Source organism: Nicotiana sylvestris, chromosome 11, assembly GCF_000393655.2.
Source record: "Nicotiana sylvestris chromosome 11, ASM39365v2, whole genome shotgun sequence".
NCBI classification, from domain to species: domain Eukaryota; kingdom Viridiplantae; phylum Streptophyta; class Magnoliopsida; order Solanales; family Solanaceae; genus Nicotiana; species Nicotiana sylvestris.
The window spans coordinates 73,772,769-73,844,113 of NC_091067.1; the positions used below are offsets into that span (position 1 = coordinate 73,772,769).

General features: G+C 37.1%; 6 protein-coding genes and 1 long non-coding RNA gene across 12 annotated transcripts; 3 read left to right on the forward strand and 4 right to left on the reverse strand.

Moving 5' to 3' along the window:
- Nucleotides 1-10,078: 10,078 nt before the first annotated feature.
- Nucleotides 10,079-10,387, reverse strand: LOC138881169 (secreted RxLR effector protein 161-like). The gene has a single exon (XM_070161376.1). The coding sequence runs from the start codon at nt 10,385-10,387 to the stop codon at nt 10,079-10,081; it is 309 nt and encodes a 102-aa protein (XP_070017477.1).
- Nucleotides 10,388-10,773: 386 nt separating this feature from the next.
- LOC138881170 (uncharacterized mitochondrial protein AtMg00820-like) lies at nt 10,774-11,574 on the reverse strand. The gene is made up of 2 exons (XM_070161377.1): nt 11,440-11,574; nt 10,774-11,301 (listed from the first exon to the last, which is right to left on the reverse strand). The coding sequence occupies exons 1-2, from the start codon at nt 11,572-11,574 to the stop codon at nt 10,774-10,776; spliced, it is 663 nt and encodes a 220-aa protein (XP_070017478.1).
- Nucleotides 11,575-11,709: 135 nt separating this feature from the next.
- Nucleotides 11,710-14,003, reverse strand: LOC138881171 (uncharacterized). The gene is made up of 3 exons (XM_070161378.1): nt 13,082-14,003; nt 12,858-12,955; nt 11,710-12,558 (listed from the first exon to the last, which is right to left on the reverse strand). The coding sequence occupies exons 1-3, from the start codon at nt 14,001-14,003 to the stop codon at nt 11,710-11,712; spliced, it is 1,869 nt and encodes a 622-aa protein (XP_070017479.1).
- A 4,452-nt stretch (nt 14,004-18,455) lies between these two features.
- On the reverse strand, nt 18,456-27,903 carry LOC138882312 (uncharacterized). Of its 2 annotated transcripts, XR_011403846.1 has the most exons (4): nt 27,801-27,903; nt 26,050-26,140; nt 19,423-19,481; nt 18,456-18,743 (listed from the first exon to the last, which is right to left on the reverse strand). It is a non-coding gene; the product is annotated as an uncharacterized lncRNA (long non-coding RNA). The 2 variants fall into 2 exon arrangements; XR_011403845.1 differs by lacking the exons at nt 26,050-26,140; nt 27,801-27,903 and adding an exon at nt 20,413-20,550.
- Nucleotides 27,904-36,387: 8,484 nt separating this feature from the next.
- LOC104230436 (uncharacterized) lies at nt 36,388-39,262 on the forward strand. 2 transcript variants are annotated; one of them, XM_009783257.2, is made up of 4 exons: nt 36,388-36,515; nt 36,663-36,832; nt 37,526-37,714; nt 38,168-39,262. In XM_009783257.2, exons 2-4 carry the CDS (start codon nt 36,668-36,670, stop codon nt 38,570-38,572), a joined length of 759 nt encoding a protein of 252 aa, XP_009781559.1. In that variant the 5' UTR covers nt 36,388-36,515; nt 36,663-36,667; the 3' UTR covers nt 38,573-39,262. The 2 variants fall into 2 exon arrangements, with proteins under 2 accessions (XP_009781559.1, XP_009781558.1); XM_009783256.2 differs by lacking the exon at nt 36,388-36,515 and having other exon boundaries at nt 36,529-36,832.
- A 1,044-nt stretch (nt 39,263-40,306) lies between these two features.
- Nucleotides 40,307-43,681, forward strand: LOC104230435 (uncharacterized protein At4g15545-like). Of its 4 annotated transcripts, XM_009783255.2 has the most exons (11): nt 40,307-40,708; nt 40,814-40,882; nt 41,291-41,344; nt 41,686-41,749; nt 41,883-41,954; nt 42,045-42,299; nt 42,553-42,598; nt 42,688-42,766; nt 42,876-42,970; nt 43,076-43,122; nt 43,335-43,436. In XM_009783255.2, exons 1-9 carry the CDS (start codon nt 40,424-40,426, stop codon nt 42,966-42,968), a joined length of 1,017 nt encoding a protein of 338 aa, XP_009781557.1. In that variant the 5' UTR covers nt 40,307-40,423; the 3' UTR covers nt 42,969-42,970; nt 43,076-43,122; nt 43,335-43,436. The 4 variants fall into 4 exon arrangements, with proteins under 4 accessions (XP_009781557.1, XP_009781556.1, XP_009781555.1 ...); XM_009783254.2 differs by having other exon boundaries at nt 43,076-43,681; XM_009783253.2 differs by lacking the exon at nt 43,076-43,122 and having other exon boundaries at nt 43,335-43,681.
- A 6,177-nt stretch (nt 43,682-49,858) lies between these two features.
- Nucleotides 49,859-51,875, forward strand: LOC104230434 (putative zinc finger protein CONSTANS-LIKE 11). Its single transcript, XM_009783251.2, has 4 exons — nt 49,859-50,390; nt 50,838-50,978; nt 51,101-51,244; nt 51,569-51,875. The coding sequence occupies exons 1-4, from the start codon at nt 49,938-49,940 to the stop codon at nt 51,692-51,694; spliced, it is 864 nt and encodes a 287-aa protein (XP_009781553.1). The 5' UTR covers nt 49,859-49,937; the 3' UTR covers nt 51,695-51,875.
- The last annotated feature ends 19,470 nt before the right edge of the window (nt 51,876-71,345 follow it).

Below are 71,345 nucleotides of genomic sequence, written 5' to 3' on the forward strand. Positions count from 1 at the left end.
TCAATTCAAGTGTTGGAAATCAGGAACCCACCTGGAGAACAAAGTGAAAAGCAATTCAAGTATTGGAAATCAGGAGCCCACCTGGAGAACAAAGGGAAAAGCAGTTCAAGTGTTGGAAATCAGGAGCCCACCTGGAGAACAAAGGGAAAAGCAGTTCAAGTGTTGGAAATCAGGAGCCCACCTAGAGAACAAAGGGAAAGCAGTTCAAGTTTCAAGAGAAAACAGTTCAAGTGTTGGAAATCAGGAGCCCACCTGGAGAACAAAGGGAAGCAATTCAAGTTCAAGAGAAAACAGTTCAAGTGTTGGTAATCAGGAACCCACCTGGAGAACAAAGGGAAAGCAATTCAAGTGTTGGTAATCAGGAGCCCACCTGGAGAACAAAGGGAAGCAGTTCAAGTTTTGAGGAAAAATAGTGCAAATGTTGGTAATCAGGAGCCCACCTGGAGAACAAAGGGAAAGCAATGCAAGTGTCGGTAATCAGGAACCCACCCGGAGAACAAAGGAAAAAGCAATACAAGTGTTGATAATCAGGAGCCCACCTGGAGAACAAAGGGAAAAACAATTCAAGTGTTGGTAATCAGGAGCCCACCTGGAGAACAAAGGAAAAAGCAATTCAAGTGTTGGTAATCAGGAGCCCACCTGGAAAACAAAGGGAAAACAATTCAAGTTACGGAAGGAAAAGAATACAATTCAAATGTTGGTAATCAGACACCCACCTGGAGAACAACGGGAAAGACGAAATGTTCAAATGAAGACGGATCAAGTTCAGTAATCAGGCGCCCACTTGGAGAACAAAGGAAAAGCACTTTAGAATGCAATTCAAGTCAGCAACAAAGACATTTCACCTGAAGAGTACGAGTCAACAAAGCAACATGAACTGCAAGATCAAGTTTGAAGATGTAGATAAGATTTTTGTAATTTATAGATCATAGTTTAGTCTAGCTTCTTTATTTTGGCTTGGTGTAATATGGGGTTCAGCAAGCAGTAACAGCAGCAGTAACAGTGAAATCACAGCTTCCTGGTAGTCCCAGCTACCAAAACTTCCCGAACTATACTATCATGATTCCTTTTATGTCCAAGGATATGTAGACAACCTCGGAAGTAGGGTGCAGTCAAATCTTTCAAAAATGCTTCCCACGGAGTATTCAAACGGGCAAAAATTGCTCGTATTCGCTCACTTTATCTTTGCACGAAAACTCTTCATGTTTTCGAGCAAAGAGGGAAAACTGAAAGCACGTAATTTTTGCCCTATATGAATTACTCCTACAGAATCCCAAAGAAATAGATTTTTCTTTTTAATTATTTGCCATTTTAGGAATTTTTGTTGAATTTTCTTAATTATTTGCATTTTTCTGTGCATGTTTAATTTTATTTAAATCATGAAAATACAAAAAATACTCTGCATTTGCATCTAGGATATATTTTTATATTTTTTGGTTAATTAGTAAATTAGTTGTTTTATAAAAATGAAAAATCACAAAAAATGACTCACTTTGCATTTTAACTTTTTAATTTTTAATTTTATAGTTCTTCTTTTAATTTAGGAGTTAATTAATTTTTGTAAATACTATGACGAGTAATTAGCTTAATTTGGTAAGTTAATTTAGTTTAAGAGTTAATTTAAGTTTTAATTTTAATTTAAAAAGAAAAGGAAATTTGAAAATTGAAAAGAAAAAGGAAAGAAAATGAACAAGGCTAATGAGTTTTGGGCCAAATTGGCACAACCCAGGTAAATCCCCCCCCCCAACCCGTTCAAAATCCGGCCCAAACTCCACCCCATACCCGGTCCAAATCCCAGCCTAACCAAAATTGACCCCATTTTTTACCCCTCTCATCCGAGATGTTGATTTCATTTAATCTAATAGACTGGAACTCCTCACCCTACCCTAATATATATGTCCAAACAGGCCCTTACCCCCCCCCCACTTCCAAACGGTTTCATTCTCATCTTTTCAAATTTAGAACCAAACCCTAGCGCCGCCCTAACACCCCTCACCCTCTTCGGTGGCGGCGCCACCCCAAACCGCCTCCAAAACTACACCCTATAAACCCTGGCCTCTCCTCTTCCCAAAACCCGGAACAATTTCCCTCGAATCCCTCTACATCTGCTCGAATTTTGAATCTAAGGTCAAACCCTAATTTGCTTCCTTTTCAGAATTTAACGTATTTTTTAGGGTTTGCTTTGAGTTGAAGTTTATGCTGATCAATTGTTCTTGATAAGAAGAATTGATTAGTATTGAGTTTATCTCATTTCAAGCCCCATCGAAAACCTAAATATGGCCGAGATATCTTGCATTGTTGGTTCACGCATGAACGATAGATTTCACCGTTGTTTCTTCATTTCTCTGGTGAGTCGATTGTATTCGCATTTTGATTAATCCATTAATTTAAGTGTGTTCATCTGAGAGTCCTTCTTGTTCTAATTTTCTAATTAGGCTAATTAGGTTTTGGTTCGATTTGTTAATCTAGTTTATTTAGTTTAGTCTAATAAGTTGTTTGTTCAATCATGTTTTGATTTTGAAATCATGTAATGTTGGATTTGCTTCCTTTTTTCTTTTCATGAACCACGGAAGTTGATTTTGATTTGGGTCATTTCGTTTGAATGGTCTTGGGGGTCATCTCTGGCCCGATTTCAAGGGAAGCCCGGTCACTTTGGGTTGGTTTTGAGTACTAGTTAATTGGACCCATGAGTTATTGTTGCCTGAAGGTAAATAACAGCATTTTAAAGGGTACTTAGGGCATTTTCATTAGAGGAATCTTTGACAACTTCCTGAGAAACTTCCAGGAAGTTCGGGAAAGGGGCTTGTTTGGCAAACAGGTTTAAAACTTGGGGTCTGAAATATAAGAGTGAAAAATCAAAGAATGGGTAATTGGTAAAACCTGAAACCCATTCTGCTGCCCTAGAGGTCTCCTATAAGAGGCATGCTTTCTTTCTTTTCAAGGGAATGGAGAGAATACAAGATAAAAACTTAGAAACAGATGAAAACTTGTTTTGAAAATATAGAAGTTTCTGCACCATTCTAAGGTCAAATTGCTGGAATTGGGTTTTCAATCTGAATTTTAGCAGTCAGCTTTTTCTTGATTTATTTGGTATTCAAAATGGTTTGAAGAAGCTGGTTTTGCAGAGTTGTTGAGCTGATTCTACTGCTGCTGCTAATTCCTCATTAACTTCCAGGTATCTTTTGGGCTATGGATAACACATGAAGTGTAACATAGAATTTGAATGTGGAAATATGATGAACACAACCTGTTTCTTGTTGAATTTTACTTTCTGTATTCTTCACTTTCATTCACAGCCTGTAATATTTTAATTTTAGATGCATTGTTGTTAGTCTTTTTATGTTATGGATGTGGTGCCATATTGTTAAGTTGAAATTTTAGATCCTCTGTGTCTCTTATTAGTTGTTAGTTTGGTTTAAACTTGTCATGGATAGGGAAAATGTTCTAGGCTATTACACTAAGGGTCGAGCCATATGCTGAATTTCTCTTGGTTTGCGTTTAAGCATGTTAAAGTTGGTTTGATGTTTAAATACAGGTTTGTTTACATGACAATCCCATGAGGTTTGTTTGCTATTGTATGTGTCAAAGAAGGGTTTAATTGAGGTTTAAATCTCACACAATTGTTTTGGGGATTGAATTAAATGTGATTGTTGTACAGCTATGTATTGATGGAAGTCAATCAGGATCATGTTGATATCCTTGAGTTTCAAAGACTATTTATATGCTGTATCAACTCGATCTCGAGTCCTGCATTCCCCAGCCTCTATTTTTCGAAGAGATTTGGTTTGTTCTTTGAGCTTAAACTTGGGGCCACTCGTAAATGGGGATTTGTATGCTCTATGGTGCTTGGGCCTGATTTTCGAGCCCAACATCTCATTTAACTGCTATTGTCGGGTTTTGCCTATAGCAGGTCTGGCCTAAACACATGAAACCCTAGCGTAACTTCAGTAGTTATGTAAAAATGGCTTTAAATCTTAAGTTAAAGTATTTCTTTTTGTTAAATTGAGGTGTGCCATTTTCAACATATCACCCATGGCCCTCATATAAATTTTTAATTTAGTGTTAAATAAGCTAGAATAATGGTAGATTGCTTTAAGCGCGTAATGATTAGTTCTAGATTGCCTCCAAAAATGTCTATTCCCTATTATACTTGAAGTGTGCCATAAGCAAAATTAGATAACTCATGGCCCTCAGACAATTAATACTAACTCTTCTTAAAATCGGGGTGTGCTATCAATTAAACTTTCCATGGCCCTCGCAAACTTAATTATTAATTTGAACTTTCGTAGTTTGCTTTAGGCGCGTTCTATAAACTGCTTTTCTTTATTTATTAATTTCGGGTGCACATTTCATGTGACCCGATTTCAATTCTTAACAATGTTAAATAGAACATGTCACGAACCGCGGATGCATTTCATATAGCGTGGTTCAAGGCGTGTTTTAAATAACGTTGAATCTTCTAAAAATGATTTAAAATGGTTAATATGTTAAAGATGTACCATAGGTTAAAATATGTAATAAATCAGATAATAGGCCAATTATAATAGTTTAAGCGACCGTTCTAGAACCACGGAACCCGGGAATGCCTAATACCTTCTCCCGGGTTAACAGAATTCCTTACTTAGAATTTCTAGTTCGCATGCTTCAAAAGGAAAGTCGAATTTCCTCGATTTGGGATCTAAAATAAATCGGTGACTTGGAACACCAATTAAAATTTTCCAAGTGGCGACTCTGTTAAATAAATAATCTCATTTCGAATAATGTCACTTAAAATGAAAAAACTCCCTTATACCCTCAGGTGTAAAAAAGGAGGTGTGACAATTTCTAGTATTAATAATAGTCCTAGTAGTCATACAAGTAAAGAAAATACGGTAACACAAAGGCATGATAGCAAAACAAGGCACATAATAGCCTACGATCTACTCGTATCATGAATAACTACAGTGTACGAAAATACACTCGTCACCATGTATATGTATCATCCCAACACATAACAAGCATCAAAATCCATAGAAAAATACCTCCAAGCCAAGCCTAGGCAAGATACTTATCTCAAAGCGCGAGAATCAATACTCCAAAAAGTCTTGCCTCTTGAATCGGTCTTTGAACAAGTCAAATCTAGCCACAAATAACTCAATAATGTCAAATATGGCTATAGAAATCGATTCCAATTAATAAAGCTTCAATCTATATCAAATATCAAAAAATTCAATCCAGACCCGCCTCTTGAAATACGATAAAAGTTACATATCCCTACTGCCCATTCGAATACGAGTCTAAATATACAAGTTTCATCAAAATCCAACTCTGATTCGAAGTTCAAATCTCCATTTTTTTCCTCCAAAATCATAATCAAAATCCCTAAATTTCTCCTTAATATCCCATAATCTGTGTAATACTCCATGGGTAATCAAGATATAATGTTAAAATCAAGTAGAAATTGCTTACCCTCTTGCCTTGAGCGAAAATCCCCTTCAAAAATTATCCCTCTCTAAATCTAGGGCTCAAAATATGAAATAATGGGTTTAAGTCCCAAAATTAGCCAACTTAAAAGTCTGTCCAGTGATATCCTTCGCAAATGCGTCCACTATCTCGCATTCGCGAAGTATAAAATCCTCAGCAAAAAATTGATCCTTTGCAAATGTGACCCCCAGCCCACGAACGTGAAGCACAAAGCACAACTGGCCTTCACTATGCGAACGCGAACATGAAGGCTAGATGCCTAACATACCCCAGTCTGCCTTACTTCATCGCGAACGCGAAGGCCATTAACCACCAAAGCATTATGAATGCGAAGAACAAAAAGGCTGATAGTTTGTATGAGTCCACCAACTATATAGAGACCTGGTCCTATATCAGTTCCCTCAGTACTAAAACAGTATGTAAAAGACACAGGATTTTTACGTGAAAAAATTCCAACTCAAAGGGATAAAAACCACAGCCTACGCTGGTAGGATTTCAACTTCACTAACTTGTAACTATACTATTACAAGCCACTTTGTAATGACTATATTACGAAGGCTTCAATCACTCTAACTTGTAATACACTTATCACAAGCCACTTTGTCACTCACTAGTTACAAAGACATCAACCTATGACTAACTTTAGTCACAACACAAACTTAGATGGTTTATGATTTTGGTTTCCTAAAATAAAGCTTCTAATAAAGCAAGATAGGAGTTATAATGAAGAACAAAACACAAGATTACAACTCAACTAAGGACATACATAGACTCATAGTGAAACTGGTCCGTAGTGGAATTGTCTTCTTGTTCTTGACACACTTGTGACTTCAATGCTGGATGAGATCTTGAATGCTTGAGAGAATATCACTAAATGCACAAGTGAATATTGTATGCCTTGAACAATGTTATTATACTACCAAAGACATCCCAAGGATAATGTCTATTCTTGGTTGGTAGGGAAGTGACTGCTACACTATAGCGTGCACAGTTGCATGCAGTCACTTTCTGCAGTTGCTTTCCAGCTGTACAGTTGACTTGTACTTCTGTCTGAGGAACTCCAAGGGATCAGGTCCCTAATCTGGTTCTTGTGAATCTAAAAGGCACACTGCCCAGATTATCTTGAGTTGATTAACTTGAATGATTGTACTAGGCATGCATCAGGTCCTTTATCTGGTTCTATACAGAAAGTTTGTTAAACCATCAAAACATAGATTAAAAGACCTTAAGCCCATCAATTTCCCCTTTTTTGATGATGATAAACTTTTAACATTGATGACTATTTGACTTAACCAGATAAGGTACCAACAACCTTATATGTCCCCCCTAACTCTATGCTTCCCCCTTAACCACTTACTACAATTTCAATTTAATCGATTCTTCCCCCTTTTAGCATCAACAAAAAGACATAGTCAGACAAAACGGTATAAAAAAGTCTAACAAGGCTAATTCATGCCACATATGTGTACACAACATGATAGAAAAGAGGGGCAAAAAGGAAAACAAGCATTCTACAAGCAAAATAAGATTTGTTTCATTGATAAGAAATTGGACTATTTCAACAGGAGCAGCAACGGTGATATCTAACATGTCATCACAAAAAAATAAACAAAAAGAAAACAACAGCCACAAAGCATCAACACAAAAGATAACTGGTCACTGAGAGGATCATAGGGGGTACTAGAAGAAGGAGGCTAGGAGGAGGAGGTAGCAATGGTTTTGAGAACCAGGTCCATGCGGGCATTTGCAGACATTGTTCCTCAAGCAGTTTTGCCCGCAGGTTCTCCACCTATTGCCTAAGCTCATCATTCTCCTTAGTCAAGCGGGCAACTTCTTCATGGAAAGAATCAGCAGAACCAGGTGCCCCAACATCTTGATTAAGCTGAGTTTCCAGTATAGCATTCTGAGCCCTCAACTTTCTAATTTCTTTAGTAGCAGCATTCTGAGCATTGATCAACTGATAAATTGTCGAAGTGCTTCCCCCAATCTTGTCTACACACTCACACTCTTACAGAGTTATTTTGGAGAAGGTTTGCTTGTGGGTGCCTACTTTTGGATTAGCAAAAGGTACTTTATAAAACTGGAACACTCGAGTGAGGAGAAAACCGTATGGAAGCCCATGATTGTCATCTTGAAAGTTTGCTACCTTTTGCATGTGAGCTATCATAATTGCTAGTAGATTTATTGGTGTCAACTCATCAAGAGACTATATTAAGACCAGTTCAGCCTTAGAGGCAATAGACCTCCTCTCAGCCCGAGGTAATAGAACCTTGTTGACCAGTTCAAAGAAAAGCTGATACACCGGAAGTAATGCCTTCTTATGTACCCAGTCCCCCCTGCTAGATAGCCTGTTCTTTTAGAATGTCTCTCCTAAAGTTAGCTCCACAAGCACCCTTTACTGATGACATCCCTTCACATGGAACTTGGAGAGCTTGCCCCAATGCTGAAGCGTCAAGCACAATGTCAACTCCATTAACCAACACACAGATATGATCCCTTTCCATAGTGAAGAGAGAAGCATAGAAGTTTTGCACCTCATCTTCATATACCTTATGCACATACTTGTTAAATAAGTGACCCCATTTTTGAAATTCCATGATCTCCAGAATTTGCCTCATACCTGCCATCTCTGAGATAGCCGGGTCAAACATGCGACCCCACAACACTTTCTGAGTTCTCAGTCTTTCCTGCCCAAGACCACTGTCACTTAGAATGATCTTCATTGAACTAGGTCCTCCCATAGTTTCCCTCTTTTGTTTTCTAGACATTTCAATAGACTTCCCTTTCCTGCTTGCAACATCCATAGTATCACCTTCAAACAAATCTTTCTCAACTACAACCTCATTAGATTTACCACCACTCTTCACAGATGTTCCATTTGGTTTTATCATAGCTTCCTCTAAAGCCTTAACCATAGACTTTGGGACTTTTGTAGAACGTTTCACTAAGGAACTAGGTTCCTCCATAGCATCTTCATCAACCTCAACCACTGGAATGTGTTTGTCACCCATAACTTCCCCCTGTTTTATCGACCTCTTTTTCTTTTTCTTATTACTCTGCTTGCTCTTCCGCAAGGCAGCCTTAAGTTCCTCTTTCTTCTGCAACCTGGTAGTGGGATGCTTGGAAGAAGACTCAAGAGTGACTACTAGTGTGCGAATCTTAAAATGAGTACTGAGCACCATGTCATCTTCGTCAAGGGGAACTACAGTAGGAGGAATGGATTCCAAGGGCTGAGTAGAGAAGAGGGGTTCCTGGGTTGTTTCAGTTAGAAGGGAATCAGGTTCTCCAATAGGTTTTTCTGTGACTGTGTCATGAACTGGAGACTCAAAGAGCACCATAGTCCTTTCATCCCCTAAGAATGAAGTTTTTTCCCCCTGAGGCTCAGGCAGAAGGGAGGCTCCTTCATTTAGAAGATTCTCAGCAGTGATAGCCATGATATTTTGTGCTGCTTCTTTTTCTGGTGACTCCAAGGGAACCACTGAATCTAGAATGAAGGAGTTCAAGTACTAATCATGGTCATCCTTAGAGACTTCTGATGCCTGAAGGGTAGGTTATTTGGTTAGACCAGATGAAAAGGGAGAGATAGGGTTTTCAACACATGGAATGGGAGATGAGGAGGAAACCGGTGTGGGTGCAGTAGTGGTAGAGATAGTGAGGGAGTGAGTTTTTGGTGGTGATGTTAAGAAAAGTGGAGATGTGGGAGTAGTGTTGATGGCAGAAGAAGGAGGGGACTGTTCGTTAGCCATGGTGAGAGAATTTGGTAGAGGGATTTGAGTGAGAGAGAAGATAAGAAAGGATTACGAAGATACAGAGGAGATGATAGTGTTAGAGGGTTTTATGGGGAGAAGGGTTAATAATGAGAGCGGAGAGGAATGGGTTCTGAAGGATCTTGAAACGACGGTAGGTTTGAAGGAATATGCAACGTGCAGAGGAAGTGAAGGGATTTGAGAGACAAGACGTGTTATGCAGACTCTGAAAAGTCGGATGATGTGGTAGTTGAATTCATTTTGCTATATTTTTGAAAAAGCATGCGAACAACACATTACTACTAACATGTGGTACAAGAACCAGGTTCCTGACCTATTTTTGTAAAAAGGTTTTGCAGCTCTTTTCCGCAGTTCAACACTATACCTTTAGCTTCTATGATCATCATGCGTGTTTACCTAAAATGGTATAGATGTGAGTTAGGCCTAGTCAGAAAATACTTTAGCCAATTTTACCTTAGTGTGACTATCATAGTCATGTCAGCAGAACTAGGTTCTCAATTAGGTTTAAGTAACCCCAGTGCCATCTTGTTTTTCTCAAAGTGTTCCCTGCTCAGAGCTTTGGTGAAGATGTCTGCAATTTGATCTTCCGTGCAACAAAATCTCATACAAATAAGTCCCTTTTCCACATTGTCCCTGAGAAAATGTTGTCTGACATCAATGTGCTTGGTTCTCTTGTGTTGAACCGGGTTCTTTGCCATGTTGAGATCACTGGTGTTGTCACATAGAAGCGGTACACAATCAATGTATACACCAAAATCTTCTAATTGTTGCTTGATCCACAGTGATTGAGCACAACATGAGGCAGCTGCAACATATTCTGCTTCAGTTGTTGAGAGAGCCACTGAGTTTTATTTCCTTGTACCCCATGAGATGAGACATGAGCCAAAAAAATGAGTCATTCCAGATGTGCTTTTCCAGTCTACCAGATAGCCTGCATAATCAGCATCAGCATAGCCAATATGGTTGAAATTGTCACTTGAAGGATAGTACAGAACCAGGTCCTGTGTCTCCTTAAGATATCTAAGAATTCTCTTAGCAGCCTGCAGATGCGATTCCTTAGGATTTAATTGGAACCTTGCACATAATCCCACACTAAATACAATGTCAGGCCTCCTGGAAGTAAGGTAGAGTAGAGATCCAATGATTCCCCTATACATTGTTTGATTTATAAGTGATCTAGACTTATCCTTTCCAGCTTAGTATCAGTAGCAATAGGAGTATCGATCACCTTTGATGCTTCCATATCAAACCTTTTCAAGAGTTCTTTGATGTATTTCTGCTGAATTTACATTCCCTTTATGGACTGCTTCACTTGAAAACCCAGGAAGAAGTTCAGTTCCCCCATCATACTCATTTTAAACTCACTTCCCATGAGTATAGCAAATTAGTCACATAATGAGTCACTTGTAGCCCCAAATATGATGTCATCCACATAAACCTGAACAATGAGCAGGTTCCTTCCCCATTTCTTCACAAATAGTGTACTGTCAATCTTTCCTCTTGTGAAACTATTTTTCAAAAGAAACTTGGATAGTCTCTCATACTAGGCTCTAGGGGCCAGCTTCAATCCGTACAATGTCTTATCTAATTTGAATACATGTTTAGGATGTACATGACATTCAAAACCTGGAGGTTGCTTGACATAGACTTCTTTCTTGAGAAAACCATTAAGGAATGCACTCTTTACATCCATTTGTAATAAGGTGAATTGCATATGTGATGCAAAGGCAATGAGAATCCTAATAGCTTCCATGCGAGAAACTGGCCCAAAAGTCTCATTATAAACGATCCCTTCCTCCTGATTGTATCCTTGGACAACAAGCCTTGCTTTGTTCCTTATAGTATTTCCATGTTCATCCAGCTTATTCCTGAATACCCACCCGGTCCCTATGATGGTTCTGTCTGAAGGTCTAGGTACCAGGTGCCATACCTTATTTCTTTCATATTGATGTAGTTCCTCTTGCATTGCAGTAATCCACTCTGCATCCTTCAAGGCTTCCTTGATATTTTTGGGCTCTATTTGGGATAGAAATGCTGAGAAGGCTAAGGAATTTCTGGTTTTTGATCTTGTCTGAACTCCAGAATCAAGGGGGTAATTATGTTATCAAGTGGATGGGAGCTTTTTGTGTTTCCAATTGGGAACTTAAGTTTGATTGGTAAAGGAACTGGGTAAATTAAATGGATTTCCCTGCACTCCTTGTTCTGCTACTTGTGGAGTGCCTTGCACTGATTCTCCAACTTTTTCTTCAGCTTCACTGGTAGTAATTGGGGTACCAGTTTCCTCTTGAGAAATGGAAGAGGATGTTACATTGTCTTCACCTGTCTCTTTCATCTGGCTCATCATATCAGCCTTGCCATTTGAAACATCAGATATTTACCCAGGAACCAAAAGTGGTTCATTATCTTGATCATCATTGTTTCCTCCCTTGTTAGAAAAGGGTGTCTCGTTGAATAACACATGAACAGTTTCTTCCACACATTATGTCCTTTTGTTGTAGACTTTGTAGGCTTTACTTTGAGAGGAATATCCCAGAAAGATTCCTTTATCGCTTTTTGCATCAAACTTCCCAAGCTGGTCCTTCCCGTTGTTGAGAACATAGCATTTGCATCCAAAGGTTCTCAGATGAGTTATTTTTGGTTTTCTTTCATTGAGCAGCTCATAGGGGGTTTTGTTTAGGAGGGACCTAATCATACACCTGTTCACCAAGTAGCAAGCAGTGTTTATTGCTTCTGCCCAAAAAAATTTGGCAATTCCACTGTCAATAAGCATTGTCTGTGCCATGTCTTTTAGAGTTCTAGTCTTTCTTTCAACAACACCATTTTGTTGTAGAGTCCTTGGTGCTAAGAAGTTGTGAGTGATCCCATTTTCATTGCAAAACTCATCAAATTTGGTGTTGTCAAATTCTATCCCATGGTTAGATCTGATGTATGCTACCTTCAATTCCATCTTCACTTGGATCTTCTTGACAAAAGCCACAAATACCTCGAAAGTCTCATCCTTTGTTCTAAGAAACAACGCCCAGGTGAATCTTGAATAGTCGTCCACAATCACAAAAATATGTTTCTTTCCACCTCTGCTTGGTATTCTCATAGGACCACAAAGATCCATATGAAGGAGTTCGAGTGGTTTTGATGTGCTAACATCCTTCTTTGGCTTGAAAGATGATTTCACATGTTTTCCTCTAACACATGCATCACACACTCTGTGCTCTTTGAAATTTGAATTTGGCAAACCATGAACCAGGTCCTTCTGAATCAATTTATTCAGAAGTGAGAAGCTTGCATGGCCAAATCTTTTATGCCAAAGTTCTACATCATTATCAACTACCTTCAAGAAGATCATATCACCAGCTTATGGAGATTAAAAGTCAACAACGTAGATGTTCTTGTATCTTTTGGCTACTAAGACCACTTCGCTAGTTACCAAATTAGTAACTGTGCACACTTTAGATAAGAACTCTACTTTGTTCCCTTTATCACAGATTTGAGAGACACTCAGGAGACTGTACTTTGGGCCATCCACATAGTACACATTCTCAATTGAGTATGAAAGAGACTTTCCAACCTTTCCAACACCGAGAATGTACCCCCTTTTTTCCATTTCCAAAGGATACATTCCCTCCCTACAGGGCTTTCAGTGAGAGAAAATCCATGGTGTTTCCAGTCATGTTCTTTGAGCATCCACTGTCCATGAGCCATTGCAGTCCGCTTCCTCTCACTGTTCCCTGCACATATAAATTATGGGTTAGATTTAGGAACCCAAACTAGTTTGGGTCCCTTGTAATGAGGAAAGGGGTGGATAAGAGCTTTTCTAGTCCATGTAGGCAATATGCAATTTTTGCGAGTGGTACCTAATCCCTCTTTAGTAGTCACTTTTTCAGCAAACACTTTATTTTTTTGAACAGATTGAACCCTAGCCTGGCAATTTTCTTTGAAGTTCCCATTGCTCCCACAGTGGGTACAAAGCCAGTTATCAGGAATAGTGACGTACTTGTTGTAAGGGTTGTAAGGAGTTTTCTCCTTTTGGAACCCAATTCCCTGCCTGTTTCCACTATTGTTGAAATACATGGCAGTGACAATATCTGAGGACCGGGTCCGCTTAAGAGATTTTTCAAGATCAACTTTTACTTTCTCCAATTCAGCTTGAAGTTGCCTATTTTTCTCGAGTTCACCACATAGACTAGTTTTCACATCATTTAATTCCTTTTCAAGCTTGATGTGTGTCTCACTAGCCTTTCCTTTCTCAATACTTATAGGCCTATGTTCTGATTTTAGTCCCTCAATTGTTTCCTCTAGGTCTGTGATTATCACCAAAAACTCATCCCTTTCTTGCTCAGTAGCTACAATTTTCTCTACTAGAGTATTATTTTCTTTGCTAAGATTCTCTATGATTTCCTTAAAGTCAACAACCACTACCATAAAATAATCTCTTTCATTTTCTACACTATTTATTTTATCAGTTAAGACTTCTTTTTCTTTTTCAAGATTGTCTATGGTCTTATTTAGATCCACCACATAGACTACCAGATCATCTCTGGATTGTTCAGCATCTCCTAGCTCTATGATTAGGGCATCTTTATCATTAACAAGACTATAATATGCATCAATTAGAACATTTTCTAATGACATCAATTTCTTAGAAGAGTAGGACTTCTGATTTCTCTGAACATCCCTGAAATTTACCTCATCATTGTCATCCTCTTCATCATCATCGGGCTGAGCCATCAATGCAAACAATGAGTCATATTCCTTTGCTTCATTTTCCACTGCCATCATGGAACTGTTTCATGCATCTGGTTCCTCTTCTGATTCACTGGAGGAGTCTCCCTATGCAGCAAGAGCATGTTTCACAACATTGTCAGCTGCACTTTTTCGGCTGAATCATTTGTTAGGAACCGAGTTCCTTTTTGTTGTTTTATTAGAGTTGTTTTTGTAATGCTCTTGTTTCAGAAGTGGGCAGTCTTTGATGAAATGCCCCGGTTTTCCGCACTTGTGACAGAGATCATAGTTCCTTGGTTTACTTGAACTGCCCCTTTTAGGTATACCACCATTTTTGCGAACCATCTTTTGAAATCTTTTAGTGAGATAGGCCATATCACTATCTTCTTCACTTGAGTCATTGTTTTCAGCCTTGAGCACTAGGTTCTTCTCCTTCTTCGGCTCTCTTCTTTCACTGTCCTTCTTTCTTTTCATTTCGTATGTCTTCAGATTTCCAATCAGCTCATCCATGGTTAGAGTTTGCAGATCTTTAGCTTTAGTGATAACATTCACCTTACTCTCCAAAGAGCTAGGTAGAACACTGAGAACCTTCCTTACAAGCTTGTATCTGGGAATAATTTTTCCAAGTGAATGAAGCTCATTTATGATAGATGTGAATCTAGAGTGCATATCTTGTATAGACTCATCATCTTTCATCCTGAAGAGCTTATCTCGGAGGTGAGCATGTCGAAACTAGCATATTGGTTTTCCTATTAGAAACATCCAGTTTTCATTAAACAACTGGACTCTCCTATTTTTTAGGAGAATTCTTCTACTATATTCATGAATATAGTAGCACGAATACAATTGCGTAACAATTAAATAATAGCTATAGGAAGTAATTATGTATATGTCAACTATAGAAAGTTAATAGCTACTAAACAATAGAGATTTCTAAAAATTCATCTAAGAAAAACTCCCATTTTTGTTGTGTACACTTAGGCCAGAGCAACCCAAGTATGTAACAATGTGCATTTCCCAAAATGGGCTATTCACATATCTTCTGATCAGTTTAGGAAAAAGGACGACTCCTAAGCCCGTAAAAATAGCACGGTTTAGCTAGTTTTCGGACTGGTCATTCAAAAATAGTCAACGTTTGCAAAGTCATTTAAAAATAGCCACTATTTTACTTTAACACGGAAAGTTCCAGCATAATATACTGGAGATTAGTCACCTGTATATGAACTTCCAGCATATTAGGCTGGAACTCCAACATGCGGAAAGTTCCAGTATATTATACTGGAGATTGGCTCTAATTTCCACTATATTATGCTGCACTAGTATATAATACTGGAACTCCAGTATATAATATTGGTTCTAGTATATATTATGCTCATCTCGGAGGTGAGCATGTCAATCTTGGACTATTTAACCTGAGTAGTTCCTTCATGTGCCATTTGCAATGCTTCCCATATTTCCTTGGCAGACTGACATGCTGAGATTCTATTGTACTCATCAGGTCCTATACCACATACCAAGATCTTCTTTGCACAAAAGTTCTTTTCTATCAATATCGCTATACTCTTTTCTAGTTTTCAGCACCATTGGTCCAGATTCTCCAAGCTTCTTCATAGGAATATGTGGACCATCACAAATAACGTCCCACATCTCTGAGTCTTCTGCCATTATAAAATCATGCATACGAGTCTTCCACTAGCCGTAATACTGACCATTGAATCTAGGGGGTCTGTAGGTTGATTGTCCTTCCTCAAAGTTGGGTGGAGTAGTCATTGAGATCCTTTCTAGGTGTTAACCTTTTAAAAAGAACCTGCTCTGATACCAATTGATAGTTTGTATGAGTCCACCAACTGTATAGAGACCTGGTCCTATATCAGTTCCCTCAGTACTAACTACTAAAACAGTATGTAAAAGACACATGAATTTTACGTGGAAAAATCCCAACTCAAGGGGACAAAAACCATGACCTACGCTGGTAGGATTTTAACTTCACTAACTTGTAACTACACTATTACAAACCACTTTGTAATGACTCTATTACAAAGACTTCAATCACTCTAACTTGTAATACACTTATCACAAGCCACTTTGCCACTCACTAATTACAAAGACGTCAACCTATGACTAACTTTAGTCACAACACAAACTCAGATGGTTTATGATTTTGGTTTCCTAAAACAAATAAAGCAAGATAGGAGTTACAGAACAAAACACAAGATTACAACTCAACTAAGGACATACATAGACTCCTAGTGAAACTGGTCCATAGTGGAGTCTTCTTGTTCTTGACACACTTGTGACTTCAATGCTGGATGAGATCTTCAATTCTTGAGAGAATATCACTAAATGCACAAGTGAATATTGTATGTCTTGCACAATGTTATTATACTACCAAAGACATCCCAATGATGATGTCTATTATTGGTTGGTAGGGAAGTGACTGTTGCACTGTAGCATGCACAGTTGCAAGCAGTCACTTTCTGCAGTTGCTTTCCAGCTGTACAGTTGACTTGTACTTCTATCCGGGGAACACCAAGGGATCAGGTCCCTAATCTGGTTCTTGTGAATCTAAAAGGCACACTGCCCAGATTATCTTGAGTTGATTAACTTGAATGATTGTACTAGGCATGCATCAGGTCTTTTATCTGGTTCTATACAGAAAGTTTGTTAAATCATCAAAACATAGATTAAAATACCTTAAGCCCATCAAAGGCACTACCCCAAAATTAGCCTTCGCGAGAACTGCTCCGCGATTGCGAAACACACTAGATACCAAAAATTTTCAGCAGTTTAACAAGCTCAAAATAATCCAAAATCTATTAGAAACACTTTCGAGCCCCTCGGGACCTCGTCCAAACACACCTACCACTCCCAAAATATCCCTTGAGCATACTCGAGGTCTCAAATCACATAAAGTAACATCAAAACTACAAATCGTATCTCAATTCAAGCTTAATGAACTAACCAACTTTCAAACCTTCAAAGCTCATGTTGAACCTCAGAATGACCTTAAAATTTGCACACAAGTACCAAATGACACCTATTCCAACTCCTGGATCAATAATCTAAACCCAAGGTACAGAAATACAATATACTAAATTACATTCTCTCTTCATCCGCTATTAGTTGTTACCATGCTTTGCTAATTCATCAACAGTACTAATAGCCTCCCCGTAGATATGATTAATTTTCGTATTGTCTGCACTCGCTCAACGTATCAAAGATACACGATACGATTTGATAGGTTGCCCGCAGAAAAGTTGCAATCATCGATTAAATAAGCATGTGTTTTGCTGTTATTTTGCAAAATGTTTATTACTTCCATGGAGTCCGTTTCGATAATCAATAGTGTGAGCCTTTACGTCTTTACATGCAATTGAAAAGTCCTGGAAATGAGTTGATATACATGATTTTCAGGAATTGCTTCTTGACTTTTGTTGACATTTCATCAATCTGTTATAAATACTCGATGCAAAGAAATATTCTGACATCCTATTGCAAAGATCAGAAGAATTTCTACTTTGACCTTTTGGTGATGCTTGGGATGGGCCTGAGCCGGGTTTGGGGGTCTAGGACCCATTCCCCTATCCCAAACAAACACAACAACGTGGTGATTAAAGGTGACAAAATGGTTAAAAGAAAAACAGTTATTCACCCATATTATCCATTAAAATATAGGTTGGATAATGAACCATTTAAAACGGGTCGAATATGGATAAAGAATCATATTATCCACTTAGAAAATGGTTAACCAAATCGATAATTAATGTGTTTAACTTTTACATTTGTAAAGCCTCAAATTGGAATTCCTCAAATTTGGAGGACTAGGAATTCTCTCATGAGTGATCATATTTAAGAAGCCATGGATTATCCGTACCCATTTTTTATCTGTCTCAAATATGGGTCGGACCGGATAATTTGTCTGTTTTTAAATTACCTATTTTGACCCGCTCATATTCGACCCGACCCACCCGTTTACCACCCATAGTGGAGATAGTATAACTATATGAAATAGTTTGAAAGTATTTTGTCTAAAAAATCAACTAGATAAACGCGTTGCATCAAATTGATATATATAAAAATAGAGATGAAAGGAATAGAAGTGAATAAATTTGGTTCCTTGAAAAATTTATGTAGTAATATGAAAATGACTTAATTGTTACTCCTTCCGGTTCACAATAAGTGATCAATTTACTTTTTTATTTTGGCCCAAAATAAGTGTCCATTTATATAATCAAGAAAAAATTAAATTTATTTTTTCAAAAATATTCTTATGTATGTATCCCTGAAAAGTCATTTACTCCTCACATTTGAGAAGAGGAGTAAGTGCTACTATAATGTCACGACCCAAACCAATGGGCAGTGACGGGCACCCGATACCTTACTTAACCGAGTACCAACATAACGTATCTGTTATATCATAATATCATGGGCAAAAAGCCTAGAAAGGTCGTCATGAGATAACAGAAATAAAATATAAGGGAATACTAAATATTGGACAACCTGACATGACATGAAAACTTATACATGTGACATACGTGCCTATAAAACCAAAGTGATAACTCATACACTGAACATAGGCCGATAAGGCCATATGATTTTCATATACATTACATATGTCTACAAGCCTCTAAGAGTACATAAAATCATAAAGGTCGAGACAGGGCCCCACCATGTCAATCAATATATATCTAAAGCATACTGACCAAATAGGCAACTCCGAAGCAAGTGGAGTGCACCAACACCTCCGCTGAGCTGATAGCCTACTAGGAGGAATGTCAACCTATCAATTGGGACCTGCAGGCATAAAACGCAGCGTCCCCAGGCAAAAGGGAAGTCAGTACCAATAAAGTACCGAGTATGTAAAGCAAGAAAGCATAAAGAAGAATAGTAATATAAAGAGAGATAGAGGAGATACAACCTGTAACATCTGCGTGCCTCTGTGGGCTGCTGACATGAAATGCGTAATACATATATATACATAAACTTTTAAAAATATACGCGTCTGTAGGCATCATCATCATCATCATCATCATATCGTACCCGGCCTCAAAGAGGACTCGGTAAAAACGTACCCGACCATCATAAGGCTCGGTAGAATCGTACCCGGCCACGTGGAGCTCGGTAAATCCAACTGATCAGTGGTTACACAATATATATCGTATCCGACCTACTATAGTGCGGCTCGGTAGAGTAAAATAGATATTATATATAATGCATGCTAAACTCATGGAATCACGTTCTAAACCTTTTGGAGTGACTTAAGGTCGTTACACCTTCGATTAACATTATGGACATCATACCATCAATATGAGCTTCTATAGGATTCAAGGATCATACATACTTGCTTAGAATAACTTTATAAGGAAAGAACAACATGTGCAACCTTAGTTTCTATGAGTAGATCTGTTACGAAATAGTGTATTCATTTCACTTTAGATCATGCCAAAAGAAAGAGGGAAGTGCCTTAACATACCTTAACCATGGTGAGTCCTTAATACATCTTAAGCAACTCTTCAAACAACTCAACTCAATCTACCATTGCATAAGGAGATTCAAAATTAGTGTTGAATAAAGACTAAGTTTGCAACTTAAACTTGTAGCTCATTTATATAAATTCGGGCAGCATCTCCCCAGTAACAAGAGCCTCCTCCAATACCATATACCAACAACAATTACCAGAGAAATCCATCAATACCAATTATCAATAACAAGACACCATAAAACTACAACAAGTCATAACTATTTTACGACGAGCGACAAGCTCCAATTGGAATTCGTATATCCCTTATCATCCCTTATAGACTTTTTACTTTAAATTAATAGTATCATTAACATGATAATGAAGTCATTCATCAATAATTCCAACCTTATACCATATATCCATAACAAAGAAAATGATCCACAACTCCAATTATTCTTAATTAGCAACTTTATTCACTAGTTCATGTCTAGTTCATCCATTTAACTCAACCGATGTCAATATAACCTTAAGCACTTGTTGGAACACAATATAATTACCTCCTACAGTAGATGCAAGTCTAAATCTATATTATATTTAGCTTACAACAGCCCAACACACCCCAATCAATTCATACCAAAAACAACGACTATAGTAGTGTCCAACACCCCGAAAATATTACAAAGAATGACTAATCCATTATTTCACAAATATGTGGTATTTCTTCAAACAATTTATCCTCCAAAAACTTCATTAAATATCAGCGAAAGATAAAGCCCAAAAGCTACACGAAATAGCCCACAAAACAGTCCATTACAAATCAAATAACTCGAACTCACGGCTTCCGATCACCTTCCCGTGAGTTCTAAATATTATGAAATGAATTAATCAACCTTACTTGATATTTAAGAGCTTAAAACCAGAAATTAAGAATTTTCTTAACTATTAAATACCTTCCAACACTCAAACTATAAAGAAAAAGAAAGGTTATATAGCAATACTTACGTCGTGGGGATCGTTCTTGTGTTATTGCTTCGTGATTTCGTGCCCGGGATGATGGTATTATTTGAAACCCTTGTAGAGAGCTTAAGGGTGATGTTAGGGGTATTATTTGGTCGTGCTCTCTGGAAATATGCAGAAAGAGACGAGATAAAGGAGATAATCTCCATTTTGTTGAAAAGTCAAAAGGTGTTACTTGGCACCCTATAATTGGCTTGTCTTCCAATGCTTATAACTTTTTATCCGGGTGTCGTATGAGCAAACGGTTAAGAGCGTTGGAAACTACATTCCAAGACCTTCAATTTGATATATAATATGTCCCAAAAAGACCTCATATAGCATATGAAATTTATTACTCAAAAAGCTTCATTACAAGACAAATCCTTAGTCGGTTTTTTCGCAACTTAAATCCGATTTTTCTCAAACTTTATACTCCATATACAAATATCATATATAGTCATATCATGGCTTTAAACTCATTTAAATCATGATTAACAAGTCTCATATTTATCTTAACTTGCATAACACTTCGGCAAACCTTTCTTGTCCTTGTAGAAGGATTTCATCCTTTTTGAGTTTGCATTAGATAATCCTATAATGATAGTAACATCTGAAGTACGGGGTGTAACAACATGTACCCTTGTAAACATTTATCCTTGAATATTAACTCTCAAAGGCTTGCAAGAAAAAAATGGGATGTAACACCATTAAATCACTTTATATACTTTCCAAGAGGATCTCATTTTTGAGCTTACATCAACGGACTTACGACGTACTTTCCCGTACAAAAATATGGGTTGTAACATTATTCCCCCCTTTAGAACATTCGTCCTCGAATGTTGACTGATGCGCTTCTCATTATCATACCATATGGCTCTTATGAATACTTTAATATTGTCCTTTGCCATCTAGGCAATTGTTCTATGAAGAAATCCAAAAACTAGGGCATTCCCCCTTTTTGGCCTATTCTCACATCGCGACTTATGGCTGGAGTTCTTCCAATCTCATAACTTCGACTACCTTCTATAATGAGTCTTATATGACTATGTCCTTTTATGCACGACTCTTCTCTTTTTTTTTCTTCCAGCTTTTTGCCAATCTCTTGGCTTCACATTGTGAATACATATATAGAACTAAGACATGATGTCCCTCTAGGCATATATAGGTATACTTAAGCTCTTCGCTTGGTACTTTGCTGAATGTACGACTATTGCTATAATTCGTTTTATAGCCTTGGTATTATTACCGAGGTGTGCTACACAACTATAGGTTACTTTCTCATTGCTTGTCCCATAACCTGCCGGCGCAACCCTGCCACATTAGGAACATATAATCGACCTCAATATCTTAGTACTCCATCTCACCCTGCCACATTAGGAACATATAATCGACCTTGATATCTGAGGACTCCATCTCCTGTAATCTCAAATAGTGTTTTCTCCTTTTGAGGGGTTGTATCTCTTTAATGATCTAGCACATGATCTTCATACTGGCATTCCTTCACTTCAGTTACTAAAGATGGGGTTTCCATGTCCTAAGTAGTAACTTTGGTACCACCTGCATCTAGTAATCGAATTCCAAGATTAGCTGGCAGATGAAGCTCGCAAGCTATCTCACTCTTCTATACCTTTAAATATGATAGGCTAAACATAGATCTACGATTGAGGGCGTTGACTACTACATTCGCTTTCCCTAGATGATATAAAGTATAAACGTCATAGTCTTTCACTAACTCCAACCATCGCCTCGGATGTAATACATTGTCACTAAGGCTCGCGTCTCATCAGGTAACATATGAAGTGATATTCTTGATGCACTTAGGGATGATACTATACTTCAATAACTGCATTTTCATAACATCCCAACGTATTAATCTTATGGGGGCATTCTAATACCGTGCCATCCATAAAATCTTATTTCTTTAAATCATTACTCAATCGAAGGCCCAAACGTTATTCTCTTAACAATCACAATTACACCCTTATTCTACTACCAGGGCAGTATTCCATCTCTTCTAATTGCTCATGTTCTTATACTCCTCTAAGTTCATTCAAAGTGTACCGAGCTTTCTATAGCTCATGGAAATCATCAGACCTCTTATTTTGACGGGTTTAATCCTGAGACCTTGCCTATTATTGCCATCTTCTCACTCATATTTACCATACTTACCTTTAAATCTCGCACCGTATATTCTATCAATTTCATAACCTCCCTTCTACATTAGTGGAATTCACATCCATACCTTAAAGCTCTACTATAATACTTGTAACCCTGGTGCATACACAATCTGGTGGGAGCTTCGCATTAACGTCTTATGAGGATGGTACTCTTCTAATTGATTTATCGTAGAGCTTTTATAGAATATGATTGTTGTACTATCTCTTTTATACCTCTACTATTAAAAGTATTCCTGCTATGGTTTGAGTCACAATTTCTATAATCATCTGGGTCTAACAATCGGACTCGTGATGTAACTTTCGAGCTTCCTCTTCCTTATCAGCCTTTAATTAAGCTTAGACTATCTTCCAATCTTCAGCTTATGGTATTAGCTATTACATTAGCCCTTCATGGACTCTATGTAGCATCCATGAGATAATCTTTTAACAATTCAAGCCTTTATAGGTGCGTGGACTTAATTCTTTCTTTTAACTTATACTAGAGTCTCCTATAGCTGTATGAATGTCAACATATATGCTGCATGGATATAACTCTGAAGTCTTAAGTGCATTCACAACGTAATTAACTCTGGATCATTGATTGAATAATTCCTTTTGTGCCTTCTCAGCGTTCTTTAAATGTAAGCAATCACTTTTCCTGGCCGTTTTGCCACTTGTTGCATGAATACTTGGCTTATTTTATTTCCCACCAATACTTGAATTTCCTATAAATCATTTGATCTCAAATATCACTTTTGACTTCCCGTTCATTAGTCACGATAGGTGCCACTTTCGTATTGAGTGCATACAATGTTGTAGTGGGACTGTTGTTACCCAACCATATCTTCTTTATGTCATTATGCTTAAGTTGAAGCCTTCTTCCTTATTTCCTCAACTAGTATTTCTTTGTAGTACTTAAGGAGACCTTCTGGATGTTGTAAAGTTACGATCTTTTTATACTATATACCCGAAGGAATTTTCGATATTCTTACTCGCCTACAAACATACTTAGTTACATACCTTCGTGCCTTGTACTCGTTGTGTTAATTCTAAACTCAGATTTTGATTATCTCCTTAGTGGCGCTCTCCATTATTTCCGTAACACTTATACAATACCTTTAGATACTCCAACTCCTATCTGAACATTTCTCAAGGTTACGACATTATATCTGCGAGACTGAATTTGCTAGATTAGGATTCACTACGTTTATCTTGCATGATCTGCTGATTTGCTTATAACCTCTTATATAGCCATAACTTGGCTCTTCCTAAATCAACTACAAACTACTCGTTGGTCCATTCTCATATCTATATTCTGTGTAATCTCTCTTTAGTTAATTACTTTGTCTTAAGTTACCTCTCACACTGACTCCTTATGTATCAAGTGTTCATTTCTACTTCTTTATCAATCATCGGGTGTGCAACCCTTACCGCTTCTCTCCGGTATCATGCTTGCATAATGTTCTGGAGTCATATCATATCTATAGGATCTGAATAGATGCAATCTTATTCCTTTCACCCTTTTGCCGCATTCCTCATTTACAATTCCATAGTTACCTCTTCATTTTGTCATTTTTTTCACATCTTCACTAACATCTTACTCGCCTTGCGGTAACCTCTCTATACCGGGGATAATTGAATTTATTACGCATAAGGGTGACACTTAGTGTAACTGGCACGCTTACTCCCTTAGGCTTAACTCTGCTCCACGTGCTTGCTTTGGGAAGCATCTTCCTGAATGAACCTTAAATGTTATTATTTTGTTGTCCATTCTATTATTGTTGGAATGTTATCTCTGAAATTCTCATGATATCAACCATTATAAAATCCTTTAGTCCCTAATTCATGTTCAGTTTATCTTGTTCACCAGCCCATACTGATTTTTATTACTCTGGGGTCTAACCTTTCCTCCTTGTAATCACGCTGAAGTCACCAACTCACTTCTCGAAATAAGGATATGACTTTATGGTTTATACTCTTTTATTGCCTCAAGGACTATCACCTCTTGTATTTTCCTTCACTTAACTATAGACTCTATCATCGTGTCATATTTTGATTTACTGTTATCACCCATATATCACATCTTACTCATAATGCTTCATTTACTCTCTTCTTATTCTCCGGATAATACTTTTTGTCTATCACTTTATTCTGAAAATTCCAACAAAAAGTTCTTTCCCTTTTTGCTCCTCTAGCTTCATCTTACTGGCTCTTTGGAATGCCTAACATTCTCCTATTTTGTTTTTACTTAGGGCTAGAGTCATACTAAGGAAAATATTTGTCCCTTTTAGGATCCCACTGCCTATCTTCTGAAATTTCTGAATATTCCAGTATTTATATTTGATTGTACTACTCTAAAGTTCACCATTTGAGTATCTCATAAGGAGATCTATTACCACATTTGCACCATCTTTCGGAAACATTAGTTAATGATAACAATCCATCCATAATCTTTGGGTTACTCAAACCCGAACTAAATCTTGATATCACATTCTTCTCTTAAACTATATTTGTTAGCTCCCATATGGCATAACTCAGATGGGTTTGGCCAATTGTATATATCTCCATAATATTGAAGGTAACACCAATACTTACATTTCTCTGCCTGAATTGTAAATACTGATAATCTTCATTAACTAGGTACCTCGCACCCTTCAGCATCTTGCTTGTTTTACTTGGTGAAACTTGTGTCTACTTTCCGATTCTCTTATTCCTTTTTACCATACGAGTGGATAGATATTCTTGTCTTAGGGATCCTTATCAAGAGCTTTACACATCTAAATACACATATGATCTGCTGAAGACCTCATATTTAGTCATCATAAGCATGATGCAAAATCGAGCTCCTCTGACTCAACTCTTTCGCATCAAAATTCAACCTCTTACCAACTATCTTTCTGGATGTAAGTATCACTGTATTATGAATAAAACAAAATTTAGGAGTTTGAATTCTTATAACAGAGATCTAGCACACGATCTAGAACAAGAAGAAAGAGTGACAATCCTAAATGCCCTATAGCCTCATGCTTATAAGTGTGGTGCACAACACACCTATAAACAAAACTCTACTAGACACGACTTGTAGACTTCCTAGGACAGAACTGCTCTGATACCACTTCTGTCACGACCCAAACCAATGGGCAGTGACGGGCACCTGATACATTACTTAACCGAGTACCAACATAACGTATCTGTCATATCATAATATCATGGGCAAATAGCCTAGAAAGGTCGTCATGAGATAACAGAAATAAAATATAAGGGAATACTAAATATTGGACGACCTGACATGACATGAAAACTTATACATGTGACATACGTGCCTATAAAACCAAAGTGATAACTCATACACTGAACATAGGCCGATAAGGCCATATGATTTTCATATACATAACATATGTCTACAAGCCTCTAAGAGTACATAAAATCATAAAGGTCAAGACAGGGTCCCACCATGTCAATCAATATATATCTAAAGCATATTGACCAAATAGGCAACTCCGAAGCAAGTGGAGTGCACCAACACCTCCGCTGAGCTGATAGCCTACTAGGAGGAATGTCAACCTATCAATTGAGACCTGCAGGCATGAAACGCAGCGTCCCCAGGCAAAAGGGACGTCAGTACCAATAAAGTACCGAGTATGTAAAGCAAGAAAGCATAAACAAGAATAGTAATATAAAGAGAGATAGAGGAGATACAACCTGTAACATCTGCGTGCCTCTGTGGGCTGCTGACATGAAATGCGTAATACATATATATACATAAACTTTTAAAAATATACGCGTCTGTAGGCATCATCATCATCATATCGTACCCGGCCTCAAAGAGGACTCGGTAAAAACGTACCCGGCCATCATAAGGCTCGGTAGAATCGTACCCGGCCACGTGGAGCTCGGTAAATCCAACTGATCAGTGGTTACACAATATATATCGTACCCGACCTACTATAGTGCGGCTCGGTAGAGTAAAATAGATATTATATATAATGCATGCTAAACTCATGGAATCACGTTCTAAACCTTTTGGAGTGACATAAGGTCGTTACGCCTTCGATTAACATTATGGACATCATACCATCAATATGAGCTTCTATAGGATTCAAGGATCATACATACTTGCTTAGAATAACTTTATAAAGAAAGAACAACATGGGCAACCTTAGTTTCTAGGAGTAGATCTGTTACGAAATAGTGTATTCATTTCACTTTAGATCATGCCAAAAGAAAGAGGGAAGTGCCTTAACATACCTTAACCATGATGAGTCCTTAATACATCTTAAGCAACTCTTCAAACAACTCAACTCAATCTACCATTGCTTAAGGAGATTCAAAATTAGTGTTGAATAAAGACTAAGTTTGCAACTTAAACTTGTAGCTCATTTATATAAATTCGGGCAGCATCTCCCCAGTAACAAGAGCCTCCTCCAATACCATATACCAACAACAATTACCAGAGAAATCCATCAATACCAATTATCAATAACAAGACACCATAAAACTACAACAAGTCATAACTATTTTACGACGAGCGACAAGCTCCAATTGGAATTCGTATATCCCTTATCATCCCTTATAGACTTTTTACTTTAAATTAATAGTATCATTAACATGATAATGAAGTCATTCATCAATAATTCCAACCTTATACCATATATCCATAACAAAGAAAATGATTCACAACTCCAATTATTCTTAATTAGCAACTTTATTCACTAGTTCATGTCTAGTTCATCCATTTAACTCAACCGATGTCAATATAACCTTAAGCACTTGTTGGAACACAATATAATTACCTCCTACAGTAGATGCAAGTCGAAATCTATATTATATTTAGCTTACAACAGCCCAACACACCCCAATCAATTCATACCAAAAACAACGACTATAGTAGTGTCCAACACCCCGAAAATATTACAAAGAATGACTAATCCATTATTTCACAAATATGTGGTATTTCTTCAAACCATTTATCCTCCAAAAACTCCATTAAATATCAGGAAAAGATAAAGCCCAAAAGCTACACGAAATAGCCCACAAAACAGTCCATTACAAATCAAATAACTCGAACTCACGGCTTCCGATCACCTTCCCGTGAGTTCTAAATATTATGAAATGAATTAATCAACCTTACTTGATATTTAAGAGCTTAAAACCAGAAATTAAGAATTTTCTTAACTATTAAATACCTTCCAACACTCAAACTATAAAGAAAAAGAAAGGTTATATAGCAATACTTACGTCGTGGGGATCGTTCTTGTGTTATTGCTTCGTGATTTCGTGCCCGGGATGATGGTATTATTTGAAACCCTTGTAGAGAGCTTAAAGGTGATGTTAGGGGTATTATTTGGTCGTGCTCTCTGGAAATATGCAGAAAGAGACGAGATAAAGGAGATAATCTCCATTTTGTTGAAAAGTCAAAAGGTGCTACTTGACACCCTATAATTGGCTCGTCTTCCAATGCTTATAACTTTTTATCCGGGTGTCGTATGAGCAAACGGTTAAGAGCGTTGGAAACTACATTCCAAGACCTTCAATTTGATATATAATATGTCCCAAAATGACCTCATATAGCATATGAAATTTATTACTCAAAAAGCTTCATTACAAGACAAATCCTTAGTCGGTTTTTTCGCAACTTAAATCCGATTTTTCTCAAACTTTATACTCCATATACAAATATCATATATAGTCATATCATGGCTTTAAACTCATTTAAATCATGATTAACAAGTCTCATATTTATCTTAACTTGCATAACACTTCGGCAAACCTTTCTTGTCCTTGTAGAAGGATTTCATCCTTTTTGAGTTTGCATTAGATAATCCTATAATGATAGTAACATCTGAAGTACGGGGTGTAACAACATGTACCCTTGTAAACATTTATCCTTGAATATTAACTCTCAAAGGCTTGCAAGAAAAAAATGGGATGTAACACCATTAAATCACTTTATATACTTTCCAAGAGGATCTCATTTCTGAGCTTACATCAACGGACTTACGACGTACTTTCCCGTACAAAAATATGGGTTGTAACATTATTCCCCCCTTTAGAACATTCGTCCTCGAATGTTGACTGATGCGCTTCTTATTATCATACCATATGGCTCTTATGAATACTTTAATATTGTCCTTTGCCATCTAGGCAATTGTTCTATGAAGAAATCCAAAAACTAGGGCATTCCCCCTTTTTGGCCTATTCTCACATCGCGACTTATGGCTGGAGTTCTTCCAATCTCATAACTTCGACTACCTTCTATAATGAGTCTTATATGACTATGTCCTTTTATGCACGACTCTTCTCTTTTTTTTTCTTCCAGCTTTTTGCCAATCTCTTGGCTTCACATTGTGAATACATATATAGAACTAAGACATGATGTCCCTCTAGGCATATATAGGTATACTTAAGCTCTTCGCTTGGTACTTTGCTGAATGTACGACTATTGCTATAATTCGTTTTATAGCCTTGGTATTATTACCGAGGTGTGCTACACAACTATAGGTTACTTTCTCATTGCTTGTCCCATAACCTGCCGGCGCAACCCTGCCACATTAGGAACATATAATCGACCTCAATATCTTAGTACTCCATCTCACCCTGCCACATTAGGAACATATAATCGACCTTGATATCTGAGGACTCCATCTCCTGTAATCTCAAATAGTGTTTTCTCCTTTTGAGGGGTTGTATCTCTTTAATGATCTAGCACATGATCTTCATACTGGCATTCCTTCACTTCAGTTACTAAAGATGGGGTTTCCATGTCCTAAGTAGTAACTTTGGTACCACCTGCATCTAGTAATCGAATTCCAAGATTAGCTGGCAGATGAAGCTCGCAAGCTATCTCACTCTTCTATACCTTTAAATATGATAGGCTAAACATAGATCTACGATTGAGGGCGTTGACTACTACATTCGTTTTCCCTGGATGATATAAAGTATAAACGTCATAGTCTTTCACTAACTCCAACCATCGCCTCGGATGTAATACATTGTCACTAAGGCTCGCGTCTCATCAGGGAACATATGAAGTGATATTCTTGATGCACTTAGGGATGATACTATACTTCAATAACTGCATTTTCATAACATCCCAACGTATTAATCTTATGGGGGCATTGTAATACCGTGCCATCCATAAAATCTCTTTTCTTTAAATCATTACTCAATCGAAGGCCCAAACGTTATTCTCTTAACAATCACAATTACACCCTTATTCTACTACCAGGGCAGTATTCCATCTCTTCTAATTGCTCATGTTCTTATACTCCTCTAAGTTCATTCAAAGTGTACCGAGCTTTCTATAGCTCATGGAAATCATCAGACCTCTTATTTTGACGGGTTTAATCCTGAGACCTTGCCTATTATTGCCATCTTCTCACTCATATTTACCATACTTACCTTTAAATCTCGCACCGTATATTCTATCAATTTCATAACCTCCCTTCTACATTAGTGGAATTCACATCCATACCTTAAAGCTCTACTATAATACTTGTAACCCTGGTGCATACACAATCTGGTGGGAGCTTCGCATTAACGTCTTATGAGGATGGTACTCTTCTAATTGATTTATCGTAGAGCTTTTATAGAATATGATTGTTGTACTATCTCTTTTATACCTCTACTATTAAAAGTATTCCTGCTATGGTTTGAGTCATGATTTCTATAATCATCTGGGTCTAACAATCGGACTCGTGATGTAACTTTCGAGCTTTCCGCTTCCTTATCAGCCTTTAATTAAGCTTAGGCTATCTTCCAATCTTCAGCTTATGGTATTAGCTATTACATTAGCCCTTCATGGACTCTATGTAGCATCCATGAGATAATCTTTTAACAATTCAAGCCTTTATAGGTGCGTGGACTTAATTCTTTCTTTTAACTTATACTAGAGTCTCCTATAGCTGTATGAATGTCAACATATATGCTGCATGGATATAACTCTGAAGTCTTAAGTGCATTCACAACGTAATTAACTCTGGATCATTGATTGAATAATTCCTTTTGTGCCTTCTCAGCGTTCTTTAAATGTAAGCAATCACTTTTCCTGGCCGTTTTGCCACTTGTTGCATGAATACTTGGCTTATTTTATTTCCCACCAATACTTGAATTTCCTATAAATCATTTGATCTCAAATATCACTTTTGACTTCCCGTTCATTAGTCACGATAGGTGCCACTTTCGTATTGAGTGCATACAATATTGTAGTGGGACTGTTGTTACCCAACCATATCTTCTTTATGTCATTATGCTTAAGTTGAAGCCTTCTTCCTTATTTCCTCAACTAGTATTTCTTTGTAGTACTTAAGGAGACCTTCTAGATCTTGTAAAGTTACGATCTTTTTATACTATATACCCGAAGGAATTTTCGATATTCTTACTCGCCTACAAACATCCTTAGTTACATACCTTCGTGCCCTTGTACTCGTTGTGTTAATTCTAAACTCAGATTTTGATTATCTCCTTAATGGCGCTCTCCATTATTTCCGTAACACTTATACAATACCTTTAAATACTCCATCTCCTATCTGAACATTTCTCAAGGTTATGACATCATATCTGCGAGACTGAATTTGCTAGATTAGGATTCACTACATTTATCTTGCATGATCTGCTGATTTGCTTATAACCTCTTGTATAGCCATAACTTGGCTCTTCCTAAATCAACTACAAACTAATTGTTGGTCCATTCTCATATCTATATTCTGTGTAATCTCTCTTTAGTTAATTACTTTGTCTTAAGTTACCTCTCACATTGACTCCTTATGTATCAAGTGTTCATTTCTACTTCTTTATCAATCATCGGGTGTGCAACCCTTACCGCTTCTCTCCGGTATCATGCTTGCATAATGTTCTGGAGTCATATCATATCTATAGGATCTGAATAGATGCAATCTCATTCCTTTCACCCTTTTGCCGCATTCCTCATTTACTATTCCATAGTTACCTCTTCATTTTGTCATTTTTTTCACATCTTCACTAACATCTTACTCGCCTTGCGGTAACCTCTCTATACCGGGGATAATTGAATTTATTACGCATAAGGGTGACACTTAGTGTAACTGGCACGCTTACTCCCTTAGGCTTAACTCTGCTCCACGTGCTTGCTTTGGGAAGCATCTTCCTGAATGAACCTTAAATGTTATTATTTTGTTGTCCATTCTATTATTGTTGGAATGTTATCTCTGAAATTCTCATGATATCAACCATTATAAAATCCTTTAGTCCCTAATTCATGTTCAGTTTATCTTGTTCACCAGCCCATACTGATTTTTATTACTCTGGGGTCTAACCTTTCCTCCTTGTAATCATGCTGAAGTCACCAACTCACTTCTCGAAATAAGGATATGACTTTATGGTTTATACTCTTTTATTGCCTCAAGGACTATCACCTCTTGTATTTTCCTTCACTTAACTATAGACTCTATCATCGTGTCATATTTTGATTTACTGTTATCACCCATATATCACATCTTACTCATAATGCTTCATTTACTCTCTTCTTATTCTCCGGATAATACTTTTTGTCTATCACTTTATTCTGAAAATTCCAACAAAAAGTTCTTTCCCTTTTTGCTCCTCTAGCTTCATCTTACTGGCTCTTTGGAATGCCTAACATTCTCCTATTTTGTTTTTACTTAGGGATAGAGTCATACTAAGGAAAATATTATTTGTCCCTTTTAGGATCCCACTGCCTATCTTCTGAAATTTTTGAATATTCCAGTATTTATATTTGATTGTACTACTCTAGAGTTCACCATTTGGGTATCTCATAAGGAGATCTATTACCACATTTGCACCATCTTTCGGAAACATTAGTTAATGATAACAATCCATCCATAATCTTTGGGTTACTCAAACCCGAACTGAATCTTGATATCACATTCTTCTCTTAAACTATATTTGTTAGCTCCCATATGGCATAACTCAGATGGGTTTGGCCAATTGTATATATCTCCATAATATTGAAGGTAACACCAATACTTACATTTCTCTGCCTGAATTGTAAATACTGATAATCTTCATTAACTAGGTACCTCGTACCCTTCAGCATCTTGCTTGTTTTACTTGGTGAAACTTGTGTCTACTTTCCGATTCTCTTATTCCTTTTTACCATACGAGTGGATAGATATTCTTGTCTTAGGGATCCTTATCAAGAGCTTTACACATCTAAATACACATATGATCGGCTGAAGACCTCATATTTAGTCATCATAAGCATGATGCAAAATCGAGTTCCTCTGACTCAACTCTTTCGCATCAAAATTCAACCTCTTACCAACTATCTTTCTGGATGTAAGTATCACTGTATTATGAATAAAACAAAATTTAGGAGTTTGAATTCTTATAACAGAGATCTAGCACACGATCTAGAACAAGAAGAAAGAGTGACAATCCTAAATACCCTATAGCCTCATGCTTATAAGTGTGGTGCACAACACACCTATAAACAAAACTCTACTAGACACGGCTTGTAGACTTCCTAGGACAGAATTGCTCTGATACCACTTCTGTCACGACCCAAACCAATGGGCAGTGACGGGCACCCGATACCTTACTTAACCGAGTACCAACATAACGTATCTGTCATATCATAATATCATGGGCAAATAGCCTATAAAGGTCGTCATGAGATAACAGAAATAAAATATAAGGGAATACTAAATATTGGACGACCTGAAATGACATGAAAACTTATACATGTGACATACGTGCCTATAAAACCAAAGTGATAACTCATACACTGAACATAGGCCGATAAGGCCATATGATTTTCATATACATAACATATGTCTACAAGCCTCTAAGAGTACATAAAATCATAAAGGTCGAGACAGGGCCCCACCATGTCAATCAATATATATCTAAAGCATATTGACCAAATAGGCAACTCCGAAGCAAGTGGAGTGCACCAACACCTCCGCTGAGCTGATAGCCTACTAGGAGAAATGTCAACCTATCAATTGAGACCTGCAGGCATGAAACGCAGCGTCCCCAGGCAAAAGGGACGTCAGTACCAATAAAGTACCGAGTATGTAAAGCAAGAAAGCATAAACAAGAATAGTAATATAAAGAGAGATAGAGGAGATACAACCTGTAACATCTGCGTGCCTCTGTGGGCTGCTGACATGAAATGCGTAATACATATATATACATAAACTTTTAAAAATATACGCGTCTGTAGGCATCATCATCATCATCATCATCATATCGTACCCGGCCTCAAAGAGGACTCGGTAAAAACGTACCCGGCCATCATAAGGCTCGGTAGAATCGTACCCGGCCACGTGGAGCTCGGTAAATCCAACTGATCAGTGGTTACACAATATATATCGTACCCGACCTACTATAGTGCGGCTTGGTAGAGTAAAATAGATATTATATATAATGCATGCTAAACTCATGGAATCACGTTCTAAACCTTTTGGAGTGACTTAAGGTCGTTACACCTTCGATTAACATTATGGACATCATACCATCAATATGAGCTTCTATAGGATTCAAGGATCATACATACTTGCTTAGAATAACTTTATAAGGAAAGAACAACATGGGCAACCTTAGTTTCTAGGAGTAGATCTGTTACGAAATAGTGTATTCATTTCACTTTAGATCATGCCAAAAGAAAGAGGGAAGTGCCTTAACATACCTTAACCATGATGAGTCCTTAATACATCTTAAGCAACTCTTCAAACAACTCAACTCAATCTACCATTGCTTAAGGAGATTCAAAATTAGTGTTGAATAAAGACTAAGTTTGCAACTTAAACTTGTAGCTCATTTATATAAATTCGGGCAGCATCTCCCCAGTAACAAGAGCCTCCTCCAATACCATATACCAACAACAATTACCAGAGAAATCCATCAATACCAATTATCAATAACAAGACACCATAAAACTACAACAAGTCATAACTATTTTACGACGAGCGACAAGCTCCAATTGGAATTCGTATATCCCTTATCATCCCTTATAGACTTTTTACTTTAAATTAATAGTATCATTAACATGATAATGAAGTCATTCATCAATAATTCCAACCTTATACCATATATCCATAACAAAGAAAATGATTCACAACTCCAATTATTCTTAATTAGCAACTTTATTCACTAGTTCATGTCTAGTTCATCCATTTAACTCAACCGATGTCAATATAACCTTAAGCACTTGTTGGAACACAATATAATTACCTCCTACAGTAGATGCAAGTCGAAATCTATATTATATTTAGCTTACAACAGCCCAACACACCCCAATCAATTCATACCAAAAACAACGACTATAGTAGTGTCCAACACCCCGAAAATATTACAAAGAATGACTAATCCATTATTTCACAAATATGTGGTATTTCTTCAAACCATTTATCCTCCAAAAACTCCATTAAATATCAGGAAAAGATAAAGCCCAAAAGCTACACGAAATAGCCCACAAAACAGTCCATTACAAATCAAATAACTCGAACTCACGGCTTCCGATCACCTTCCCGTGAGTTCTAAATATTATGAAATGAATTAATCAACCTTACTTGATATTTAAGAGCTTAAAACCAGAAATTAAGAATTTTCTTAACTATTAAATACCTTCCAACACTCAAACTATAAAGAAAAAGAAAGGTTATATAGCAATACTTACGTCGTGGGGATCGTTCTTGTGTTATTGCTTCGTGATTTCGTGCCCGGGATGATGGTATTATTTGAAACCCTTGTAGAGAGCTTAAAGGTGATGTTAGGGGTATTATTTGGTCGTGCTCTCTGGAAATATGCAGAAAGAGACGAGATAAAGGAGATAATCTCCATTTTGTTGAAAAGTCAAAAGGTGCTACTTGACACCCTATAATTGGCTCGTCTTCCAATGCTTATAACTTTTTATCCGGGTGTCGTATGAGCAAACGGTTAAGAGCGTTGGAAACTACATTCCAAGACCTTCAATTTGATATATAATATGTCCCAAAATGACCTCATATAGCATATGAAATTTATTACTCAAAAAGCTTCATTACAAGACAAATCCTTAGTCGGTTTTTTCGCAACTTAAATCCGATTTTTCTCAAACTTTATACTCCATATACAAATATCATATATAGTCATATCATGGCTTTAAACTCATTTAAATCATGATTAACAAGTCTCATATTTATCTTAACTTGCATAACACTTCGGCAAACCTTTCTTGTCCTTGTAGAAGGATTTCATCCTTTTTGAGTTTGCATTAGATAATCCTATAATGATAGTAACATCTGAAGTACGGGGTGTAACAACATGTACCCTTGTAAACATTTATCCTTGAATATTAACTCTCAAAGGCTTGCAAGAAAAAAATGGGATGTAACACCATTAAATCACTTTATATACTTTCCAAGAGGATCTCATTTCTGAGCTTACATCAACGGACTTACGACGTACTTTTCCGTACAAAAATATGGGTTGTAACATATAACTATGCTGCAACATTTAATTAAGGGTAGTTTAGTCACACTGTCTGTTTTTGTCTAGAATTTAGTATTTCTTTAATAGGTGTGTCCAAAGCAAATTGATCATTTATTGTGAACCGGAGGGAGTAGTAGGACTTTGGGAGAGGTGAGTCGTACTCCATCTATTTTAAGTATTTTATAATAATTTGAAAAAACATTTTATATGACTATTTAAATTTGAGAAGTCAATTTTTCCCCCCTCAAATTACAGTTCTTATACATTTTAAATCATTAAAAATGTAATTTTATAAAATTTCAATTAGTTTTAAAATATGTAAATCCTGTTTGTAAAATATTAATACCTGAGGCCCTGAAATAGTAGTATACAAACTTTGACTCTAGTAAACAGAATAAACTCTTTTTTTTCTCCTCCAATTAGGGACAAGAGGAAGCATTCGGAAGAGGGGTGGACCCGTAAATTTGCTCCCGCTCAGACGCGCAATGCCGCTTGCCCGGTGACCGCTATTTGCCCCGAGTATCGCTTACTTATCTCCTACTGTTTGATTTGTTTCGAAATCAATTCTACAAAATTTCAAATTTGTTACCTGTTTTATCCGATTCAATTTCTTGCTCATATATCGAATTAGCCTGCCGTATATACAAATAAACATGGCATCATCAGGTACCATGAACAAGATCGAGAGAGCACACCAGCGGTACAGGGAAGGCAAATACGCGGAAGCCCTGGGTTTTTATACAGACGCGCTTTCTTTGGCCAAGACCAAGTCCCAAAAGATCGCTCTCCACAGCAATCGCGCTGCTTGTTTCCTCAAACTTCACGATTTCAAAAAGGTCAGATCTTTCATCGATAATTACAAAGCAGAAATATGTTGAATTCGATATAAAATACTCGAAACCTCAAATCTTGATACTCCTACTTTGGAACCTGATGCTTTCAGCTTTCAAATGGGAACTTCTTGCTGGTATGGTTCGTGATAGTAAATGGTTGCTCTTTTGGGAAATTGCTTGAAGATTAGCCTTTTACTGAATTCAGCATGACTATAAAGTTTTTCCTTTTCAGTAATAGCATAGTGCAAATGATGCGAAAAAGGATTAATTACGAAACGAAACTAGCATATTGGTTTTCCTATTAGAAACATCCAAGTAAGCTTGGACGTTTACTTTTTTATTTTAGGTTTTCCCTATATAAGAATGTAATATCATACTGAAATATCAAGGATATAAGTTAGCTGAAGGAGAGAAGATCGGTCAGTCTCCCTTTTGGTAAACTGCTAAAGTGATGATGGTACTAACAATGAGAGCCAGTATTCCAACAGTCTATCAGATATATATATACATATATAGGGCCTGCTTTCTGTGCAAATTTTTTATTGAAAAGTTGAGCACTCTTTCTGTAGTTTGTGTTGTTGAAGTATACTGTATTTTCTGCTTGGTGCTATTAGGAAGATAAAATAGGTAGGATTAGCATTATCTCTCTTCAGCGCTTGTTTTAATCCTATTGTTGGGTGTTGCCTTGTGCTGCAGGCAGCGGATGAATGTACGTTGGTGCTTGAACTAGATCAAAAACACACAGGTGCGCTGATGTTGCGCGCTCAAACCTTAGTCACCCTCAAGGAGTACCATTCAGCACTTTTCGATGTCAATAGGCTGATTGAATTGAATCCATCATCAGAAATGTATCAAAATCTTCATGCCCGTTTGAAGACACAACTGGTAGTCATTTTGCTTTTTTGTTGCGTTTCCTTTTTATATTTGTTTTAACTTTTTTACCAGCTCCCATCTATCTCTCTGCATACGGTTTAACTGTATATTAGCCTGTGTGGTTTCAACAATGTATTTGTTTGTTTTCGTTTACTTTAGCAAAATGTCATAATTAAAGCATTCGTCCTTGCTATCTTTGGGGGAATCAACCACTAAATTAAGACAGAGTTGGGGCATAAGTTAGTCAAGCAAATGAATGGACTCTCATTATATCCTGGTTTTCATACAGCTATTCGTGAATTGAGTCACCATAGGGTCTAGTTTAAGTGCTCATATAGAGTAATGGTTTCATGATTCTTTGTTCCGGGCCAAAAGAGTTCAAGGGTATACAAGATTGTTTTCCTTGCCATCTGTCCCTTTTTACAGATTGTAATTTGAGACGTTTCTTCTTTCGTTCAAGGAAAGTCACTTGCTCCAATACCTGAAGCTGAAGTAGAGCTTGAAGAAGATGAGAATGAAGATGAGGAAGAACAATGTACTAATAAAGAAACCAATGAAGGTGGTGTAGGGAAAGATGACAGAGATGTCATGGCAGCAACTACAGGAGAAGCTGAGTCTGGAACTGTCGAACTGACAACTGAAGTTGGTGATGTTCAAACAGCTGAAAAATCATCTGAACAACAGTCCACTAGCTGGGAAGCAATCCCACAGCCAAAGGGACATTCACGGCTAGACTATTCTAGATGGGACAGGGTGGAAGATGAGTCGAGTGAAGATGACGATGATGACGATGACGACGACGACGAGGAGGATTCTCAGCCGCAATTTAGATTCCGTGTCAAGACTATTGGTGTGCGAGCTGTTAAGTAAAATGAAAAAAATATTTAATGCAAGTTGCATAAATTGGACAACAGCATTCTTTATTGTTTCATACGAAGAGAGCTGAAAGCCTATTCAGATTAGAATGATGGTAACTTGTTTCATTCAGCATCATGTGTGGAAGTCTCTGGTAGGCTCTATTCCTCGAGCCACTAATTGAAGCTCCAGGTCATGTTGATAGTTGCTTTTTCTGTGAGCACAGAAACAATGTACATCTTATATGAAGTGATAGCAACAGAAAATGAGATAATCGCTGGCCAGAGTGAGATTCGTGTTGCTTCTGGCAGTGTTACTTCGACTCTATAGTGCTATTTTGATTGGTTCCCTATGTCTGAAGACTGGTGTCCATGCTGCTGGCTGTACAGTCTCCTTTGGTGGTGCGAATGTAGATTTACATCTTTGGATGCATGATTCTGCTGAATGAATGATATGCAAAACCGCCATAATGCTCTCTTTCCTATTTCATGGCTACCAATAGATCAAAGGTCAGCAATAGGAAGAGGAACATGCCTTTTCTTTTCTTTTTTCTTTTTTGGGGGTTATGTTGTATCTTTTTACATTAGCAAATGATTCATATTTTGTACATTGTTAATGAATCATGAATTATAATGCTCCCGTTAAATTACTAATAATATCCGCAGACAGCTTTGAGTAATAAGCTCTCTCCCTTTTACCTCTTTAGTTCAGAGTATACTTGTCAAGAATTAGGGTGGAATGTTGGCGGTAGTCATTAGTCTCTTAGTCTTATCAGTAGTACTAGTACTATATTTGTATTTTTTTTCTTATTGCTGGTTCTTTATATTACATGTTGTGCCATTTGTTCCTATTATATTGTTGTTGCTACAGTTTGTTCCTTTATTTTCACTGTTCCTTGAGTCGAGGCTCTATCGAAAACAAACTCTTTACTTTTGCGTACACACTATCCTCCCTAGACCCCACATATGGTATTGTTGTATTCTCCTTCACCTAGGAATCTACTCTTTCAGCCTTTTTCTGCAATTCAGATAGATCGAAGAGTTAAATTCTAGGCGCATCATGCCATATTTTAGATGAATGGACTTTGTTACCCTTCTCTAGTAAGCTATAAATAGATGGGCTAAAGACTAACAATACTAACAAAGAGAAGAAAAAGAAATCAAGTTGAAGTGGCAGCATGAGTTGAGTTTACGCGGATTCTACTGTTTTTGACAAAATCTAAATGCATGTCTTTCGGAGTATGTGCTAAGTTTGTGATTTGATTTAATTTTTTCTTACAATTGATTCAATTTTATCTCTAATTCAAGTTATGTAAATGAAACTAATTGAAGATTGGGGTTGATTGCAATTTTACCCTATTTCTTTAGGTATAAAGTGCAAATCTCCCTGAAAATTCTTCCCCCTCCCCCCCCCCCCACCCCCCCGCGTTCACGAGCCAAAAAAAAAAACATTATGTGTTGGGGAATGTAGGCTAGAGCTACACGAGTTATTATTGGTCTCTCTATTTCATTTATCTGTTTCAAATAAAATAACATTTATTTAATTAAAAATAGTTTAGTATGAGAAAAAGGCATAGATCTGAAAAGGTCTTTCAGCTCCAGTCTGGGGCCTGCGCCCAACACGGACCCAAAGAGAAAAGGACCCCAAAATCTTTGGAGGGAAATCCAATAAAATTTCAAACCCAGAAATCAGGTCCCTTTTAGAAGCAAAATGAAAAAAAAAGAAAAGAAAAAGAAAGTATAAAAAGAGAAAAAACAAAGAGAGAACATCGTGGAGCAAACGTCGTGACGCATATTTCCTCCATTCCAAACCCTTGGAGAGGATTTCTCTTCAGTTTCAGAAATTTAGGGTTTGGAAATTCGGAATATGTCGGAGAGTAGCAGCCGGAGTGGCGGGCCGGACTTTCACCTCCCCGATGAAATACTTTCGGTCATTCCGACAGACCCGTATGACCAATTGGATGTAGCCCGGAAGATCACCTCTATGGCAATCGCTTCTCGTGTTACAAATCTGGAGTCTGATATGGGTAGGCTCCGTCAAAAGATTCACGACAAGGATCGCGTGATCCTCGACCTCGAAGACAAGGTCTCTCAGCTCGAGCAGGCCTGTCACGCTGCCGAATTGCGATTGAACACCACTCTCCAAGATAATGTATTAAAAAAAAATCTTTTCTTTTATTCTCCTAGCTTTTGCTTTTCATTTCCATTTAAACGGGAATTATTATTTTTTGTTTTTGCTTTTTTGGGAATAAAAAAGGTGAAACTTTCCAAGGAGAGGGATTCTTTGGCTTTGGCTGCAAAGAAGCTTGGTCGCGACTTAGCAAAGGTTATATTTCTTTTGTTTCTTATTCGAATTCTCCTGGTGAATTCTTTGAATTGTTTTCAGTGTTATCTTATGGTTTTTGTTTATCTGTATTATGCTTTAGCCTTGCTTTAGAAGAATCCTCTTACTTGATTTCAGCTAAAATTGTCATATTATACTGCTAACTACTGCAAGCGACTGTGACAAGTGTTTCCCTAATAAGTCATACATATTACTCTTAATTTGCTCTCTAATTTAATTGCTTTTCTGCTTTATATGCTTTTGGTTCCTTCACAGTGCTTTTCTCCTGGTATTGCGGTAGTGTTCCTATCTTCCCTTTAAGGAATGAATAATGTATGTGGAAAATCTTAGGCACTATTTATCTGTTATTTCCATTGAGCTGCATAAACTTACTTTTCTTTCTTTCAACAGTTGGAGACCTTTAAAAGGCAATTGGTGCAGTCTTTGAGTGATGATGACTCATCTGTAAGATTACATAATCTTCTAGTTTTTGGGCATTTCTTTATATTATTGAGAGGGTAACAAGAATTTGCAAAAAGAAATTTTGGGTATAACCTTTTTTTTTATTAGGTAAATAAAATTTTAAAATGTTTGGGCACAAAAACACAAAAAGTAGGAATCCTACAAAAATTATTTTGGGTATAATATTTAAAATTCCTAAACAGGAATGAGTGTTATTTCCAATTGACGTGTAGGACCGTACAAAAACTTGAGGCACAATCTTTTCCTTTTAGAACATCTGTTTCCCTTTAAGAATTATCCTCTCTTCTTTATCGACTATGGCGATCCTTTTTCTATCTTGGCAGCAAGCTGAAACTGTTGATATTGGCACTTACGATCAATCTGTTCACAAGTCATATCCTGTAATAGGTAACTTTAGCATTGCCTTTATTAATTTGTCCTTGATTTTGTTTGCTTTTCATGTTCAAGATATTATCTGAGTTGCTTCATCAAGCTTGGAGACCTGATGTTTTGAATTTAATCTTGATAATTCTATTTGCAGAGGAGGTGAATGGCTACACAATGCATCATTCTTTCAGTGGGTCTATGGATGGCAGAGGCAGTTACGATGATGGTATTTGACTCTACTTTTTTTTTACATGATAATTTTAGAATGTAGCAAAAGCTGTTTAATTTCTATTCATATTTTTCTTTTTGTATCCAGCCTCAAAGCAAGCTGTGCAAAGATTTTCCATCCCTTACATAACACCACGGCTTACTCCAACTGACACTCCAAAAACAACTTCTGCTAGTGTATCCCCCAGAAGATTTTCTGCTGCTGTATCTCCTCAGAGGACGTCTGGCAGCAGCACTCCAACAAACCCTCAATTTCAAGGCCGAGGTTCAATGTCATCGTTCTATCCTTCGAGTCAACAGTCCTCAGCAGCTAACTCTCCTCCAAGGGCACGCGCAAAACCAGGTTCGTTAGCTCTGCTAATGTTACTGCTTCAGCTGTGCACTTCTGTCGTCACACATACAAGGGAACTTTTCTTTGCATGAGATGCAAACGTGTGTTGCAACCAATGTTTTTATTACATTCACAAGTTCACTTACATTTAAGAATGATTCTATACACATGTGACAACATATTCAGCTGCCTTTTTATTTAGCTAATATCATATTCATTCGAATAAATCATTGTGGTACTGATTAGTGCATGTGTGAATTGTCAGCTCAAACTCCTCGAGTTGATGGGAAGGAGTTCTTCCGTCAAGCCAGGTATCTATTTTTTGTTTTCAACTTTTGTTCTGTTTGAATTTATTGTGTAAAAGATCTTTCACCTGATGATCAGCATATTGTTGATTCAGGAGTCGTCTGTCTTATGAGCAGTTCAGTGCATTTCTAGCTAACATAAAGGAATTAAATGCTCAAAAGCAATCTCGCGAGGTGAATAATATAATCTTAGTTATGGTAGAGTATCCTGTATAACCTTGTAATTTTGTTCAATATCTAAATGCTTTTCTGCTTTTCCTTTTTGTCCATTATAATATTCCAGGAAACTTTGAAAAAAGCAGAAGAGATTTTCGGGACAGATAACAAAGATCTCTATCTATCATTCCAAGGGATGCTTAACCGCGGAGTTCACTGAAAGTACGTAAAATCTGGGGTATATATGATTTCCCATATTATGGTAGCTCAAACATTTAATTAACAGAAGTCCTAGCTTAGTGGCTGTTGTTTTGCGTGTGTCTAAAGTTGACCGATGGGCATGTGGAACTCGTGGAGCTGTGCTCCAACTTGAGGTACAGATCGGCAATCATCAACTGAGAAATCTTTCGAGCGTTAAACCTTCTGGAAGCGCAAAGAATTCGGATTGTTGTAGATTATGCTAGACTATGAGCCAATGCTCTCAAGTTTGACTTTTCACTAGCTCATGGGTGCATGCTGTAAATTATTCCCTTTTTTGTTTTTCTCCTCCACTTTAGTTTTTCATTTTAGATTTTTACCATCACAGTGTGGTGAGAGGAGCGAGTGGTGCCAGCAGATGGTTGAATCAATTTTGAGGTGGGTTTCCTTCCGTTGATCCTCTTTCTTTCATTTGCACATGGATAGAAGAAACGTATCTGCAGTATTGACACAACTGATATCATGCGGTCATTAATATGTAAATTGAAGGACTATTGATTTTTAGCATCCAGAACTAGCAGTGAAAACTTTGATGTTGTAGTTGTATATCTACTCTAAGAATTTAATTCAACACTGTCTGTTTGGAAGTATGTAATTGAATTGCAGGAATGTATGGTCATATCTCTGAACCTTGTATCGCACATTGGTATTTCTTAAATTTGTTTTTTCTCCTCTTGTCGTCGGAATGAATATGACTCCCCCCTCCCAATTGAAGTTAAAAGATAATACAATCCCAAGCGCAAGAGCTAGTGAATCTAAATAGTTTTAAGTTCATATGTCCTGGGAATTGAGTATTCCTGGCTGGGATACAACTTGTATCAGATCTTCTACTTTGTCAATACTATTTGGATTATATTGGTGTTGAATGAAAAAGGTAGCATTTGCATGTGGACTGGTAAAGCAGTTGATCCTTACTTTTGACAAGATAGGCATGCCTTGATAATAGCGTGCAAAGAATTGGATACATGTACATCAAAGTCTGGACAAATCGACGAACCAAAGGATCTCAGATTCTCAAGATTGCTTAGCTAGGGAAAACAAAAGCTAGTGCTCTGTTAAATCGTCTCCACCAAAAGAAAGGTGGCACTCTTTTAGGATCGATGTTAAATCAATGGATTAAACTTTATTAAAGTAGAAAAATGTGACCCAAAATCTGCAGCTATCTTATACTCTCATTTAACAAGATTTCTTCCTTTTTCTTGTTCAAAGAAAGAAAGGAATAAAAACATGTATTCCATGAACAAGCAGTGAATTTTTCTACGAGATCAATAGTAGCTGTAAAGAGAAAGGCTAGAAGGAACAAGAACTAGTCAAAGAGTCAAATCAAAAGGGATCAAATCCTTGTGCTAGATCGAATGGCACTTGTTTGTAGTACATGATTAATGAATAGTAAAATGTTTACATCAGAATGGATTTACTTACAAAGCATATATATGGCTAGGCAATTTGGAGCATAACTGGCCGGTCCCAACTTTCAACTTGTTCTTGATAGTGTCTTCTTTTCCAAAGGATAGCAAGCCCTGAAATCCTAGCACCTGATACTTGGCGCTTTTCACTTTTGGTATCGGAATTTTTTACTGCTTGCTTTTTGCGGCAAATAGCCTGGTAATGAAAGATAATATTTTTCCTCTCTTGCCGTTTTATTTTGTTTTCTCTTTTTTGGTATTCGGAACAGATTCTTATATCCATTTTGATTCTTTTCTAAAATTACATACACGTGTTGTTGTTTCCACCTTTAACTATTGAGTATTACACTCTTACATTATGACAATTGTTTCCTTGCGCTGGTAATCCACATCTAGTAACTTAAAATTTGGGATCTACTTCGTTTTAGGAGTGTTCATGTGTAGAGTTAGCAAAAAGAGATATACTTAATTATCCTAATTCAGAATCACCCATGCTTGCATCATATTAAACTATATATCTCTTGGTGAGCGATCCTTTCCTAGACTATGCATGAACATGATATGCTTCGTGCACCGCAATGCTTTCTAACTTGATAGCACATATGACATGCATGACTTAAGTCTAATTCCATGCAGCTTAGTTTTATGGTTTGGTTAACGTGAACGAATGCTCTTATGTATGTAAAAAGAGGAAATGAACACCAAAGTGAATTAAGATATACAGTACTGAATGATATCCAAAATCAAAAGATGGGCATATATAAAAGAACTTTGTGCATGATAGGTATATATTGTACGTTGATAAATCTTGGGCTAGACCCATGTGTTAGATTCTAAGCCTATACAATAGGTCAGATCTTCACTAGTTAGAAGCAAATTAGTGCTAAGCTTTTCAACAGCATCAGAATAGTAACCACATGAGGCCCTCTCTTTTGGTCTTCAGCTTTTGTTGTTTGAGTTGCCACAAGGATTCCTTTTCAAGACTTGAGTAGTATATATTTTTCTGTTCGATCACTTTCACTAACACATTCGCCCTAGCAACCCGCTTGCATTGCTTCTTTTTTTTTTTATCTTTTTTTTTCTATCTTGACCACTTTTTGCATGCACTATTAACAAATTGATACCTTAATGGAATTTTTATGCAGCTTATATATGTTGCTTAACCCAAACCTTTTAATGTAACGCTTCTAAAATTATACCTATATCCAGGGGCGGATCAACACTGTCTGCTATAGTTACATGTGAACCCAGTAGCTTTTGCTACGATCCAATATATGTATTAGGAAATCTACATAAACGTCAAATCTTGGACCTATATTAAGAACGATAAAGAGTTTGATATGTTCCTCTACTATTAACAATTGTTTAAAAATGTCCTTTGTTATACTATTTGGCCGCTTAAGTCCCTACCGTTATACTATCACACAAATATACCCCTAATTTTAACGGAGTGCCACGTGGCAGCTCAGGACCAAAATGACTCACCCTCTGTTTTAATAGCAGGATCCAATTAAAACCAACAGCTAATTTTTTACCCATGCATTACCCGACCCAATTTGCTCAACTTTGGGTTTTTTTCTTTTAAAAAAATTCAAAATTAAAGAACATCTCCATACATCTCCAACTTTCCTTGAATCCCTAGTCCTTTAGATGGATTATCCACAATAATAAATGGATGAGATTTGGAACAGCAACCAAAGCAACCTCCGTTCTGTTCAAATTCGGGTTTATTTGCATATCCAAAGCTTTGTAGCTTGTTCTTTCATGGTGGCTTCAATTTTTTTTCCTAATTTTTTTATCACCAATTACTTTTTTTGCTCAATCAGATTTATGCCTCACGTCTCCTTTAAAAAATACTGTCACAAATTTATAATTCCAAAGCAAATTGGTTTTCAATTTTTTTTTAACAATTATACCTGAAAATTGTGAAAAACCGAGAGTAGTTATGCTTTCTGATCTTTCTTTCTTCTTTTTATGGCATTTTTCGAAGACCTTAATTAAAAAAATGTGGAATCTCACAAACCTAATTTCTAACCATGAGATATTATTTTTTCATTTTGGTTGGAGTGAGAAATAAATTGAAGAAATTTCCTTTTCTTTGAAAAACAAGGAAAATAAAGATGTTCTAGAGCATGGAATTACTTCTTTTTTCTGATTGTTGAATCGATCAAGTGGTGAAACATGGAGCTTAATGGTAAAAGTTGGTATGAAGAAGATGAAAATGGCGGTATTAGGCCAATTTGTCGTGAACCGTGGACAGAATTTGATGCACATGGGTCGGGTAATGGGCAAAAAATTAGGTGTGGATTTTAAATGGATCTAGCTTTTGAAACAGAGGGTGAGTCCTTTTGTTCCTGAGCTCCCTCGTGGCACTCTGTAAAATTAGGGGTATATTTGTGTGATAGTATAACGGTAGGGACTTAAACAGCCAAATAGTATAACGAAGGACACTTTTAAACAATTGTTAATAGTAGACGGACATATCAGACCTTTTACCGTATTAAGAAAAATATACTTGATATATAATAAGAAATCTATGGAGATATATATTAAAAAATCTACAAAAATATTTGTACTACATAAATACTTGACGAAGAACCTAATTATTATTACATACAGGATAACTTGAGATTGCTATAAGAACCCATAAACTTTAAATCTTGAATCCCTCTCAGCCTACATGCTTCAAACATGAAGAAAATTTTACTATTCATGAAACACTCTTTCTTTTTCTGTTTTAATTATTTTTCCTTTAAAGTTTGGACATTAAATTTATTCACCTTTTCTGTGAAATAAGCAACTGATTTAGAAGTGACTCTCATGATTTCCCATGCTATCAACGACACTTCTCCATTAATTTAAGGCCTTTGTACTGTTCTAATAAAGTTTCCGTTAAGAATTCTGTGTATTTCTTGCGCACTATATGTTCGTTAATAAATAGCAAAAAATTGGAGAGAAAATGGAAAATTTCGCAGAGAAGAGAAGAATCTTCTTCTTTTCTCCCTCTGGTAAAAGGCTACCCCACTATGTGCATTAAACTGTAGCAATGTATTCAAATCAATGTTCCATAATGGGTAACTATAGTGCTTCAACATTAACTTAATTCTATTTGTAATAATGACTCTTCATAAGTAATACAACGGAGTATTAGGTATTTCAATTCAGATTATATCACAGAATTAGAACGGAAGAAGTATATTGAACCTCCTCACCATATATAATTGAACGCATGAATTAGAATCATGGCATGAATATTTTAATTAGAAGCCTATTAGAAAGCAATTTAAATGACAATTTGTAGGTAGTAATTAGACTAGACCAGTAGATTATAGAATGTGAATGAACTTTTTTTAAAATTTGTGCAAGGAAGCAAACGAGAAAGTATTTCGCTCTTTGTGGAGAAAGTTTATTTCGCTTTCAAAGACTTAATGTGTATTGCACAACAAATCATAGAATATAAGTGGAAAAAAGTTGATTATCATAAATCACAATACTCAGATGTCAAGCTCAATGGTACTTATATATTATCAGGAATAAACAAATAAAATACTACTAGAAATTTGGAATTTAGCGACCAAAATTTTGCGACCAAACTTAGTCTGTCCAGATTAGCGACCAAAGTTGGTAGGTAAAAGGGAGAAAAATATTTTATATTTATTTTATATAAATTACCGACCAAAGTTGATCTGTAAAGTGGTCAACAGGTTGACCCAGATAGTCAGTATTGTGTAGTCAAAGAAAATTTTATATTACCGACCAACTTTGGTCGGCAATGTGGGACCCAGTTAAAAAATTTTAATAGTTATATTATTATTTAAAATATTTTATAAAATATAAAGAAATCTTATTTAAAATTACCGACCAAAGTTGGTCGATAATACAGAGGAAGCATTTACCGACCAACTTTGGTCGCTTTTTTTTAATATCTGGAAAGTAACCGACCAACTTTGGTCGGTTATGTGATCAACATTGGTCAAAATTTAAATCACTTTTGTATTTACTATCTGAATTATATAAAAGATATCCGTTAATATTTTTGTAATACAAGGGATGAATACACTAACATATACTATAACATGTTATATATGTAGTTAAAGTAGTACAACGAAGCGTGTTATATATATATATATATATATATATATATATATATATATATATATATATATATATATATATATATATAGGTGAGACGTTTTATTTTTAATATTCAACGATGCATCTAAGTAAGTTATAAGTCGACGGATCAATTTACAAACAGATATATTTGATGATAAATTATATATACTAATTAGGATCTTCACAAGTCTATCAATCCCTAAAAGAATCCGACCCTTATCTATATAGATATAGATATAGGTGAGACGTTTTGTTTTTAATATTAAACGATACATCTGAGTAAGTTATAAGTCGATGAATCAATTTACAAACAAATATATTTGATGATAAATTATATATACAAATTAGGACCCTTCTTGACACCGTCTTTTAGATGAAAGTTCATCAAACGGTGATGATAAATTTGTACAAAACACTCATTGACTTATATATATACTTTGAACTAGACAAATAGAACTGGTCCTGGACTAGTTGTAATAAGTATTAACTTGGTTTTGAATTTTTTAGTTCTATTGAACTTTAATTTATTAGTTTTAATGTATTTATTGAATTGTGTTGTTGTTGTTGGCATAAAATGCTTGTTTAGAAATTTTGGTATGCTGGCAGGTGGTGTAGCTGCCAAAATAGGCCTTTTATGCCAAAATTAAAACCCAAGAAACCTACCAAAGTTGGTCAGTATTTAATTTTAAAAAAAAAATTCTTCTGATTAGCGACCAAAGTTGGTCGCTTAATCTTTAAAAAAATAAAAAATTAATAATTACCGACCAAAGTTGGTCGGTTAATGAACAAGGATTACCCAGATTTCACATTTACCGACCATCTTTGGTCGCTAATTTTTAAATTTTAATTTTTAAAAAAAATATATTTTTTAATATACCGACCAACTTTGGTCGCTAATCTTTAAATTTTAATAATTAATAATATAACATAATTTACATACACCGACCAACTTTGGTCGGTAAAATTAAATTATTAAAATTTGTTACCGGCCAAAGTTGGTCGGTATGTGCTTTAAATTGCACAGCTAGTCCTTTTACCTTTGAGATCAATTTTGGTCGGTAATTAGCGACCAATTTTGGTCGATATACAAAAGCGACCACTAAAATAGCGATCAAGACTGTTTGGACGGATTTTGGTTGGTATTTTGCATAAAAAAAAATCAACGTTGATCGCTTTTTGTGGTCGCTAAAATCCAGATTTCTAGTAGTGAAACTGGAAATGGGGAAAAAAAGGAAAAGGTAAGAGACAAGAAACATAGAGAATACGGCTAGAGCAAGTTGCGTAAAAGCTTTAGTAGCTATAAATAGTTAAGGGCATGCACAAAATCCATATTGACAAACCAAGCCAAAATTGACTGACATTAAACATCACTAAAGAAAGGGTTATTATTAGCATACGAAATTTCTTGAATGGCTTTCACTCCTCAGTACTATAGCCACCTCTTTTCCAATGAATTCAACTCTTCTTTCCCTGCAGGCGAAGGCGTTAGCGCCTTACAAATATGTAATACCCAAGTAACCCCATCATCGGTACTTTATGATAATAATATTGAGGCGCAGTTACTCAACATTAATTCACTGCCTGATCATTATGTCCCTCCATCAATTTCAAATTCAATGATGATGCCATGGTTCCCTGAACGACTTGGCGTAGTTTCAGACATGACCGTGCCGGCGCTACTACCGGCGCCGGCTTCCTCTTCTGATACGTTTTCTAGCGAGTATTCTTTGAATAATACTACTCATCACGTTTATGTAGCCGACCAGCATGAGGCTTGTGAATCTTGTTGGGATGAAACTACTGGTTTGGATCATCACTCCAGCTTCTGGTCCCGTTGTCCTGTCGCTACCTCCAATAATTGGGTACATTTCCGGACGTCGTCGTTTGCTTCCTGTATTTTATTTTTTTGAACTATCAACTCATTATCCAAAAACTTAAGCTAGAGAGTATATTTTTATTTACTTAATTATTATGTTTTCAAAACCTAGGCTTGATTTTTTTTATGAGATGGCACTCGTGAATTTATTTAATTGAATGGCAGTGAGACTCGAATCCAAGATTCTCGCTCTGTACGAAAATCTGCATGTTAAATTGTGTGAATGTGACGGTCAACTCATCTAAAAGTTTAAGCTATTAAAGCAAGCTTAAGTTTATCTACTTGATCATATGCCTTGAACATATTTCTCATAGATCACACACAAATTACCTGGCTAGTCTAATATTTTATGCATGGAAAGTTAACAAAACAAAGAAAATACTTTAAGTTTCAGCTAAGAGACTTAAACAGATTTATAAATTGTTGTTGTCAGGGGCCTCAAAGGGAGACAAGCCCAAAAGTCAAAGAAACGCCAGCAATGAAGATCGGAAGGTATTCAGAAGAGGAGAGGAAGGACAGGATTCTCCGATATCTTAAGAAAAGAAATCAAAGGAACTTCAACAAAACCATTAAGGTTTCAACATCTCTTTCTTTTTACATATGCATGTGTTAATATAATATAAAGTTTTACATATGATTAGTTCAATCTACTGCTACTTTTTGTGAGCATTAATTACGTTATATCCGGGCATGCAGTATGCTTGTCGCAAAACCCTAGCCGACAAACGTGTTCGAGTTCGTGGAAGATTTGCTAAGAATAATGAAGTATGCGATGATGAGAAAGGGATTAATGATAATTACCATGGACCCAAGGATGTACGCTATGATAATCCGTTCCAGGTTAGTTTGCATTTTTGACACACTTTCTTTATTACTCGGTTTCAAAAAGAATAATACATTTATATATTTGAAATAATTCAACTTTATACTTTTCATTTGACCAATTTTGTAGCCATGCAAATTAAAAGCTACATAAGAACTCTTACCCTTTAAGTTTTACTACAAATATCAAAAGTCTTTTTTTTTCTTAAACGATGTGTATAGTCAAACCATGTCACCTAATTGAAACAAAGAGAGTATTTTACTTAACAATCGATCTTTGTCTTCTCTGCCTAAATGTTTTCGACGAGTCTCATTATTCGTTTCTGTTTATTGTTTTTGCAGATAAAACATCCTGATCAGTGTGAAGAGAATTGGTTAGAAGAGGCTATCACAAATCTTATGTATATACCTTATATAGGTAGCTCCTATGATCATGGAGGAATGTCAGTCGAACGTTTCATGAGCTGATGTTCAGCCATTTGTTTATTAAGTTACTAAAACAGTTTATGTATTAAGTATTACTTAGAAGTATCATTTCCATCTAGATAGTTAAGGTCCACTTCTTTAATATAAACAGTTCATCCCCCTCAAAACGAATGATGGCACAAAACATATATACTACTAGTCTCTCTTTTTGACATAGTGAAAATATTGTACCAATTGGCTACACTTCTCACTTGGAAATTTGATCGTAGAATCAAAATTATATTTCATGGTTTCGATAGCGTTCACTCTATAAAGGGTCTTTGATAGTGAGTAGATTTACTCTATGCATGTGTTAGATTGGGATGCGGTAGGTACTCGATGGAATAGTCTAAGTGTACCGTGTACGCAAATAAGTCCAAACACCACTGTTAGAAAAAAAAATAGAATTATTTTTTAAATAAAGCGACTCTAATTGGCTATCTTAAAGTTCAATATAGCTCTACGCAAATTAAGCACGTCATTAACATCTGAAATCTTCGTATATCCTAATTAAGCAGCACTAATTAAAAGGTTGCTGGCTTTATATTATATATACTCCAGTTATATGCCTAATGCGTCTATGTGATCCAAATAGTAGATTATAACAAAATGTAGTAAGGAAAAAAGAAAAGCTTATATAGGTAGAATCTAATTAAAATTAAAGTTTCAGGCTTTGATTACCTTAAAGAATCAAAACTTTTTTTCAACGTTAGCATCAATGCTCTTATCCAGCGATTATTGGCAGTCATTGGTGTGTTGCCTAGTTACTTTTGTAAGGTACCGTTATAGCATCTTGTGGTACTTACCAAGAAAGACTATCATCATTATAACGTTGAAGGGAATTTTATACTCTAGCTTGCTTTCTTTGAAAAAGATGGACAGGCTTGATAAAGAGAAGAAAAGAATAAGGGAAGAGAAAACTTGGACAATAAGGAATAATTTTAATTTCTTTCGACATATTAAGTACAAATAATATGAATATATATATCTAAGAGCTGATATGGTGTTTTGTTCTTTATTCTTCTGGACTAGAGTTTAGATTAGGAAGCATTTTTATCAGATGAACGTGCATGCGACAAAGAACAAGTTGTTTCATGATGTTTATTACAGCCACGGCTGGAACATTTGGACTTCATCACAACAATGAAATTCTACGTGTGATTTACTTATATACATCACTAAGTAAATTTATTTTTTCAACTAGCAATAAGTTAACTTAAAATATATTTGCAAGTAACCTTCCGTCAGATTGCCCTATTGAGTAATGGGAAGCGGGCTAGTCCCCGAAAAGGTCCCGCTCGTAAGTTCCTTTGTCGTTGGAAAAAAAAAAATTCTTTTGATTTTTAGATTCTAAATTCTTCCTTTTTTTCTCTCATGAACTATATTTTTAGAGAAATGACGTGCTGGTGCAGGCCAATGTACTGGCGAAAGATCAAGCTATTGCTTATAGAAGCGATTATGAGTATCTAAAATTTAAATTACTGTTAAGAATTTCAGCATTAAACTCATTATATATAGAGAGTGATTATGAGTTTATATCTACTATTTTTACGATTTTAATAAATTTTTACACCGCGTAAAAAGTTATGGGTTCAATTGAACCGGTAGTAAACCACTACATCCGCCTCTTATCGCTTAGAGCTAAAGGATCCTTAGTTCCCCAAGGCTAAAGTGAGTTTTTTTTGGGGGGGCTAAAAATAAATATTTGTTGTGTTAAATATTTACGTAGTATATAAGAAAACAACCCTTTTTTGGAAGTAAAGAGAGGAAAAACAACCACAGAATTGACTGGAAATTTTATGTTTCTTTTCGGCCTTTGCCTTTCTATCAGCTTTATATTACATTAGAAATGTAGTCAGGATCAGTCTTTGTGCGTCAAACGAAAATGATTAAAATCAATCCGATAAGAACTTGTTCTTTAACCTGTGGATGTTGAGTCCATTTTATCTTGATTTTACATTTGAGAACTTGAAAATGAAACATGCCTAATACAATGGGATGTTCAAATAGCGTATTTGTATTAATAAGTTAATTAAATATATATATACAAGAATTTAAATATTAACACACTTGAAATCGTTAATCCAAAATTACCCGTAAAGTTAAAATTCTGATTTCATATAGAGTAATCAACCTCTTGTGCTATTGACATTTGATTGAACTAAAAAGAAAATGTAGGTATATAGATGGGATCACAAGCAGGCATTCTTCCAATCGTAAGAAAGCACTAAAAATGAAGTGACCCCATTATCAATATCAATATCAATTAAGTGTCCCAATCAGCGTAGAGCCACCCCTTAAAGTCTTCAAACCCCACTCATTTAATTTCCCCCACACCCCGGAAAATGAAATTAAAGGAATAAAAGTAGGAGTGCTGATTTTAGTATAATTTTGATTCATCATTCATAGCCAAATATGGTCATTTTTTTCAAGGCGATCGATGCCAAAATGATTACACTTAAGTAACCAACACAACTCTATCTGGGATCAGAAAAAACAAATAAACTCTCAGTGTCCTTTGAAGGAAAGGAGGGTTAAGTAGTTTCTCAATGGGATCAAACAATAACCAGCTACAGTAACACTGCTAGCTAGTAAATCTAGTTCTGAAAATCTTTGAGTACTCCACTCCATGATCATTATATATATTCATGAACTGTGACTAAAAATGGGTAATGCTATTTGCATGGAAATCAACATCACACATTGACAAATGAGAAAGATGTAGAGAGGATCAGTATCCCCCTAAGATTTGTCGGTGATAACAACCATGTATAATTTTGACCCACAAAGACAATATGTATGAAGCTGCAACTCTGCCACATCTTCATATATAATCTCCATGCTTTTGGTAATTTGGTTTCTTGGATCGGCCATTACTACTATTTGAACAATCAGTTGACCCTGTGCTGTGTGTTTGTTTACCTGATATGATATGGCGTATTCCGAAATGGGAACGTGGGGACTGTTCGTGAAAAGCTTCTCCCTATTATGACACCTTTGACAATTTTATGTGGAGTAGTAGTTTCTGTCTTCTACTAGTACTACTTTTCTGGCCATATAGAGTTTTGCTCTCATTCTAGCCAAGGCTTAATTCAGCCATACTTTTCAGACTTCTTCATTAGTTAATTAGTTTCTAAATGATACAAAAGTCAATGACATCAAACTGATGACCCGAGTAAACTATTGATATTATTTTTCCTTAAACAAGTTCAAACTGGTTAGGTCAAGTTCATCTTTTGTATGGCAGTATACTATATAATAAAAACACAAAGTGCTTTAGCTTCTTCATACTCCCCCTTTTTCATCCTGTGTCTTAGCCTGTTGACCAACCTTATTAAAAGTCAATTTTTTAAAAAAATTTAAATAGTGCTTATGTTTTTTAAGTGATTATTTTAAAGAGTTAGAGATGTTTGGTCATGCTTTAAGGAAAAAAAATTAATACTTTTGATTGGTAGCAAAAACTATTTTTTAGTAGCTGAAAAAAATAACTTCTTCCTAAAAGTGCCTTTTAAAACCGTGGCCTAGCACGAATTGTTGTTCTAAAATTGGCAAAAGTTCTTTCTAAATTGATTAGTCAAACATAAACTGCTGCTCTCCAAAAGTACTTTCTCGAGAAACACTTTTAATAAAAAATACTTTTTAAAATAAGCAGATTTTGAAAGCTTGGCCAAGCATGTAGTTTGAATGGGCACAGAATTTTAAAATGTAAAGAAGAATTGTAAATCTTGTGATCTTAAACTAAATGTACCATATAATATACCAAAAATACCATTTGAATCTTGTGCTCCTTCTACTAAAAAATAGCAAATTTGCAACCATCTGTAATGACCAGACCAGTCGTTTTGAGCTGTTGCACTTTGCTCGCCAGTTTTCGGGCATGACTAGCCCCCTGTGATGTATTATGACTTATGTAAATCGTCGATTTTGATTTTCAGGGTAATCGGAATGGATTTGGAAGAACAGTTCTCAGTCTAAAGCTTAAAATTTGAAATGTTTGACCAAGTTTTGACTTTTTAGTATTTGATCTCGGATTTGGATTTTTATGATTTGGTTAGCTCCGTTAGATAATTTTGGACTTGGGAGCGCGCCCGGAATGTATTTTGGAGGTCCGTGGTAGATTTTAAGCCTGAATTGGCGAAATTGGAATTTTGGCGTTTTCCGGTTGATTGGTGAGATTTTGATATAGGGGTCGGAATGGAATTCCAAAAATTGGAGTAGGTCCATTATGTTATTTGTGACGTGTGTGCAAAATTTCAGGTCATTCGAACGAGGTTTGATACACTTTTTGATCGCAAGCGTAATTTGGAAGTTTTGGAATTCTTAGGCTTGAATCCGATGTCAATTTGGTGTTTTGATATTGTTTTGAGCGTTCTGAAGGTTGGAACAAGTTTGAATAAGGTTATGGGATATGTTGGCATATACATTGAGGTCCTGAGAGCCTCGGGTAGGTTTTGGGTGGTTGAACGGATCAATTCATGTTGGAAAAAGTTGCAGAAAATCTGTTGTTGGTGTTGCAGACGTTTGGCCTTCATGTTCGCGAGTGGGCTCTCGCGTTAGCGAAGGGTTAGGATGTGAGGCAGGAGGGTTGGCCTTCGCGTTCGCGAAGGGCTGAGGTCAGTGTTCATCGTGTTCGCGATGGTTTTGCCGCGTTCGCCTAGAGTAAAGGTGAGCAGCTGGGTCCAAGTCCAATTTGTGTTTCGCGTTCGCGAGCTAGGTGTCGCGTTCGCAATGGGTTGAGGAGATGAGGCATCATTTCGCGTACAAGGTGTCACATTTGCGATGAAGGAATAAGTGGTCAACGGAAGTATGTGCTTCGCGAACGCGAGGCGTTGATCGCGTTCATGAAGAAGGGATTTTAAGTGCTAGGTAGAATGTTTAAAAGACCACTTCCGCGATTTTATGTCAAAAATTTCACCATTGTTGAGCGATTTTAGAGCTTTTTGAAAAGGATTGAAGAGGGAATTAAAGGGAAACAGTTGGAGGTAAGATTTATGGACTTAATACTCGAAGATTTATGGACTTAATACTCAATCCTATTGTGATTTCTAGCTAATTAAACATGAAATTTGTGCAATCTAAAGCCTAAAATTGGAGAATTAGGGCTTGGAAATTGAGACTTTGATTTGAGCATTTGAGGGGTCATTTGTGGTCAGATTTTGATGTATTTGATATGTATGAACTCGTGGGAGTGTAAGAATTCTAGTTTTGTAATTTTTGTTTGAATCTGAGACGTGGACCCGGGGGTCGGGTTTGGCTAATTTCGGGATTCTTGGTGTGAATTGGTTATTTTCGAGTGGGCTTTATTCCCTTAGAATATTTTGATGGTATGAACCTATGTTTGGTTAGATTTGGAGCATTCGGAGGTCGAGTCAAGAGGCAAAGGCATCGCGGGCTAGAGTTTGGACCGGATTGAGGTAAGTAATGATTTTAAATATTTTTCCTAAGGGTATGAAACCCCGGATTTTCACATTGTGCTGCTTTGAGGTGACACACACGTTAGATGACCAGCATGAGGTCGTGCACCATTGGGGATTGTGACTTAGTCCATCCTATACGACTGTTAAGTCGCGTATTTGATTGAAAACTGTTTGATATCATTGTGTTTTGGAAAGTATTATTATGTTTTGGGCTGAATGCCATATTTGAGCCTTGTGCCAACTGTTTTGGACCCCTAGGGGATTTTTACTACTACTCCTAACTGTTTTGACTTCATATTTGTACTTAGTCATGCTGTATTCTACTATTTTCATAACTCAGCCATATTTACTCCGTTTTTGATATTTTAAATGATATTTTGGGCTGAGCATCATATTTTACTGTTGCCGGAGTGGCTTGAGAGATCTCTGACTGAGTGAGGTCGAGTGCCTGTATTGCGAGGATACTATGGAATCGGGCTGCGCACCGCAGTAGTGTTGTACTGATTCATGATTTTGAGGCCGAGGGCCTGATTTTTTATGCCATGAGGTGGCTTGTTATGAGGTCGGGGGCCTGTTTGATTATGCCACGAGATGGCTTGTTATTGCGCTTCGGCTGTAGGAGCCCCTCCAAGAGTCTGTACACCTCCAGTGAGCGCGGGTACCTAGTGTGAGTGATATGATGTAGCTCGAGGGGCTGTTCTTGATCCATGTTTTGCATGAGGTGCGGTTCTTGATTCATGTTATGCCCGAGCGCTGATTACGAGTGATTGTGAGGTAGCCCGATAGGTTGGTTCTATTGATATTATGCCCGAGGGGCAGTTTATGGTCCATGTTTTATCGGATCTATTTCTATCATTTTTACTCACTGTTTTACCACTCGTTTCAAACTACTAAAAGATGTTTTAAAAAGGTTTTACTGAAACTGAGCTTTATTTACGAAGAAAATGATTTCCTATATTGTTTTGGAAATGTACTGCAATTGTTGTAGTGTGATGACGTGGTTTACGTGTTTTCTTACTGCTCAGCTTTCATTTACTTTTATTACTTACTGAGTTGACGTACTCACATTACTCCCTACACCTTGTATGCAGATTCGGGTATTTATGAACCTGGTGGCGGGTGTTGATTGCTCAGTGGCAGAGTCATTGGAGTTAGCAAGGTAGTTGCCCGGCGTCCGCAGCCCTGCTTTTCTCCCTCTTGTATTCCTTAGATTATTTTAGCATATTTTCAGACCTTAGTAGATGCTCGTAAATTGTAACACCCCGATGTGGGGCTTGTATATTTATTCCGCACTATTTATTTAAACTTACGTTATAAGATATTTGATTAATTAAAGGCTTAAAATGATCTTTATTGGTTAATGGTTAATTCGGGAATTGTGTCAGCTGGCCTAGTTCCACGATAGGTGCCATTACAACCGGGTCGGTTTTATAGTCGTGACAAGTTGGTATTAGAGCCTAGGCTAAATAGGTCTCACGAGTCACGAGTCATGAGCAGGTTTAGTAGAGTCTCGCGGATTAGTACGGAGACGTCTGTACTTATCCACGTGAGGCTGCAGAACCTTTAGGAAATCACACATTCTTGAATTCTTATCATGCGTCCTTGATTCAGCTTGAAATGTAACTCTTTGAATTTCTTCCACGCATTCGTATAAGCGTATGAACGCTTGATATCGACTGTGTATAGACGGCTTGTGATCCCCTGATCAAGGGGCAAGATGTGATTTCTGTGTGTTGATGTTGGGCTAGTCTAGAGGACTTGAGGCCGGGTTTTTCCTATAGCTTGAGCACTGAGACATTGATTATGTGGGCCCGTGCTTTTTGAATTTATATGTTCGGTAGTATCCCTATTAGTGGAAGTGATGGTTGGATGACTATGTGATGAGTATGATGTGATTGCGATATGTATTCATATGATTTGGATGTGACAAGAATGGCCTGCTTGAGGATAGAAAGAACTATTTGGTGCTTGACTTCCATATTGATTTGATGTATAGCCCCGAGTTATGAGTGTGTGAAGAATCTTTTCATGTTGTCTAGTTGGGGAACGGAGTAGATTTCATGTTATGATATGAGTTCAGACTCAGGAAGATTAAGTGATTGGGTAATGTTTATGACGGTGGAAGGGTATGAAGAGCTGTTAGTTTGAGGCGAAGCAGGTGGGATATCTCCTGCGGAGTGTTCTGAAATTTGTATGATCCTTATGTTGTTTGTTGGGAGACCTCTTTTACCAGCAAAATATATGTGTTGCAATTTGAATTGGGTTGCTTAAGAGAGTGGGTTTGACTGTTATAAGAGTGAATGCGAGATTTGCAAAAGATTGGAAGTACTAGATGGTCTGTGTTGCACGAGCTTATGAAGGATTTAGTTTAATCTCACCACGATATTATGGCAGTAATAGAGTATATGCATTATAAGTTATTATGTGTTTTGATCTATGGCTTTGATTCAGGTGGGGGAGTCTGCTATTGATTAGTTGATTGCACGGTTATGTGCTATGTTGGTTCCAGTTTGAGGCGTACTGGTGAATCAGTTATGGCTTATGGAGGTTGAGACTGAGGATGGCTCGAGTAAAGGAATTTTAATAAAGGTTATGTTATGTCTTATGGGTGTATGAGAATCACGGAATGACTTGAGTTGTATTTGTAAAGGATGTACGGTGCAATGAACAAGAAGTTGCTTGGTTGCATTAAGGTGAGGTTACAATCTGCCTGGTCGGAGTGCTAATAGAGCACAGGTCGTTCGGTCCGTTTGATCGGTCTAATTGCGGTTTGAGTAGAGTGGATGACTCTCGAGAATGGTTCTAATGGGTTCAAGATTATTCATGTAATAATTGGAGATTTTCAGGTTGTATATTTGGCTAGAAACTGAGGTTTGCATTGGAGGGTGTCAAGACTCGTGGTATTTCTATATCATTATGGATTCTACACATCAATATTAGGAAGGTGAAGGTAATGGCTTTAGATTTGCGGGAAGTCTCTTCAGGGTAAGTATTTTGAATATGGTGCTTTTGGGGATATTTGAGAGAGTATTCAGCGGCTTATGAGCCTTAGACGGTGTGGTTTTATGTTAAAGTTTGTGGGTCAAGTTTTAGTTAAGCATAGTGGTGTACTAGCAAGGAAACGTATCAATTTGAAGGTAATTCGGGAGGAACTCAGAGAATTAGGACAGCTTGGTAGTAGGTTGGATTGGCATAATAATGGATATGATCGGTTCTTGGGTGCCTATGATACGATGGGTTTCTACAGGTGTTTCGTGGCAATGCTCTTAGGTTTTGATAACTTGTGTAGCTTGGTTGATTTAGAAGGAGGCAGTCCTGACGGTTTGGTTTTGTGCAAAGGAGATTCGGAGAGTTCTTGATGGTTTCTATCACAGTTAGAGATGTATATTTTCTACTAGCGTGATGAGCATGTGATGAATAGTGATTTTCTTCTAGATGGGATCAAATGAAAAGTTCTCGGTTGGTTGAGTACGTAATTTCTTGTGGCTCGGAATGGATATGAAGTTCTTATGTTTATCCTAGGGGGGTATAGTATATGCGATATGTTGTGTAGGATTGAGATTTGCATGTGTAAAGTCACGATTCAGTTCTGAAAGGAAGGTCATAAATTCTTAGACAGCATGGGCAGTTTTAGATGACTAGATAAATGCGATCACTGATTGGTGTGGCTTGATAAAGGTATACATTTTAGAAAGGGCGATGTGTTTGAGTTGAGGATACTTCATTAGTATTGCGGCACTCTCTTGTTGGATCAACTGTTGATATTCGAGTTTGCTTGGTGGCACAGAAGAATTATAGGAGTACCTCTTGTGGGATGATTGGGTGTTAGAGGTGTATTGTATATTCGAACGGTGGAGTTGGGATCGTATATGGTGATTCGCGTGCTATATGGATTTGGAGACTGAGAGTTCTCATAAACAGGTTAGGTCATGATTGTGGACCGCATATATCGGTCTTGTATAGTAAGTATTGGAGGTTTGGAGACCTGGGTGGATCCTTATTGCTTAGTATGCTAGATTTTGGTGTGATTTTAGGTATGGATTGGCTATCTCTGTGTCGTGCTAATTTGTACTGTCATGCTAAGATAGTGGCATTGGCTATGCTGGGTGTGCCACGGATTGAGTGGCGAGGTTTGACTGATTATGTTCCTAGTAGGGTGGTTTCATTTTTGAAGACCCAGCGGATGGCTGGGAAGGGTTATCTTTCTTATTTAGCCTTCGTGATGGATGTCAGTGCAGAGACTCCTACTATTGATTCAGTTCCGGTGGTGAGGGATTTTCCGGATGTGTTTCTTGCTAGCGAGCATGTCACCAGACAGGGTTGTTGATTTCGGTATTGATTTGGTAATGGGCACCGTATCGTATGGCACCGGCAGAGTTAAAGGAGTTGAAGGCACATCTTTAGGAACTCCTTGATAAAGGGGTTCATTGGTTGGCCAATAGGGATGTGCGTTTACATCGAGTTGGCTTGGTTGACTCCGAGTTGTATTATTGTTAGATGTGTTGATTCGATTGTTGTTGAGCTTATTAGAGATCTGGGGAGATCTATGAGTTACCTTTTTGTGTTGCGAGGCATTAGGATTTGTTGTCTATAGGACCATGTGGTGCGGTTTTATTGGGGTCTCTCAGTGAAATTCGAGCGGGATGAGTATTGGGTATTGCTCGGCGGATGGCGTATCGGTTGTGTCCTTTCGGGTTTGTGTAATGTTATGTCAATCGCTTCGCCGTGGTTATGATGATTTGCTTTGGTTCTAGACATCAAATGCGTGTGATTGTCGATTTTGAGCATAGTGACTTGAGGTGTTTTATGTGGACCAGTGTTTGGATAGGGTCGCGCATTGCAGTGAATGTTATGTGGAGGTATGACCCTTTGGGTTAGATTCGTGTGTTCTGTTTCTACGAGGCGTGACAGGTTCTTCACATTGTGTGTGGTGGTACTGGTGAGCTTGTGGTACAGCTCTCTCATTTGAGTCATTTTTCATGATTTGAGTACGTTCGAATTGTTGCTTATTGGTGCGCGGATTGCACGAGTTGTGGCTTTGGATTGTATTGATGTGTCATGTCATCAGAGTAGTTGTGTTGGATTAGATGAGATCGTTGGGATCTAGAATGAATACAAATGGATTCAGTTTCAGCTGTTGGAAGGATAATATCGATGTTCGGCTCAGAAATTTGCTATGGTCCTTTCCAAAGGAGAAGTGGCTTCACAAATGGTTGATATGAGGAATGGTTATGACTTTCTATGTGTTTCATTTATCATTGGCAGTATATAGAAGTGTTGGAATGAGGCTTTATTTGATAAGAGTTTATTATCGACATTCGGTTGTTCTGAGCAACTGCTTTGGTTAGAAGTTATCGCTACGCGAGTTTGAGCTATATGGTATATCATGTAATTGCATCTGGGGCTGCAGGTATGGTTTGTTACAGCTTGTTCAGACTTATTCAAAGTATAGATGGGAGATTCTGATCTTGTAGACAGAAGTGGAAATGTGGTTCTAAGGTCTATGGGCTAGGTTGAATTGTGAAATTGCAGTTACATTGTGTTATCGAACCTATATGAGATAGGGTGACATGGTATCACCCCCGGGTATGTGCATGGTAAGGTTACACAGCGATTTGATGGTTTTCGGAACAACTCTGGGCACGTTCGAGGATGAACGTATGTTTAAGTGGGGGAGGATGTAATGACCTGATCGGTCGTTTTAAGTTGTTGCACTTCGCTCGCCAGTTCTCGGGCATGACTAGCCCCGTGTGATGTATTATGACTTATGTATATCGCCGGTTTTGGTTTTCAGGGTTATCGGAATGGATTTGGAAGAATAGTTCTCAGTCTGAAGCTTAAAATTGGAAAAGTTTGACCAAGTTTTGACTTTTTAGTATTCGATCTCGGATTTGGATTTTTATGATTTGGTTAGCTCCGTTAGGTGATTTTGGACTTGGGAACGCGTCCGGAATGTATTTTAGAGGTCCGTTGTAGATTTAGGCTTGAATTGGCGAAATTGAAATTTTGGCATTTCCCGGTTGATAGGTAAGATTTTGATATAGGGGTTAGAATGGAATTCCGGAAGTTGGAGTAGGTCCGTTGTGTCATTTGTGATGTGTGTGCAAAATTTCAGATCATTCGAACGAGGTTTGATAGACTTTTTGATCAAAAGCAAAATTTGGAAGTTTTTGAAATTCTTAGGCTTGAATCCGATGTCAATTTGGTGTTTTGATATTGTTTTGAGCGTTCTCAAGGTTGGAACAAGTTTGAATGAGGTTATGGGATATGTTCGCATGTTTGGTTGAGGTCTCGAGGGCCTCGAGTGAGTTTCGGGTGGTTGAACGGATCAATTCATGTTGGAAAAAGTTGTAAAAAATCTGCTGTTGGTATTGCAGACGTTTGGCCTTCGCGTTCGTGAAGGGTTAGGATGTAAGGCAGGAAGGTTGGCCTTCGCGTTTGCTAAGGGCTGAGGTCAGTTTTCATCGCGTTCGCAATGGTTTTTCCGCGTTCGCGTAGAGTATAGGTGAGCAACTGGGTCCAAGTCCAAATTTGTGCTTCGCGTTCGCGAGCTAGGTGTCGTGTTCGCGATGGGTTGAGGAGCTGAGGCATCGCGCTCGCGTACAGGGTATCGTGTTCACGATGAAGGAATAAGTGGTCAACGGAAGTTTGTACTTCACAAACGCGAGGCGTTGACCGCGTTTGCGAAGAAGGAATTTTAAGTGCTGGGCAGAATGTTTAAAAGACCACTTCTGCTATTTTGGACCAAAATTTCACCATTGTTGAGCTATTTTGGAGCTTATTGAGAATGGTTGAAGAGGGAATCAATAGGAAACACTTGGAGGTAAGATTTATGGACTTAATACTCGATCCTATTGTGATTTCTACCTAATTAAACATGAAATTTGTGCAATCTAAAGCCTAAAATTGGAGAATTAGGGCTTGGAATTTGAGACTTTGATTTGAGGATCCGAGGGGTCATTTGTGGTCGGATTGTGATGTATTTGATATGTATGAACTCATGGGAATGTAAGGATTCTAGTTTTGTGATTTTTGTTGGAATTCGAGACATGGGCCCAGGGGTCGGGTTTGGCCAATTTCGGAATTCTTGGTGTGAATTGGTTATTTTCGAGTGGGCTTTGTTCCCTTAGCATATTTTGATAGTATGAACATGTGTTTGGTTAGATTTGGAGCATCTAGAGGCCGAGTCGAGAGTCAAAGACATCGCGGGCTAGAGTTTGGACCGGATTGAGGTAAGTAATTATTGTAAATGTTTGTCCTAAGGGTATGAAACCCCGGATTTCACATCGTTGTGCTGCTTTAAGGTGACACACACGTTAGATGACCAGCATGGGGTCGTGCACCATTGGGGATTGTGACTTAGTCCATCCTATACGACTGTTAAGTCGCGTATTTGATTGAAAACTGTTTGATATCATTGTGTTTTGGAAAGTACTATTATGTTTTGGGCTGAATGCCATATTTGAGCCTTGTGCCAACTGTTTTGGACCCCTAAGGGATTTTTACTACTACTCCTAACTGTTTTGACTTCATATTTGTACTTAGTCATGCTGTATTCTACTGTTTTCATAACTCAGCCATATTTACTCCGTTTTTGATATTTTAAATGATATTTTGGGCTGAGCATCATGTTTTACTGTTGCCCTAGTGGCTTGAGAGATTTCTGACTGAGTGAGGCCGAGTGCATGTATTGTGAGGATACTATGGGATCGGGTTGCGCGCCGCAGCAGTGTTGTACTGATTCATGATTTTGAGGCCGAGGGCCTGATTTGTTATGCCACGATGTGGCTTATTATGAGGCAGATGGCCTGTTTAACTATGCCACGAGATGGCTTGTTATTTCGCTTGGGCTGTAGGAGCCCCTCCAGGAGTCTGTACTCCCCGAGTGAGCGCGGGTACCCAGTGTGAGTGATATGATGTAGCCCGAGGGGCTGTTCTTGATCCATGTTTTGCCCGAGGGACGGTTCTTAATTCATGTTATGCCCGATGGACTGGTTACGAGTGATTGTGAGGTATCCCGAGGGGTTGGTTCTGTTGTTATTATGCGCGAGGGGCGATTTATGGTCCGTGTTTTGCCCGAGGGGCTGTTTACGTTTCTATCATTTTTACTCACTGTTTTATCATTCGTTTGAAACTACTAAAAGATGTTTTTAAAAGATTTTACTGAAATTGAGCTTGATTTACGAAGAAAATGATTTCCTGTACTGTTTTGGAAATGTACTGCAATTGCTGTAGTGTGATGACGTGGTTTACGTGTTTTCTTACTGCTCAGCTTTCATTTACTTTTATTACTTACTGAGTTGGCGTACTCACATTACTCCCTGCACCTTGTGTGCAAATTCAGGTATTTCTGAACCCGATGGCGGGTGTTGATTGCTTAGTGGCAGAGTCATTGGAGTTAGCAAGGTAGCTGTCCGACGTTCGCAGCCCTGCTCTTCTCCCTCTTATATTCCTTAGATTGTTGTAGCCTATTTTCAGAACTTAGTAGATGCTCGTGACTTGTGACACCCTGATGTCGAGCTTGTATATTTATTCCGCATTGTTCATTTAAACTTATGTTATGAGATATTTGATTAATTAAAGGCTTAAAAACGATCTTTATTGGTTAATGATTAATTTGGAAATTGTGTCGGCTGGCCTAGTTCCACGATAGGCGCTATCACGACCGGGTCGATTTAAAGGTCGTGAAACCATCAAATCAGTCGAAAATCGTGTTTTTTCAACGAATTTTCAACTGAAAAGAGTCAGTCAGAAAACACATGGTCGCAATATATTTGCGATAGAATCTGTGGAAAATTTGCGACTGATTCAGTCGCAAACTGAAAAATACGGGGACATTTGAATTTAAGCTGTTTGCGACCGAATCGGTCACTAAATTTGCGACTGATTCAGTCGCTGACCAAAATTAAAAAATAAATACAAATTAAAAGTTTCGATTGATTCCATCGAAAAATTACATAATAAAATTATTTTTTAATTAATTATTCCGACTAAAATCGTCGTAAATATTGAGTATTAATTAATTAAAAATTTCAGAAATTCTCCATTTACGAGTGATTCAATCGCAAATCTTAATTAATTTTTTTTAGAAATTCTCAATTTGTGACTGAATCAGTTGCAAATATGGGTAATTTCTGATGAAATTTGCGACTGATTCAGTCACAAAGTTGGGCATTTTTAGCAGAATTTTACTGTATTTTTAATTACATCACCTGTCAGATTAAACAGCCAACCAAACACCTAACCAAACACCTAATATAACAATTCAAATCCAATATTTACTACAAAACGAACAGTAATATTTATAACAACTCAGCCAACTAATCAAACAACCAACTATCAAACAACATAAATTAAACATGTCTCTAACTTCAACTCTAAAACATTCAAATAGCCTAGTCAAAATCGGTTTCCTCCTCAGACTCAGACTCCATTGCAGCTCCTTTCTTGCTTTTCTTTTTAAATAATTTTTGGATCAAAACCTGAGTTGCTTGAAATTTTTGCAGCATTTGATCCACTTTTTGATGCATGGCTTGTCACACCTCCTTTTTATCCGTGCCCGCAAGGGGCACAGAGGGAGTTTTTCCAATTAAAGAACAATCGAAACAAGATTTATTATTTAATTCAGAGTCGCCACTTGGGAGATTTATGGTGTCTCAAGTCACCGGTTGAATCCCGAATCGAGGAAAAGATTGACTCTGTATTGCAGTCCGCGAATCAGAAATCCGGATAAGGAATTTTGTTAACCCGGGAGAAGGTGTTAGGCATTCCCGAGTTCCGTGGTTCTAGCACGGTCGCTCAACTGTCATATTCGGCTTATTTATCTGATTTTTTTATATATACATGTTGAACCTATGTGCAAATTTTAACTTTTTACCGCTTTTATTATTATTATTTTTAACGAGAATTGCAACGTCGTGAAAATACATCTCGAACCACGTCACATTAATGCACCCGTGGTTATCGATACATTTCGACTCCGTTGAGATTTGGATTTGGGTCACATAAATGTGCACCCGAGTTTAAGAAAGTAAATTATTAAAAGCGCGTCTAAAACAATCTAGCGTTTTATTAACTTTGAGGGAAGCCACGAAATTCACTAAAGGGTGCGTCCCGAGGTCTAACATTTTTAAAGAAGTAGTTAAAGAGGGCCACACAATTTGTGATTTTATTTGGCGCGGCAAGCCTCATTTATTTTAAGGACATCCTAAAGCAAGCTATTATTTTCTTTTGAATTTGTCTCTGAAGCCTAACTAATTAACTAGCATATATGAAAGGCCCAAAATCCTTATGAATCAGTTTCAAACCAATTAAGCCCAATAACTTAGTAAGTGAAGGCTGAACATTTTCAGCAAATTGTTCATAACAGCCCAGATTTCATTTATAAAGGGCTGGACAGTTTGGGCTTATGATGAGCCCAAAAATAGGACGCTGGTTTTAATTTCGAGGCCTGCCAATGCCTTAGATCCAGACATCTCCTTAATTCAAATTGAACAACGATTCTCAACCAATAGATCAGTCAGACCATTCAATTCATTTAAAATATTTTTACATGGATAGTTGCTTAAGTAACCTTAATGACTAGTTAATTCCACCTAAAACTCCTCAAACAAGTTTAACCACGGCTAGAAGTGAGACAGTTTTTCAACAGGCAAAGACTGTCTATTACTTGTGAGTTCAAAGTAGAGCAATGTGTTTTAATACCCCTAGTAAGACTAAACGAACATCACTAACCCAAAAACGTGTTCTGATCGTTAAGGTCCTAAGAGATCAAATCTATGTCATCAATAGTGCACATATACGGTCGTATGAACCCAGCAGTCAAAGTTAAATTCAATCCTACTATGAAACTAACAAATCTGAATTGATTCACACTAATGCTGGCATTTCTTAGCTGCTCACAGCTGTTTGAATATTGAATTGCTAACTACAAGTTAAGATCTAAAGTCAACTTTTATATTTATGTTGTTGCTAATATCGACAGTTAAACTAATCATCCCATGCAATCATGCTAAGCTACTGAATATTAACATTCCAATACAATTAATAGTCCAAACAGTCCAGTCTTACTTCATTACAACGAATCATACAGAAATAAAAATCAAAAGTAGTCAATTCTGTAATCAAACATGCTTCATTTTCGTTCCACTTCTCAACTTTCAATGTATATTATGATGAACGCGAAAGTGTATCTGGGCTTGTAGTGAAACAAAGGAGAAGAAAAAGGTCAGTAATTTCACAACAGTAGCAATAGGAATCAACAATAATTTTCAACGGGTATCAGCAGCCAGAACTCAAATAGCAACAACAAACCAGTCTCAACCCAGAAATGAACTCAGCACACTCAAATTTAAACCCGGAATGAATTGTAGAACAACAACAACAGTAGATACCCAAACAAACCTGACTGTACCACACTACGCTCGAAACTAAACCAGAAAAACTTTCTAAAACTTTGACAACACTAAACCAGACTGCCTTTCAAAGGAACTCTCTATTTTCAGATTCTTTTCCAAAAACAATCCTCCTTGTTATCTCAGGTCTGTCCTCTTTTATACCCTAAGATAGACCCCTTTTCCAGCCTATTTTCACACTAGGCAGAATTAAGAAATGTGTGTCTCCCATCATATTCCCTGACAGCCACTACTAAGTGTCTAATTTCATTGTTTAGTTTTAAAGGTGTATGGGCAATACTATATTTTAATCAAGTCTTTTTAAGCCTCCCCACACCATTATGTTTTGTTCCCCATTAGCACTAAACAAATTCATTAGTTTAATGTTAATTAAGTGCTTTACTGACAACCCACTTAGCAAGACTATTTGCCAAACTTTTAAACCCCCAAAATACCCCTGAAGACCCTGTGACTGCAGCTATAACCAATTCTCCTAAGTTCTGAATGCAACCTTATAACTCACTACTATCTAATTAACATTATCATACCAACACTGAATTCAAACCAATGTCAGATTCATTTCAGACCCTAAACAGTAGGATTCAATTCATCAAACTCAACAACAGCTTAAGCTTGAACCAGGTTGAATCAAATAGCAACAAAATAAAGGCCCATGATTTTAATGATTCAGTACACCCTTACAGGGAATGACACAGTAGGTTCAGGTGACAACCAAAATAAAGTTCATGTATTTTCAAAGCATTTCAACTGACCAAGCAATTCAAAACAATGTGACGACCGACTAAGCGATTCAAACATTGTGATGAACTAATCCTTAATTTTAGCAAACGGGCAAACTTAATTTATCGATTGCAAAATCGGAAATGTTCTAACAAATCGACAAACTGCCTAGCTTCAATAATTGACTAAAATTAACAAGTCAACACCAATTACCAAACCAAAGCAAATTGACGTGACAGGAAATTAATCCCAAAAGACACATAAAAAAATGAGATGAAACAGAGAACAGAGAAGACCAAAAATGAGGAAAATGAAAGCTAAATAACAAACTCCAAATGGAAATGGAAATACCTAAGATGAACGACCAGCTCGGCTTGAACCAAATTCAGCATCTTTTGATTTTGGTCGGAATAGGTCTTAATCACGAGTTCTCAAACGAGAACACACGAATAAAACCTATTTCGGCCTCGAATCTTCAATACAAGCTCTTGATCTGAGAACTCAACGTTCGTTCATTCGAATTGAGATTCGACAAACTACGGTTTCATTCGAGGGGAACTAGGGGTGGTTTAGGGACGAGGGAAGTTAGGTGGACGTTGGGTGTTAGCCTGGAATCGATTGGATTAGTTAGGGTTTTTTGGTCGATCTTTGATTGAAGATTCGAAGGCCCTGATGAAGATTCGAGGGGAATGGTTAGAGGGTTTAGGTTTAGGAGGTTGTGGGTAAGCTGGGGTGTGAATTTGGGGGTGAACGGAGCACTGTCCGTCGGGTTTCAGGCGATGGAGTATGGTGGCGGCTATTAAGGTTTTTGGTCATTTGGTCTCTCTGAAAGAGACGACTGAACAGGGGGGTGTTTGGAAATGAGAGGGGGTAATGGGTCTGGGGTATTTTGGTATATTAGATTGAGGGGATTAATGTGATCCATTGGATCAGTGAAGATCGATGGTCCAGATTAGGTTAGGGGGTCAAACAGGGTCGTTTTGATTAAGTACTGAGGCGGGTTTGGTTCGGGGTAAACGGGTCGGGTTCAGTTCTTGGATACAGGTATTGATCTATGACCGTTGGATGTGGCTTGGTTGAATGGCTGAGATTTTTGCCATTGAAACGACGTAGTTTGGTCCCTATACTACGTAGTTTCACCATCCTGTGAGAGGAGCTGCCTGGACCGGGTTTGGGACATGCCATTGGGCCAGGGATTTGAGCCCAATCCGATTTTCCATCCTAGTTTTTGTTCTTTTCATTCATTTTCTTTTCTAAATTATTTTCTAAAATTATAAACCAAGTTAACTTATTAAAAATACTAATTATCTTCTAATAACATTTATCACGTATAATTAAATGTCAATTAACAATAAAATCACACAATTCAACATTAAATGCTAAAAAAATGCAAAGTACATTATTTTTTATGATTTTCATTTTCGTAAAACAAATCAGTGGTTAATTAATCCTAAATTGTAAATGCAAATGCAACACATATATTTTTGTATTTTTCAGTAGTAAAAATAGAATAAACATGCACAGACAAATACAAATAAATCACAAGCAACACACAACTATTTTATTTTGAATTTTTGTGGGAGTAGTTCTTGTAGGGCAAAAATCACGTGCTCACAGCTGCCCCTCTTTGTCCGGAAACACAAAGAGTTTTCGTGCAAAGATAAAGTGAGCGGATACGAGTGATTTTTTCCCGTTCGGCTACTCCGTGTGAAGCATTTTTTAAAGATTTGACCGAACCTCTGCTTCGAAGGTTTCCTACATATACCTGGCTAAAAGAGAATCAGGTCAATGTAGTTCGGGAAGTTTTGGTAGCTGGGACTACCCTGGAGCTGTGGATTTACTGTTACTGTTGTTGCTGCTACTGCCGCTACTTACTGACCTCCTTGTTACACCTTGATAAAAATAAAGAAGTTATACTAAGCTATGGTCTATGAATTACAAAGATTTATTCTCAAACTTGGTCATGTGGCCGTTGTTGCCTTGTTGTCTTGCTGTCTTGTGTTTTCTCTGATGTTTCTTTGCTTCTGACTTGACTCGTATTCTCTCTTGATTGCCGAATTTGAACTGCTTATTTCCTTCTTGTGAGCTTCGAATTATTTTTCC

Coding starts and splice junctions, on each gene's coding strand:
- LOC104230434 (XM_009783251.2), top strand. CDS start 49,938: ATGGCTTTCACTCCTCAGTACTATAGCCACCTCTTTTCCAATGAATTC. Junction 50,391..50,837: donor TCGCTACCTCCAATAATTGG/GTACATTTCCGG, acceptor TGTTGTTGTCAG/GGGCCTCAAAGGGAGACAAG. Junction 50,979..51,100: donor ACTTCAACAAAACCATTAAG/GTTTCAACATCT, acceptor CCGGGCATGCAG/TATGCTTGTCGCAAAACCCT.
- LOC138881169 (XM_070161376.1), bottom strand. CDS start 10,387: ATGTATAGGGGAATCATTGGATCTCTACTCTACCTTACTTCCAGGAGG.
- LOC138881171 (XM_070161378.1), bottom strand. CDS start 14,003: ATGGCAGTGGAAAATGAAGCAAAGGAATATGACTCATTGTTTGCATTG. Junction 12,956..13,081: donor GACTACTAAAGAGGGATTAG/GTACCACTCGCA, acceptor TTATATGTGCAG/GGAACAGTGAGAGGAAGCGG. Junction 12,559..12,857: donor TTTCTCTCACTGAAAGCCCT/GTAGGGAGGGAA, acceptor ATCTTCTTGAAG/GTAGTTGATAATGATGTAGA.
- LOC138881170 (XM_070161377.1), bottom strand. CDS start 11,574: ATGATGAGCCAGATGAAAGAGACAGGTGAAGACAATGTAACATCCTCT. Junction 11,302..11,439: donor CAGTGCAAGGCACTCCACAA/GTAGCAGAACAA, acceptor TCTGGAGTTCAG/ACAAGATCAAAAACCAGAAA.
- LOC104230435 (XM_009783252.2), top strand. CDS start 40,424: ATGTCGGAGAGTAGCAGCCGGAGTGGCGGGCCGGACTTTCACCTCCCC. Junction 41,345..41,685: donor TGAGTGATGATGACTCATCT/GTAAGATTACAT, acceptor CTATCTTGGCAG/CAAGCTGAAACTGTTGATAT. Junction 41,955..42,044: donor CAGAGGCAGTTACGATGATG/GTATTTGACTCT, acceptor TTTTGTATCCAG/CCTCAAAGCAAGCTGTGCAA.
- LOC104230436 (XM_009783256.2), top strand. CDS start 36,650: ATGGCATCATCAGGTACCATGAACAAGATCGAGAGAGCACACCAGCGG. Junction 36,833..37,525: donor AACTTCACGATTTCAAAAAG/GTCAGATCTTTC, acceptor CTTGTGCTGCAG/GCAGCGGATGAATGTACGTT. Junction 37,715..38,167: donor CCCGTTTGAAGACACAACTG/GTAGTCATTTTG, acceptor GTTCAAGGAAAG/TCACTTGCTCCAATACCTGA.